This window comes from Myxocyprinus asiaticus, chromosome 6 (assembly GCF_019703515.2).
Source record: "Myxocyprinus asiaticus isolate MX2 ecotype Aquarium Trade chromosome 6, UBuf_Myxa_2, whole genome shotgun sequence".
NCBI classification, from domain to species: domain Eukaryota; kingdom Metazoa; phylum Chordata; class Actinopteri; order Cypriniformes; family Catostomidae; genus Myxocyprinus; species Myxocyprinus asiaticus.
The window spans coordinates 45,546,620-45,618,708 of NC_059349.1; the positions used below are offsets into that span (position 1 = coordinate 45,546,620).

Genomic DNA, 72,089 nt, shown 5'->3' on the forward strand with positions numbered 1-72,089 from the left:
AGCTATACCCTTCTCAAACCGAGCGTTTCAGACAGAGGGCCAAAAACAGGGTGGAAAATGATCATATATTACTAAATTGTGACATCACTGGACCTCAGGGAAGATAATAAAATTATTTTTTTAAAAGCCCTTCATCACCCCTTTAACAGGTTTGACTATTTCAGTCATTTCTGTGAGAAAAAGTTTGGGGTGGGCCTTTTCCGTTCCAAAATGACAGTGCCCCGATGCACACACCTTTGGCCACATAGTGTACCATAGTATTCTTTGAAGTACCTTGGAGTACCATTTAAATTACATGGTATATGAATCTGTAAATCATACCATAACTCACAAAAAAGTACCAAAGAATACTATAGTGCCATTGTATTCATGGATGTATCTTGGAGTACTATAGAAATACCACGGAACACGAATTTCAATATTGTATGGTATTACCATCTGATACCATCCTACCATCTCAAAAACAATAAATGTAATTACCTTTCTTTGTCTCTTTCTTTTATGCTGATTCTATAGCTACTCTTAGAACATGGCAGTGCGTTACTGCAGGTATTGTTGACTTTTGAAGTTGCATGTTATGTTCCTTATTTGTAAAAGTTACATCTTTGTTAACCTAAACTCATGTTTGGCTCCTAATTGCAAAATTGGTTATCTGTTGTATTCAGGTCTTCAAAGTGTATATAAATAGTTAAACTCCCTTAAGAGTAAAAGGCAAAAGACACAGAACAGTGAGATTTCTTTATCTTTTTCAAAGAGGGGTATTGATTAATGGAAATGAATTTCCTTTACTTTTCCGGAGTTTGACCCCTCTTTGCCCTCTAGTGGTATATTTTAAGATGACAGCCACTGTTGGTAAATGCAGCGTCATTAGAAAACAATGAACGTTGCAGCTCAGCTTGACCTTGGCAAAGGCTTATTTTCCAAGTATTCATCCTGCATCTCATTAACTAATATTTAAGATAAAAGACTTAAGTTTGGGACAAGAGAAGGGAGGGCTGTTGTGAATAATTTTGTTACAGAGTTTATGTGTAACAGGATCACTGCAGCTGTTACAGTGGAACACTTGGACGATTCCTTGTTGACACATATCTCTCTCCCCACCCCTAGATCATAAGCCCAAGTCGGTCAGTAGCTTTCCATTCCCTATTGACTGTCTGCATGAAATGTGGGCCATTTTGTAGCTTATTCTGCTTAAAGGGATAGTTCACCCAAAAAATGAAAATTCTCTCATCATTTACTTACCCTCATGCCATCCCAAATGTTTAAGACTTTCTTTTGCAGAACACAAACAAAGATTTTTAGAATAATATCTCAACTCTGTTGGTCCGTACAATGGAAGTGAATGGTGACCAAAACACTGAAGCTCCAAAAAGCACATTAAGGCAGCATAAAAATATTCATAAAAATCCAGTGGTTTAATCCACATCTTCAGATGCTATGCAGTCGGTTTTGGGTTAAAACAGACCAAAATGTAACTCCTTTTTCATTATAAATAGTAGTTCCCTTGGCGATCATGATTTCAAGCTTGATTACACATCCTACCGCGATCTAGCACTCTGCGCACGTGTCAACAAAGTCTTTCTAGCAAGTCAGTCCACTTGGTAGCCAACTTTGGAATGCTCTCGGACAGCTATTTTTCTATGTAAACAAGCGGCATACAAGAGCAACTTCTATCTTCTTGAATGGGAAAAGACCGAAATCTCCAAAACGGTTGGTCAAGATTACAATCAATAACATATTTCAAATAAGCAGTAAAATCTGTCAACACTGGAATCATAAATTGTTTCTTTACCTCAGATTACGCAAATAAATAAATAAATCCCAGTTTGTAAAGCTAATGCGCATGAATGTTTACAAGTTTATTGACAGGCGATGTCTGTATCTTAAAGGTGATTGGCTCTTTTACCTGTAAGGTGGGACTTCCTTTCTACATCCGTTGACCGTTCACATTTTTCCCATTCATTTTAATAGAAGTGGCTTGTCTCTGTTAAATAGTCTCTGTTGTCAAGCACTAGGAAGTCTGTTTGAGCTTGAAATCATGATTGTGTCTAGAGACTGCAATAGCAAGATTTACAGTGAAAAAGTAGTTACATTTTGGTCTGTTATCACATGAAACCTTGTTCAAGGCTAAGAACTATTAGTTGCAGAATTTTCTAAAATGCTATGGAGAAAATAAATGGAAAATACACTTTCGGAATCCAGTCCAAATTTGCAGGAATAAAGAGCAGCTGTTTTTATTGGCCCAAAAGATTCCCATAAATGTAACTGTTAAGCCTAACATCTGCCATTGAAGGAAAATAAATAAAAAATTAAAATACATTTTCATTTAAAGACATATTTCATTAACCAGGTGCTTTCAATTATTAAATAAGGCACTAAGATATATAAAATAAAAATTACATTTCTAGTTGCGTCTGTTATAATGTGCTTTTTGTATATCAGAACATCAGGTTGATTTATACCAGTACTACAGCTGAAACAAGAAAATCAATTCAATACAGGGTATAAGCCTCCTGCTGATCTCACAAAGTAAAAAAAATAAAATAAAAAAAATAAAAATATAAAAATAAAAAAAATTATATATATATATACACACACACACACACACACACACACACACACACACATATATATATATATATATATATATATATATATATATATATATATATATATATATATATATATAGATAGATAGATAGATAGATAGATATATATATATATATACACACACACACACTACCGGTCAAAAGTTTTGAAACACTTACTCATTCTTTATTATAATTTTTTTTCACATTTTAGAATAATAGTAAAGTCATTAAAACTATGGAATAACATAAATGGAACTATGGGAATTATGTTGTGACTAAACAAAATCCAAAATAAATCAAAACTATGTTATATTTTAGCATCTTCAAAGTAGTCACCCTTTGCCTAGAATTTGTAGACATGTACTCTTGACATTTTCTCAACCAACTTCTTGAGGCATCACCCTGGGATGCTTTTTAAACAGTATTGATGGAGTTCCCATCTATGTTGGGCACTTATTGGCTGCTTTTCTTTATTATTTGGTCTAAGTCACCAATTTCAAAAACGTTTTTTTTAATTTTTTATTATTAAATTTTAGTTTTATAATGAAATAAATTAATATGGTGGCACAATTATATTTTTGTCTACAAAACTAATTTCAAACATTTAAGCATACGCCTTCAGATCAAAAGATTTTTAAGATCATGAGAAACATTTCAGTCAAGTGTTTCAAAACCTTTGACCGGTAGTGTGTGTGTGTGTATATATATATATATATATATATATATATATATATACTATAAAATATATTTTTACAAAAAATAACCACATTGACTTATTTAAACAATATAACCATCTGATACATACATGTCATAAACAGGAAGTCAGAGAAACTATCTCTGTTTCATCCATTTACTCTTATTAGTATGGACAGAGTCACGTGAGATTTACTGCATGAGATCAAGTAAAAAATCAAAGCATGCTGGCACTGAAATTATATTTAATCCCAAACTGTGTAATGATGACAGCTTTGAGCTTGGAAAGACTTGACCTTTTCCGTAAAACTATTAAACGCTCCTATTTAATGCAAACATTTATATGTTGAATAGAAGAAAGTGATTGCACCACAGACTTTAACGTCACATCTATAAACCTAACAACAGCATGAACCTTTAAAGGGAGAGTTTACCCCGAAAATTATTATTCTGCAATCATTTACTCTTATGTTGTTCCAAACCCGAATGACTTTCATTCTTCCATGGAACACATGAGGAGATGTTAGGCAGAATGTTAGCCTTAGTCACCATTCACTTTCATTGCATCTATTTCCATACAACGAAAGTGGATGGTGACAGACTGCAGTCATTCTGCCAAACATCTCCTTTTGTGTTCCATAGAAGAAAGTTTTGCAGGTTTGTGAGGGGGAGTAAATAATGACATAATTTTCATTTTTGGGTGAACTATCCCTTTAAATGTCTCTTGTAACAATCTACAGTTAGCATTCACAATCCTACAGTTTTGAAGTTTGTGACACAAGTAAGTGCGTATCAGGACTCTGTTGTTTGCTTATTTCCAAGGTCTGCTGTTCACTGCAGGTTTTGAAGTTTATAACACTGTTCTGAAGTTTCAGGCTATTTCTACAGGCTGTAAAGATCAGCCACAATAGTCTAAATCCAACTATGTCCATTTTTATACCGTTAAATCACCTCCTCGCCCATGTTAAACTTGCTTAAATAGCCCTAGAAGTTCTCTGATAGGCCTGGAACCGAGGTTCATCACATATTATTAGATATTCAGGCCTGGTATAAAGGCACCACTTGACTGATGTTCTGTCTGCAGATGGGGCAGTTGGGTTGTGGCAAGGCCTGATAGCAGCAAAAACAGCAGCACATGTGTCCACAGTGCAGCAACATGCAGCTTCTTGGATTACTTAAGCATATTACACACGCGTTCTCTGTATCATCCACACCGTTTTCCTCCTCCCCTTTTTCTCCTGCACCCGTCAACCCAAACTCCCTCCTCATCTTCCCCTGCTCCCACTGCAGCTTCAGGTGCCGGTAGTATCTGCAGCCCGCCCACAGCATCACAGCCACGCCTGCCAGTGCCTTCATGCTTCAGTCGCAGGGTCTCAAATTCCTCTGTGCTCAGAAAGTATTCAGAGCCATCAGTGGGTGGGCGGAGTTTGGGGAGGCGGTCCGTGTCAAGGATGAGCTCGCCCACCGCAGTCAGTGATGCTCCCACCTTCAGCATCTCTTCTGTCTCCAGTTGACCTTTGGGCTTCTCTCCGCTCAGGTACTGACCGATCAGGTCCGTAAAGCCGTAACTGGCCTGGTGGAACTTCTCGTGCACGATTTCCATCTTGGGGCCGATGGCCTCCAGGGGGCAGAGCATGCGGACAAATGCTTTGTTCACACCCAGCAGGTTAAAGGGCACAGCATTCACACACTGGTGAAGGACACGCTCGCTGTCTGTCCTAAAGGATAAGGAGGATAGTTGTGTGTTTTTGGAGGAGATTTTGAGAAAGACCATGTAGATTGAAGCCCTGTTAATATTGTCAGCGACTTGCAACATCAAAGCGACAGGAGACCATTCATTATCAATGAGAGCTGGTGACTTCTGGCGACGGAAGCGACAGCGACCTTTGCTGACAGGATGTGGGCATGTCAAGAAACATGACAACATTGAGAATTTCTTTTACTTTTTGCAAATGCTGAGCGATATCGCTGATATCTTGATAGATTGTTTGTTTTGTTTATGATACGATGCGTTGAGCACTGCTGCAGTTTATATAAAAACACTCTCCCATGCAGAATGTTTATTTTTGGAGGCAAAACAAATACAAATACAAAACAAAAATAATTATACCTTAATTTTAACGGGAATATATCTTATCTTCGATCAGATTTTCTAAAGCTGTGGTCACTTGTGCAGTCGAACAATAACGTTAGAGCGACAGCTCTAGAAATGCACACTAGCGACACTGAGTACAGAGACCAGTCACATCCAGCAACAAAATTGCTGGCAATGTAAACAGAGCTTGAGGTATATAAAGTGACTCCAAAAAGTATTTGGAATGCCCAATTCCCACTACCTAGTAGGTCCTCGTGGTGGCGCGGTTAGTCACCTCAATCCGGGTGGTGGAGGACAAGTCTCAGTTGCCTCCGCTTCTGAGACAGTCAATCCACGCATCTTATCACATGGCTCGCTGTGCATGACACCGCGGAGACTCACAGCATGTGGAGGCTCATGCTACTCTCCACGATCCACGCACAACTTACCACGGAGCCCACTGAGAGCGAGAACTCCTAATCATGACTACGAGGAGGTTACCCCATGTGACTCTACCCTCCCTAGCAACTGGGCCAATTTGGTAGCTTAGGATACCTGGCTGGAGACACTCAGCACGCCCTGGATTCGAACTCACGACTCAAGGGGTAGTAGTCAGCGTCAATACTCAATGATCTACCCAGGCCCCCAAGTATTTGGACACTTAATCCATACTAAAACATTTATGAATGTCATTGCAATAGATTACAAAATATCAAACCAAGTGGCATTTATTTAGAAAAAAGTCATCACAAGCACGCTTTTTAAGCTCAGTTTTTTAGGCTCTAAATTGTACAATATAAAAGAAATATATTTAAAATAGGACCAGAAAAAAACACATTCTAGTTCACAAACTTCAATGGAACATTTCCATTGTTAATGTGATGGTAACAGTAAATTGGATACAAGAAACTGTTACATTACTTCTGAGATAAAGTCTAGCAGTAATTGCTTGCAGATGCCATTTGTCTCGATATTTTGTTCTAATGCAATGGAATTAATAAGTTTGAAAGTTTCCCCACTGTATAATTATAATAATAAAGTTCTAGGTCTTTACCAGGTGCGTGCCAAACTGTTCCAGACCAGTTTATGTTCCCGAAGGAGTAGTTTCTGGATGACACCAATACTTCCTTCCTGAAACTGACTCCTTAAAGGTTCCATTATAGGCTGCAGTGTACCTAAAGTGAAAGGGAAAGAAAATGACAATGAACTAATGAAGAAGAAGAAAAAAAGGAGTGATAGAGAGAAGCAGAGGAATGCGCAGGAAAGACAAAGTCTAACTTTAATTAGAAAGAATATTTTGGTGAGGAATTAAGATTACCCTCGATGACCACATACTGCAGACACTTCCCAGGTGTGGCATTCAAAAGATCTGCTAGCTTCTTATCCAGTGGTAGTTGTGGAGCTTCACAAGATCAAAAACAAACACCTTTTCTCTTTGATTATGAGTAATTATTAAGCAGATCCTGATGTTTTCCCTCATTCACTTAGTAACTTGTCATTTAGTACACTTGAAATCTAAAGCACTTGTTAGTACACTATTTGCGGACACAATTAGGTAAGTGTCTTGCTCAAGAACATTATGTTGGTAGGGACTAAACCCATGACTTTTGTATTACTAATCTAGAGCCTAGTCTAGCACCAGCAGTTATGAATTATTGATTTGGGTATCAAACAAAATTCTTGTAAGCAATAACTAGAGCACATTTTGACATTAAGGTAGATGAGACTTAAACTAAACAGTGCTGAATCTCTCCTGTAAAGCAGGGAACACAGCAATGTCACTCACATTAAGCTTATCCACGGATTTGCGTTTCTTCCTGTAAATGTAGAGATAGAGACCAGAGAAGGCCACACTCGAACCCAAACACACCACCTCCAGTGTCCGAATGGGGAAATCCTCCTTCTTCCACCTCTTCCTCTTGTCTACTCTTATGAGCACAGAGTGTGATAATTTAATTGGCATTGATTCATTTAGAACACTTTTTTTTAATCCAAAGCAATTTGGGAATAATACAAGCAGAAGCGATATGAGCAGAATATTTGCTACAGGTACATCTCAATATCTTTTTCAAGGGTAGTCTATTCCAGAAAAAAGGTCAGCTGGTCTAGCATAACACTGTAAAAACTGTATAGTGTACAGTATATCTACAGTATATTACACATTCATTTTAAATGGCCCTGCAGTGTGACAAATTCGTTTTTTAAAACATTCCATGTAGTATCTTAATTGATGTGAGGTAATAATAAAAGCTGCATTCATACTTATTGTAATTATAAAATAATCCGAAAATGTTTTAGATAGAGCACAGCATATCACACCACAGGAGATGTCAAATTTCCAAAATTATTTCATGTAAAATACACTGTTATTAAACAGCAGCAGCAGCAGCAGCAGCAATAAAAACAGTTGGTCTGATTAAATATGTGACCCATATGAACTTTAAAGAATTTAAACTAATATTCTGGTCACTATCACACATCTACATGGTCATAAATAAAAATGTAAGTTTCGTTTGAAACAAAAGAACTGAAATTGCTGTGAATCAAGTGCAGAATTTCACCTTTAACACTTCAAAGATCCTCTAGGATTCTTTACCGGAAACTGCGATGTTGTTTGAGTCACGTGGTTTGTGAAAGCGTGAGGTGAGGTACCTTTTTTGGGGTTGCTGTGAATTTTGCCTGATTATTACTCGCGGTCATCAAATGTCATCAACACCCCTTTCGCGATTTAACTTATTTTAAGCTATGCTTTAATATGATTATTTTAAACCTTAGTTTCACTCGCTGGCATTTCCATATTAAAGGAATATTTCGGGTCCAATACAAGTTATGTTCAATCGACAGCATTTGTGGTATAATGTTTATTACCAAAAAAATTATTTCGACTCATCCCTCCTTTTCTTGAAAAAAAAAAAAAACAAAAATCGAGGTTACAGTGAGGCACTTACAATGGAAGTGAATGGGGGCCAGTTTTTGGAGGGTTTAAAGGCAAAAATGTGAAGCTTATAATTTGATAAAAGCACTTACATTAATTCATCTGTTAAAACCCATGTATTATTTAAGCTGTAAAATTGTTTAAATCGTCATGGCAACAAAGTTGTAAAATTGGCTATAACTTTACACAGAAAAGGCTTGTAAGCGATGTTATCACACTAAAATCATGTTAACATGCATATTATTTGTCTTGTGACTATACTTTTGAAACTGAATATTTAACGTTTACGGATTGGGCCCATTCACTTTCATTGTAAGTGCCTCACTGTAACCCAGATTTAATCTTTTTTTTTTTTTTTTTAGAGAAAAGGAGGGATGTGTCTAAATGAATTTTTGTGGTAATCATTCTTATGCCACAAATGCTGTCGACTGAGCTTAACTTGTATTGAAACCTGGAATATTCCTTTAACCACAAATGATTAACAAGTTTAAAGTTTCTCACGATTTAAATTTAAATAGCTGGGAGGATGCTCTCATTTCTCAAACACATCCATATTTCAAAGTACTGTAAGGACCATTAAAATGAATAGGAAAAGGATAAGAATCAAATTATTCATCTTTCTGTAGTAAATGCAAACATTTTATACAAATATTACTTGAGAGAAAACAGGTGAAAAACAGCCATTTAGCACACTTGAAATCTAAAAAAAATAAACACATCAGAGTCCCTAGCAGGGGTTAGTGCAGTGTTTTTCAATTCTGTTCCTGGAGCAACCAGGCACATTTTGCATAATCTGACACATCCAATAAAGGTTTTGAGTGCATTTTAATTATCTGATTAGTTTAATCAGGTGTATTAGAGAGCAATCCTAAATGTGCAGTGAGGAACCCTCAAGAACAAGACAAGAAAAACTAACATAGGAAGTAGACCCAGTATACCTAATTAAACGACTATCATCATATTTTTATCTTTAAAGGAACATTTCAGCCAAAAATTAATATGATGTCATTATTTACTTTTGGTTTGTTTCCTCACAAAGATCTCATACGACTTTGTAAGACTTGAGCAGGCTCAGGCGGAATAGTCATTTTATGGAAAAGATCTGTATAAAATATGATTTTAATAAATCTTTTGTGTTCTATGGAAAAAAAATAACATCATACAGGTAAATAATGATTAAAATATAAAATAACTTTTGCTGCAGCACTAGCAAAAGAAGAGCCATTGTACTATTCGTACTTAGGCCATCTGTGTGGCTGAGTTCGAATATACACTATATTGCCAAAAGTATTCGCTCATCTGCCTTTAGACGCATATGAACTTAAGTGACATCCCATTCTTAATCCATAGGGTTTAATATGATGTCGGCCCACCCTTTGCAGCTATAACAGCTTCAACTCTTCTGGGAAGGCTTTCCACAAGGTTTAGGAGTGTGTTTATGGGAATTTTTGACCATTCTTCCAGAAGCACATTTGTGAGGTCAGACACTGATGTTGGACGAGAAGGCCTGGCTCGCAGTCTTCGCTCTAATTCATCCCAAAGGTGCTCTATCGGGTTGAGGTCAGGACTCTGTGCAGTCCAGTCAAGTTCTTCCACACCAAACTTGCTCATCCATGTCTTTATGGACCTTGCTTTGTGCACTGGTGCGCAGTCATGTTGGAACAGGAAGGGGCCATCCCCAAACTGTTCCCACAAAGTTGGGAGCATGGAATTGTCCAAAATCTCTTGGTATGCTGAAGCATTCAGAGTTCCTTTCACTGGAACTAAGGGGCCAAGCCCAGCTCCTGAAAAACAACCCCACACCATAATCCCCCCTCCACCAAACTTCACAGTTGGCACAATGCAGTCAGACAAGTACCGTTCTCCTGGCAACCGCCAAACCCAGACTCGTCCATCAGATTGCCAGATGGAGAAGCGTGATTCGTCACTCCAGAGAACGTGTCTCCACTGCTCTAGAGTCCAGTGGCGGCGTGCTTTACACCACTGCATCCGACGCTTTGCATTGCACTTGGTGATGTATGGCTTGGATGCAGCTGCTCGGCCATGGAAACCCATTCCATGAAGCTCTCTACGCACTGTTCTTGAGCTAATCTGAAGGTCACATGAACTTTGGAGGTCTGTAGCGATTGACTCTGCAGAAAGTTGGTGACCTCTGCGCACTATGCGCCTCAGCATCCGCTGACCCCGCTCTGTCATTTTACGTGGCCTACCACTTCGTGGCTGAGTTGCTGTGTTTCCCAATCGCTTCCACTTTGTTATAATACCACTGACAGTTGACTGTGGAATATTTAGTAGCGAGGAAATTTCATGACTGGACTTGTTGCACAGGTGGCATCCTATCACAGTACCACGCTAGAATTCACTGAGCTCCTGAGAGCGGCCCATTCTTTCACAAATGTTTGTAGAAGCAGTCTGCATGCCTAGGTGCTTCATTTTATACACCTGTGGCCATGGAAGTGATTGGAACACCTGAATTCAATTATTTGGATGGGTGAGCGAATACTTTTGGCAATATAGTGTATGTCTGTGGCAGAAATAGTAAGAGTAGTATGGTAGTATGCCATTACGAACTCGGCCCATGAGTTCAGGCGGAGGACTTTTATTTTGAAAGTCAATGTTTCCGGTGTCGCTGACTTCACCAAAGCGGCCAACATGGCAGGAGGCAAGAAGAAATCCTCTTCTGCGCCGTCAGCACTTCAAAAAACACTTTCCTCCATATGGCACGACAAACACATGGTTTTATTCAAAGTCGAGTACACGTTCTTGGTTACAGCTGTCCTTTGGTTCTTGGAAATTGGGATCAACATATGGGTGATCCAAAAAGTTGCATGTGAGTGCAAAAGAGACTGACTTTCACATGATATTTGAATGATTATAATCTACACTTTATTATTCATTTATGGATCTGCACAATAAAGAAAAATTATCTTAAACAATCCTTAGCCGGTGTGCTGGTCTTAGCTGGTCTCCCAGACTGTTTGCTGGTTTTAGAGGGTTTAGAGGGCTAGTAGCTAGACACTGACACCCTGATATCAGTTTTCTTATAGGCTAATTTGACAACATGACACTGACTGGCAGTTTGCAAAGAGGTTGAAATCATAATGCCACAGTGACTGCTCTATTACGTGGAGTAGTGTGTAATATTGACTTTGTAATCCTATAGATTGTGTCATAATGTAAGTTATTGTGTGTGTAGACACGGAGATTGACTGGAAAGCGTACATGGATGAGGTGGAAGGAGTTATTAATGGCACTTACGACTACACGCTGCTGAAGGGAGACACTGGGCCTCTGGTGTAAGTATAAACATTCTTATATATATATATATATATATATATATATATATATATATATATATATATGTGTGTGTGTGTGTGTAATACATTGTATGTTAGTTTTGTTAAAGTTTAATTAAGAGAGAACTTTACAAAAAGTCTTTATATAAAGAAAAGAATGTAGTGAAGTAAAACCACCTTTACAAAATTATCAAAAAAAAAAAAAAAAAAAAATACCCTAACTAATGGTTATACCATGGGATTTTGGACCCTACCAAGGGTATTCTTTGAAGTACCTTACATTTCAGTTTAAGTACCATGTTATATGAATGTGAAATCAAGCAGAATCACCATGGTATTACCATCTGATACCATCACTGAACCATGGTAAACCATGTTAAAGTTACAACAGGTCCAGTTTCTAAATTTCCTTCCTGGCAAAGGTCTAAAAAAATCATAACTTGCCCTGTCTCAATATTACCAATATTGTATGTAGGAAATGAAATAAGCAATGTGCTTTTCAGGAATGTTTACTGCAAATTTTTAAAAAATGTAGTGTCTCTGTCATTTTGAACCCTGTTTATATCTCTATTTAGCACTGTCCACTTGTGATCTCCTGAAACGCATCTTAACCCTTTAAGCTCTGAGGGTGTTTTTTATGACTAACTGTTTCAGTGTCATACCCTAAATTAAAGGCTTATAACTCAACAAAACAACAAGGAGGGTCAAGTGTTTGGTATCATTGTAAAGAAAAGTTTTCAAATTTTTTAATGATATAGATTATGATAAATTATGAGACTCTCAGCCTAAGAAACTGCTGAAAAAAAAAAAAAAAAACTTGAGCCAAATGTACTTTTTTTCTTATTTTTCTGATTTGACATTATATATTTCTAGGTGTAAATAAGGTGGCTCCGAAAAACTGGTTTGGTTTTGTTCCCAATCATGTTAACTGTAACAGAGTAAGATTTTGTGTCAATTCAACAAAGCAATCAAAAGTTATAGCATTACAAAAATAATTTATCCTAGTGTACAAAAATGTCTCCATGTGTTCAAAAGCTTCTCCAAACAAATAAAACATAATAATTGTACATACAAACTAATTACACATTCAAATACAACAATGACTAAAGGTTTGTATGGTTTTACATGACATTGTTTTATTAATGAGATTTCACAGAATGAGTGCCATGTCCTGGTGGCCAAATGTAACAATCACCAATCACATGTCTCTCTGCCCAAATATGGATGACTTTTTGCACCGATCTGAACCCAATACGACTGGTCTAGTGTTCCTTGATGCTACATTATTTCCAATTACGTCATCTGATCCAGGAAAGCTAACGTTTTCAGGCAGACTGCAAGATGCCAGATGCTGTGTACACATTGTGCTTACAATTTTCTAATGATCTATGCATCCGATGTGTGTGGACTTGTTTGAAAGCCTTCTCTAATCACCTCCTCTAAGTAATGGTATGTGATGTTTTATGTTTATGTTAAATGCATAAACACCTGTTCACATGAAACATAAATGTCAGAATCAGAATGAGCTTTATTGCCAAGTATGCTTACACATACAAGGAATTTGTCTTGGTGACAGGAGCTTCCAGTGTACAACAATACAAAAACAGCAGCAAGACATAGATAATTATACACATACGTACAGACACACATACATACATACACATGGGTAGTACAAATCTAATACAATATGTTATGTACAGTGTAAATACAAATGTTATGTACAATGCAAATGTTTTTTTGTTTTTTTTCTTCTTCCCAGAGGAATGAAATGGCAGAAGAGGTTGGATGTGTTGGATAAATATAGGAAAGACTAAACTGCGTATTGCACATAGTTATTGCTCAATGGGGCAATTTAACTGTTCATGAGATGGATAGCCTGAGGGAAAAAACTGTTCCTGTGCCTGACGGTTCTGGTGCTCAGAGCTCTGAAGCGTCGGCCAGAAGGGAACAGTTCAAAAAGGTAATGGGCTGGGTGAGTGGGGTCCAGAGCCTTTTTCCTCACTCTGGAAGTGTATAGTTCTTGAAGGGGGGGCAGGGGGCAACCAATAATCCTCTCAGCAGTCCGAAATGTCCTTTGTAGTCTTCTGATATCTGATTTCATAGCTGAACCAAACCAGACAGTTATTGAAGTGCAGAGGACAGACTCAGTGACTGCTGAGTAGAACTGTATCAGCAGCACCTGTGGCAGGTTGAATTTCCTCAACTGGCAAAGGAAGTACAACCTCTGCTGGGTCTTTTTCACAGTGGAGTCAATGTGTGTCTCCCACTTCAGGTCCTGTGAGATGGTAGTGTCCAGGAACCTGAATGACACAACTGCTGCCACAGTGCTGTTTAGAATGGTGAGGGGGGTCAGTGTTGGTGTGTTCCTCCTAAAGTCCACAATCATCTCCACCATTTTGAGCATGTTCAGCTCAAGGTTGTTATGACTGCACCAGTGAGCCAGCTGTTCAACCTCCCTTCTGTATGCAGACTCATCGTTATCACGGATGAGGCCGATGACAGTGGTGTCATCTGCAAACTTCAGGAGCTTGACAGAGGGGTCCTTGGTGATGCAGTCATTGGTGTAGAGGGAGAAGAGTAGCGGGGAGAGCACACATCCCTGGGGGGCACCAGTGCTGATTGTACAGGTGCTGGAAGTGAATTTCCCCTGTCTCACAAGCTGCTGCCTGTCCGTCAGAAAGCTGGTAATCCACTGACAGATAGACATGGGAACAGAGAGCTGGAATAATTTATTCTGGAGTATAGCTGGGATGATGGTGTTGAAAGCCGAACTGAAGTCCACAAAAAGGATTCCTACATATGTCCCTGGTCTGTCCAGATGTTGCAGGATATGATGCAATCCCATGTTGACTGCATCATCCACAGACCTGTTGGTTCGATAAGCAAATTGAAGGGGATCTAGAAAAAGTCCAGTGAAGTTCTTCAGGTGGGCCAACACCAGTCTCTCAAATGATTTCATGACCACAGACATCAGGGCGACAGGTCTGTAGTCATTAAGTCCTGTGATTTTTGGTTTCTTTGGGATGGGGATGATAGTGGAACGTTTGAAGCAGCATGGGACTTCACACTGCTCCAGTGATCTATTGAAGATCTGTGTGAAGATGGGGGCCAGCTGGTTAGCACAGGATCTAAGACATGCAGGTGAAACGCCATCTGGGCCCTGTCAAAGACATACTTAGCTATTACTCGATATATTTTTGTCTGTGAGTAAAACAAATAGGCTGATTGTATTCTACTCTTTGAGAGCTTTCCAAAAACATATGACACATGGCTATTTGATTAGTTAGATGCTTTACTGATCACAATAATATGCACAGTACATAAATTATTAAAACGGAAGTCTTGCAAACATTTACATTGTAAAGTAGAGCTTCTAAGCTTTCAAACAATACCTATTTTGTGTTGGTCAAGACTGCAGTTTTTAATACTTGAGACAATTATTTTTTTCTCGTGGACCCATCTGAGCTTAAAGGGTTAATACCAGCGGTAAACTGGGTCTCTGTATGCTATTTATAATCGTTTTAATTTATGAGAAATAATTTACAGGCTGAGTGATCTGTGCCATGCTCCAGTAATTGTTGATGACCTCTAATGTATGGCCTTACCAATTCATTCTAAATAGAGCCCGACTGATATAGGATTTTTGAGACCGATGCCGATTTTAGAGAGGGAAAATTCACAGATTACCGATATGGTGGCCGATATATTTAATTTTTGAGCTGGAATGAAAACAGACCTTTTCTATGTGGATTTTTCACCGATTTTGCACCGATATGACTATGCAAAGGTACTTGGAAGGCTGATTTCTTAAATATTTTTTATCAAAGAATATTTGACATTATTATGATACATTGTCAACAAATTCTAGAAATGAACACTGAGAAAATAAATAATAAATAAAAATACAATAAATAGCTAAATAAACATCAGTACTGTTTAGTATCAGTCAATTGCTGACCATTTAAATAAAGAATAAATAAAAATAAAATAAATAGCTAAATAAACATCAGTACTGTTTAGTATCAGTCAATTGCTGACCATTTAAATAAAGAATAAATAAAAATAAAATAAATAGCTAAATAAACATCAGTACTATTTAGGATCAGTCAAATGCTGACTATATTAATACTGCCGAGTCAAGATAAACAGATAAGCATCGGTGTTACACCGTATTCTGCTATACATGTTCAGGGGAAACTTTCAACGGTGGAAAACCAGACTTTTAAATATTACATTTTATAAATAACACGACGTTTACTCATTAGCTTCCACTCAGCTGACAATATACTAGTTTCCATCCAATTTTCGCGCTATTTTGTTATCGACAAAGTGAAAATGCGTAAACATTTTTTTGCGAAATTTGCCGTCTTCTGCCTGTTTCCATTCAAATGACCTTTTATCGATAAAAATGGTGTGCGTGACAACGTCATGCCTAAACACTTTGTCGCATACGTTTTGGTTTATCGCAAAAGAAATCTGCCCTTAAGCCGTTTCCATACAGAAATGTGTGTTTATTGCTAATTCGCCTCCCAGATGTCCCTAATTTTTTTCCTCCCAAGTTTTGGGAAAATGGGGAGAGTATTGAGACAATTCATTGAAATTAACCAGCTAAATGTCATTTTAATTTCACAAATAAATGCAATTAGAAGACGAGGAATTGCAATCAAAAGGGAGCAGTGTCCCTTCTGATAGGACTGTAATATTGGTCCTGATGTTGCGCCTATCGCAGGTTGTCACCGGTTCCGACCCGAAAGCGAATCATCATGGCCCTGTTCAAGCTGGCAACCTGCACCAAGTAGTGGGGAAATTTTCGGTCTTAGTATAAGGACCTTCCATTGATGTGTATATGCTGTGTGCAGAGCTATTAAAAAAAACTGATGCGGTGTAATATCAGGGTTTACATATGATACATTCCTTATATTCAATAGGCTATTTTAAACAATCATCTAATCTAAAGCATTACCATCACAACTCCATTATGTCCCACAACTTTTAACGACCAACTGAACTTGATTATCATCTAAAAAAATCTTTAGCATCGTAATGCAATTTATATTTTTTGAAGAAGCTCCGCAAATGCGATCCGAGGTAAAGAGAGTTAGATTTAAAATATTTAAAAGTTTTAAAATGTTCAAAAGCTAATTTTCTGAAAGTGAACTCAGCATTGGACAAATAGTTCTGATAGTTTATAGTCTTGAAGAGTAGAAAATGTCATTCATCCGACTTTATTAGTCTGCAGAACAGGGTAAGGCTAATTTAAGTTTGTGTAAAGAAAAGGCATATATAGGTCTAAAAAAAAAATGTTTTTTCGTTTGGTAATTTATTTAATTTAATACAGGGAATTTTTCCAGCATTTTTTCAAAAGCTAAACAATAATTTAATATAATTGTTCTATATGTTAGTGTTCCAAAAAAGCCCACTGAAGCTTTTCTTCTAGTATTGTGTATTTATTTTTTAATATAAAACATCTTTGTGCACAGAAATGATGTTTTTTGTATTATGGGCTAATTCTGTGACTGCCATCTATTATTTTGAATGGTGTGTAAAAGCAACTTTAATAAATAAACGGATGTCTTCCACGATTAAATAAATTGCAAAGAGTGGCCATTAATTTGTTCTCCGTGCATGATACGAGATATTTGTGTTGGCACTCCTGGAAGTGTCATGTTTGCAGTGATCGGATCTTTATGCCGTTCAGATCAATCCATAATCACGTACAATAAACTGGCTTTTATGGATGTATACCTTGTCGTCATGATTAACACAGGCTAACGATTGGTGTAAACTCTGTCATGTGACACTACATTTTTGCGTTAATGCTGATTTTCTCAACAAAAAGTGTTTCCAAACCAGTTTTTCGCAACATTTGAAGTATCGACATAGAGTTTATGCGCTAGAGTTAAACGGAAAAATATTATGTCGTTAATTTGCGTTTCCATCAGCATTATTTTGATGCGCTAAAACTTTTTCTTGGATAGAAACGTAGTTACTGAAAGTAGCTATATGATTCGCTAGTTAGCTATAAGCTCATTGTCATGGAGAGTAAGACGGATGTTGTTTATTTTACTTTCCAGCATTGTGTCTCACCAAATACGTAAAAACATAGCATGAAATCAACACTCATCAGACACAATCCACCACTGCACCGTTATCTACTGAGCTGCAAAAAGATGCTCTGATGTTTACCTTTCAGTCTGTTACATTACTGACAGCACTGACAAACTATAGCTGGCTAATAGCAAACAGACATGAGTGACATGTTTGTCAGGGACAAGGTTAATGTTATATTAGTTATATTGAAAAGGGAAAATGGGTCATTGTTTATTAAGTTTCCAGTACGTATTTCACAAACTAGTTAACTTACCGACACACAGCTCAACTCCACCCTGTCTGCAGAGTCACCGTCAGTTCAGCTCTGTAAACAGTGGAGTCGGAGCGCACTCTGCTGGACAAACTACGCTATGACACCAATTCTAAAGCATTGTTTTCTGCATTATATGCTCTGAAAAAAAGTTTTCATATTGGCGCATATTGGTAAATTATACGCCGATACAGATATATCGGTGAAAGGCTAATATCGGCCGATATATCGGTCGGGCACTAATTCTAAATGAAGATTGGAATTTAAAAAATGTTCAGAATGGCATTTGGAAAGATGATTTTTTTTTTTAAGTTGCTTTGGAGAAAAGAGTCTGCTAACTGAATAAATGTTGAAACTTAACCACAATTCATTTGCTGTATTCTATGTGTGTATGTTTCAGGTATCCAGCTGGCTTTGTGTACATATTCACTGCAATGTATTATATCACTGACCATGGACGGAATATTCGTCTGGGCCAGTACCTGTTTGCTGTCTTCTACCTCGTCACTCTGCTGCTTGTATTCCGCATTTACCATCGCACCAAAAAGGTGGGACACCTGCGTTTTGATCGTGTTTCTGCTATCTGTATATTGTGCTTTTCTGTGTTTAATTTATTTTGCTCTTTGTAGGTTCCACCGTATGTGTTTTTCTTCGTCTGCTGTGCTTCGTATAGGATTCACTCCATTTTTGTATTGCGTCTTTTTAATGATCCAGTGGCCATGATGCTGCTTTTTGGAGCCATCAGTCTCTTCCTGGATGGTTGCTGGACTTGGGGATGTGCCCTCTACAGGCAAGTATAAAGAATGTGAACTTGACGTGACACAGGTTTTTAGTTTGTATTTTCTTTCTGTGAGAACAGCCAAATTACTATGCACCAAAGTGGGCCATGCACACAGAACACGGTTTGGCATCCAGCTGCCCTGCTTTTAAATTGTTTATCTATGTGCACTAGATTGATGTCTTACAAGTAGTTTTGTGTGTGCAATTAAAATAAATCTTCCTCTATGCTATGGACAGTTTAGCTGTGTCTGTGAAGATGAATGTTCTGCTCTTCGCTCCTGGTCTCCTCTTCCTCCTCCTGTGTGAGTTTGGTCTGTGGAAAACTCTGCCCAGACTCATTCTCTGTGCTGCCATACAGGTTTGAGACAAGGACACAAACAAACTAACACTTGCACATGCACATATTTATTTATTCATGCGACTGTTGTCTGTTTTATACTGGTTTATACCAGCTTTTCCAGTACCACCCAACATCTCTCTCTCTCTCTTTTTTCCCGCAGCTGTTGCTAGGAACGCCATTCCTCCTGGAGAATCCTGTAGGTTATGTTAGCCGGGCCTTTGACCTGGGCAGGCAGTTTTTGTTTAAGTGGACTGTGAACTGGCGTTTTCTCCCTGAGGAGGTGTTTTTGAGTCGATACTTTCACCTGGTGCTGCTCATGGCTCACATCACCACGTTGATTCTGTTTGTGCTGAAGCGATGGAAGAGGTAAAAAAAAAAAAATATTACATATACTATATATGTATACTAAACTTTGGTTAAAAAAGAGTTTGTGATTGTATTTTTACATGATATTTTACACAACTGTGTGTTTAAAAGTAGTGCTGTCAGTCAGTTAAAAAAAAAATATATATATATATATATATAGAATTTTTTATTACATATGCTGATTAATTAATCACATTTAATTGCGTATGTAAATAATTGCTGAGAAAGCCTCTCAAAACACAATAATTCAGTATATAATGATAAATAGTTATATGTAAGTAATTATAAATATAATACATGTATATCAAAAATAATAATTCAGATATTTAAAATGTATTACATTATTGTGGCAGATGAGCAAAGCATTGATAAGTCAATACAAAAAGTGGCTTAAGAAGGTAATATTTATTTCCATATTATTGTACATAAGTCTATCATTAGCCTACAGTACACAGCAATCCATTTTGCAAATGAAGTAGTCAATCTGTTCAAGATTGGTTCATTATAAGGGCTTTTCTAAGGATGCGTCAATATACACATGCATTAGGCGGACGCTTCTGGAGCATCTCACTTTGGTTGCGTCATGTCAGGGTTGCTGTGTCAAGTTAAACGTAGTTTAAAACTTGTAGGAAAAACGTCTCGAGACTAGTGTTGTACCGATATATCGGTGAGGCCGATATCTGGTATTTTTAAATGATCGGCATTGGCTGTTACATTTTCCAGTTTGGCAAATTAGTTTATTAAGTTGCGACCGCGCCGAGAATCGCCTGCTTGTGTGTGAAGGAGCCATCTGAGACATGTAAATGACCAATCACAGTTCATTTTGTTGTTACGTGCCATTGTGTTATCACAATAATAGACCAGTGTGCAACACAGTCTCATTTAAACGGTCCCACAGAGCCACGACAGAGGTGTTAAAATGTGCTCGGATGTTTCATTTTCTCTCTCTCTTTAAACAGATTTAATTCAGAAACCTCATGAAACTTGCGCAAATCCATTTCCTTCCTGTAAAGCGCTCCAATATATTTCTCTTAAGTGTATTTGTGGGGGCGAGGGCATGGCCGAGTGTTCGTCTGGGGAGAGAGGAAGTGGTAAGGGTTTTCACCTGAGATGAATTGCAGCTGATTGTTCACAGTGAAAGGCGAGGAGATAAAAGGCTGCCCAAAACCCCAGAGAGGGAGAGAGAGAACCCAGCTGACTGTGTGTAGTGTTGAGCTGAAAAGCTTAACGTAGTGTGAAGCAGTGTGTTATTGTGTGCGGCTGAAAAGTGCAGCAATAAATGTAAAGGTAAAGGGATGGGCAAGGAGGCGGCGGGAACCGGCAGAACAGTCAACGTAACTTTAATGACAGAAGTTCAACTTAAAACAACATAAAACAAAAACGCACACACATACAGCGGCCGCGTGTGTCTCTCTCTCTCTCGAAGGGGCAGCTCCGGCTCCCCTTTATCTCGCTCTCCCGCTGATCAGCTGACTCAGCGCCGGCCGTGCACCTTCACTGCCTGGCCACGCCCTCCTCCTTGTCACAGTGTTTTATAATAGCCTGGATAAAAACTGTCTCTCTGACTCACTAATGTTGCACGACGGTCAGGCCCTGACACTACATGCAGTCGATCCGGGCCGAGTAAGCTGGAAGCGGTCAGGAGCTGAATCCGCGAAAGAGCAATTTCAAAGTAAAAGTGCTTCACGTGCGTTATAAGTAAATATAATATTCACTGTGCACTGTATGTACTGTATTTGAAGACTAAACAGAAACCAGGAGAAACTGCTATCTACCATCTAAAACACACAAAATCTTATTTTTAACAATTTTCTATTATTATTTTTACATGGTTAAAGTTTTGTGGGAAAGTTTTAGTGAATATAATGCTAAATAAAAGTTAATTCATTTTAGACAATTTACTCATATACTATTATTTTTTAAATTGTGTGATATATGGGCATTATATTGGCCTATCAGCCACCCTGCTCTCACAAAAAACCATATCGGTCCACCTCTACTCGAGACATCTGCATTCAAATTGTGCCCTGTCCAGCTGTGTTTGAATGCAAGAACTAGTTCTCATCTTGTGCTGTCGCTAGTGTCAAGCAAGCCTGAGTTTGGTTAGTTCTTGCACAGCTGTGCGTTGCCTATACAGATGGAGTTTTGCTTACTGCCCCCTGCTGAAAACAGGTGGTACTTCAAGCTTGAATTGCTCCGATGGTAGGAATATTCCATACAGTTTGGCGACATGATTAATTGCATAAATTACTGACTGACTAAATTACGCACTGAATTAACGTGTTAAATCGAAAGCTCTATTAAAAACTCTCTTGAGTTTCTAGATCTGTTGAAAATTATCCCAATAATAGGGCCTTTTGTGTATGAGCGTATTTAGTCTAAACCAAATTTGCTACCGATCTAGAAACAGAATTTGAATACCACTGGTTTTGATTGTGTCATGGAAAGAAACTGTTGTTTATTACAGGCCTGGGACCAGTATTTGGTCTATTCTAAAGGATCCTTCTGAGAGAAAAGAGACTGTACAGAAGCTCAATGCTGATCATATCCTTTAATGGCTGTTAACAAAGCAAAATAGTTTAATATCTTCAAATAAACCTGATAGACCTGATATCTAGCAAGCGAGTAGCCATGTAGCAGCATGCTTTTATCCAAAGTGACTTACAGTATACTTATAACAGAGACAGTGCCTTTAGAATAACTTGGGGTGGAGTGCTCAAGGGCACAATGATAATAACTAATGGCTTGATCCTTGTGGGGCTCAAAGCAGCAACTTTCTGGTTACCAGCCCTGAGCTTTAGTCAATGCACCACCACACATATGTTATATCAGGAAAACGCTGTTCCTTAATCCAGATCATACAGACAGTTCTGGTTCTGTTCACTTCTAACTTCATTGGGATGTGCTTCAGTAGGTCTCTGCATTATCAGTTTTATGTGTGGTACTTTCATACGCTCCCTTATCTGCTGTGGAGTGGAGGAGTCAAGAAGCTTGCTCACCTGCTCAGGTAAAACACAAACACACACATTTTTCTGGCTGATGTTGGCATTAGGGATTATCCTCAAGTTTGTCTTTCTCTGCTCTTGTAACAGTGAGTAAATGATTGACTAGTTTGTGGATTGTTGTAGTTATATGTGATATATTTGAGCAATAATAGTGTATTGTTGTTGTTTTAAGTGTAGATATTTAATGTGTATTATAAAATGAATAGTTTTGACTCTAAAATCTGATTGGATGAGCTACATTCAAAGCAGTTGTAAAATTGCTAATGTACGCACACCTGAGACCACACATTTAGTTTAATATTAATGCACTTGCAAATGGTAAAAGGCTAAATATACCAGACATTAGGCTAAAGAACTATTTTACTTTTTGATGGTATTATTAGTACAGCATGTACTATTCATTAAACACTGGTGTCTTTTATCATATTGCTGTTGCTGCAGTTTTATAAAAGCAGTAAGCCGTAATTTAAGAGAAGCTATGAGTTGATTTTACCACGGTTAGAGGAATATTCCAGGTTCAATACAAGTTAAGCTCAATCAACAGCGTTTGTGGGATAATGTTGATTACCACAAAAATATTTTTTTCTTTAAAAATAAAAAGTACAAATCTGTGTTACAGTGAGGCTCTTAAAATGTAAGTGAAAGGGCCAGTCTGTAAACATTAAAATACCTTTTCTGTGTTAAGTTATATCAAATTGTAAAACTCTGGTGCAACGACAACATAATGGCTTAATCACTAATATGACCGGAAAAATATGACGATTAAACAGAAGTGTTTTTATAAAATTATAAGCATTACATTTTTTCAAAAAATTGTCCCCATTCACTTCCATTGTAAATGCCACACTGTAACCGTGATTTTTGCTTTTTTTTTTTTTTTTTTAAGAAGGGATGAGTCTAAATTAATTCTTGTGGTAATCAGGTGGTAATTATGCCACAAATGCTGTCAAGTAAATATAATAATTTGTATTAAACCTGGAATATTCCTTTAAGAGAGTTTTAGGCACTCTGCTTCACACAATTCCTAAAAAGACCCTAGACCATAGTAAAATCACTGTAATGCACGACCTTAAGTGACTTATTGATTTATTCATGTTTAATATCTGTAAAGTTTAGGCAGCCTGCTGTCTGGGCCACACTTTCTGCTCTTTGTTTGTTTTTCATTAGTCTATCTTGTGCTGTTTTTAGGGTGTTGATTCTGGGTCTGATAGAGCTGTCCTGGAACACGTTTCCCTCCACCACCTACAGCTCTCTCTCACTGCACGTTTGCCATCTCATCATCCTGCTTTGCTTGTGGCTAAACCCCACCCCTGCTCTTCCAGCTCACAGGTCAGAGAACAAGGCTAAACGCCACTGAACAGTGGCCTGATCAGAGTGCTCGCTGTGTGGGATGATCCTTGGCCTCCACCTCCTGTCTCTGGTCCTGGAGCCCCAAACAGGGGTCATCCTAGGCAAGATTATGATGCTCAAACGGTATTGGTTTGGTTTGTTTACGGATTAATTATACAGTTAATATACTGTATTTGGGGGGGGGGAGAGAGTTTACAATGTTTCTCAGGATTCTTAAGGACTAATGCTCAGTCCTTAATATCTGAGCAGAAAATGTGAACGTTTTTTTTTTGGATCTTTATCGAAAGGACATATTTTTATTTATTGTTATAGCATATCCACGCAGTTGACCTCTGAGACCTAAAGGCTCACAGATCTGCTGATGTCGGCCCATGGGTGCATTATTGTCAGGACTGTTTATTGGTACAAAAGCCTAAGATTATGTAAAAATGCCTGAGTTTCAACTTATGTATTGATTACGATGTCATTAATTTTGATGTCGTTATTCAGGGATTTTGTTTCCATTAAATGTTGATTTTCCAACCATGCACAGCGACTATAAGCTTAAAAGGATGAGTCAACCAAACATAAACTCTCTCATCATGTTATGCATTGAATGTTTGCATGTTCTTCCAAACCTGTATGATTTTCTGTCTCCCATGGAAAAGACATAAGTAGATGTTAGGCAGAACGCTAGCCTCAGTCACTATTCACTTTCATTGCATCTTTTTTTGGAATACCCAATTTCCAATGCACTCAAAGTCCTCGTGGTAGCGTAGTGACTCGCCTCAATCCGGGTGGCGGAGGACGAATCTCAGTTGCCTCCACGTCTGAGACTGTCAATCCGCGCATCTTATCACGTGGCTTGAGCGTGTTACCGCGGAGACATAGCGCGTGTGGAGGCTTCACGCTATTCTCCGTGGCATCCACGCACAACTCACCACGCGCCCCACCGAGAGCGAGAACCGCATTATAGCGACCACGAGGAGGTTGCCCCATGTGACTCTACCCTCCCTAGCAACCGGGCCAATTTGGTTGCTTGGGAGACTCCAGGGGTGGTAATCAGCGTCTTTACTCGCTGAGCTACCCTGGCCCCTCTTCATTGCATCTTTTTTACCATACAATGAAAATGAACATTGACTGAGGCTAACATTCTGCCTAACATGTAATTTTGGGTTCCACAGAAGAAAGTCATATGGTTTTGGAACGACATGAGGGTGAGTAAATTATGACAGAATTTAAATTTTATGTGAACTATTCCTTTAACAAGCTCATAATAGTTTCATGTATAGGGCACAAAGGAATAGCATAGATCTGCTTTTCCATTTCGACAGCCATGAACTTCTTACGTTCTCTTAGTTTTTTTCTGAGTTTGTTTACTGCCTTTGTTCTTTTACTTGTATTATGTTCAGTATGTTTGTCATTTTTCTGTACTGTCCTACAAAGGCAAAATGCAGTAATTACAACAACACCTCAGATTCAGAGAAAATGTAATAATTCACATTTAAATGGACAATCATATTGTATACGAGACATAAGTTTCAACTCAATTTTGACAATTTAATAACTGCATTTTGCATTTGTATGGCAGTAAAGTGGAGAATGGAACAGTGCTGCAATGCTTAATTTTTGGGGGTCAGTTTTTATTTTTCTGAGATGAAGTGTGAATGACTGATCTGATTAACTTTTTTTTTTTTGCATGGTCAGTTTGCTTAATTTCGATGTATAATAACTATACAGCTGTTACAACTGTTGTCCATGATCTTATTCCAGTTTGAGGGTATTAACAAAGCCTAACAACTGGAAAGTTGTGGAAAATGTATCTTAAAACCTTGAAGAAAGCATCATCTGGAATCATTCAAGCATTTTATTGTATAGGTTTTTAAGTGATTGAAAATAAAATGTAATAATTTCATAAAATTCATACTGTAGATCACCACCTCGAGAGTTTTGAGTCTTTGGGATTCCAGCATCCACCATATTTAAGGCAATCCCTGCATTAAATTCATCCAAACAAACCCACACAAACATTATTGCCTCCATTTGGCAAATTTAGTAGCAGATTGTTTTTCTTCTATCTGAAAAGGACAAACAGTATTCCTAACTCAGAAATAACTTGGAAAAGCAAGCAATCAGTGCCACACACAAATCATTGGCAAAAAAACGAACCAAACAATCTTAAGTAATGTACAATTTATCAATGTTTTCGATGACCATTCCCATTGTCAACAGCTCCCAAATGGCATAATACTGACATAATCAGTCATTGTGCTATGAGAAAGTGTTTTAAAGACCTGCAGTGAATAAGGGTAGAGAACTAATGTCTACTACTGCATATTTAGATAGAAGCGATATGATAGGTGTGGGTGAGAAACAGATCAATTTTTAAGGAATTTATTAATATAATGTTTTCTCCCTGCCCAGTAGGTGACTATATACACAAAGAATACGAATCGGCAAAAACAAAAGAACTCCTTAAGAGAGAAGAGCACTTAGGAGGGATGTTTGAAAGTGGAGATTTATAGTAAAAAAAAAAATAAAAAAAAAATTAAAAAAATAAAAAAGAGTAGTTTTAAAGGGCATATATTATCACTTCTTAAGATATGGATTTAACCATCTTATGGATTACTTTTATGCTGCCTTTATGTGCTTTTTGAGCTTCAAGGTTCTGATCACCATTTGGTTGCATTGTATGGACCTACAGAGGTGAGAGATTCTTCTAAAAATCTTAATTTGTGTTCAGCAGAAGAAAGAAAGTCAAACATAGCTGGAATGGCATGAAGGTGAGTAAATGATAAGAGAAGTTTCATTTTGGGTGAACTGTTCTAAGAAAAATTAATTCTGTTCTGCTTTCAAATTCTGCTTGAAGATTAAAACCCAAAAATGTATCTTTGAGCCCAAATAAGCACATTAAAGCTGCTGCAAGTTATTATTGGTTGGACCACGCATAAAATGTCCCTACTATCTGACAGATATCACTGGAATAGTCCTAAGAAATCTCTAGTCAAAGGCCACATCCACACTAAGCTTTTTTTTTTTTTTTTTTTTTTTAACTCAGTTTTCAATTTCCTAATGCCATTGTCATACAAACTATGCTATTATGGAAAAAAATGCTGTTCTAGTGTTGAGGAGTGGTATAAACATAGCAAAATCGATGCGTTTTCAAACTAAAATGTTTAAATGGCGACGTAGCATAAGTCTTGAGATCTAAGTCAGTGGTGGTCTAATGGGGCATTCACACATAAGGCAACAAAATGAACAGAAGTCATTAATTGGCAATACAACAAAGTTAAGTAGAGCTCAACTATGTGCAAATGAGCAGAAATGCAATGCGGTGACTACCAATGGGAGTGTAGACAGTAATCTCATTAGACTTTGGAGACTGCAGCTGATTTGGAACGCCTACAAGCGACCAACAGCATGTGTGAACGCCCCTTAAGTCTGGCGGAAGTTAACAAGATAGCTAAACTCGCTTACAGCAGCTTTAAGTACGAATTTGACTTCCTCACATGTTATTGGGGTTGTAGCAGAGCACGTTCAATTTGATATTTTCATCCCAGTGGCGTAACAACAGAAAAAGCTGCCTGGCTGCCGCCCTCAGCCCAGACAGGTCGACGCCCTCAGGCAGTGATTGACACCTCAACCAAAAATCTGCCTTGGCTGCCACCAGTTCCCACTCCACAAAAAAACCAGCACAGCGATGCTCCAGCCACGCCAAAGCTACCGCAGTGGCCCAACTTGAGCTCTCAACATCCATCTGCGCCAGTTCCTCTCCCCAAAGTTCTGTCGGATCCAGTGAAGGACCTTCAAACGTGTCAGTCTCAGAGCCCCGCCCACTGTCAGCCTGTGGGACTCCACCTAACAGTTTTGGAGACCCCTCCTCCGAGCTGTGGGGGTCAGACCAGAGCTGTTCTTCATGGTGGCGCACGCAGGCATGAAGCACTCTGCCTGTAGTTTGGTCCTGCAGCCTGGCTGAAACTGAACCAGATGCAGGTGGGGAGGTACAGCGGAATGGGGGGCTCAGACTGCTGCGGTGGCTCAGATATGGAGATGCCCTTTTCAGACGCTCCAAAGGAATCTGGATACACTCAGAGTATGACACTGACAGTAAAAACGCACCTGAGGCCAACTGAAGACGCACCTATGGGAACACACGATGAGAAGCAAGTGAGATGGTTTTGCATGCTATTTTTGCATTTTGCAGTGTGTATATTGTGCACACACAGTATAACTTGCTACATTTGCCTAAATGTGTAGTATATGAGCAGAGCGCATTGCATAAAATACATACTTTTCAGTATGACAAATGAACCAGAAGCAAAATCAACATCGGTCTCCTCTTTGTTTGATTGGACTGCAACAAAATTGCAAAATAACTATATCCGAGATAACAGGACCGCACTTGCTTAAGTAATGGGATAAATCACACAAAAATAAAAATTCTCTCATTTACTTACCCTCATGCCATCCCAGATGTGTATGACTTTGTTTCTTCTGCTGAACACAGATGAAGATTTTTAGAAGAATATTTCAGCTTTGTTGGTCCTTAAATTGCAAGTGAATGGTGATCAGAAATCAAATAAAGGCAGCATAAAAGTAATCCATCTGACTTCAGTGGTTTAATATACACCGATCAGCCACAACATTAAAACCACCTACCTAATATTGTGTAGGTCCCCCTCGTGTCGCCAAAACAGCGCCAAAACTGCACCATAGCATTCTGAGATGATATTCTTCTCACCACAGTTGTACAGAGCGGTTATCTGAGTTACTGTAGACTTTGTCAGTTTGAACCAGTCTGGCCATTCTCTGTTAACCTCTCTCATCAACAAGGCATTTCTGTCCACAGAACTGCCACTCACTGGATGTTTTTTGTTTTTGGCACCATTCGGAGTAAACTCTAGAGACTGTTGTGTGTGAAAATTCCAGGAGATCAGCAGTTACAGAAATACTCAAACCAGCTCATCTGGCACCAACAATCATGCCACAGTCCAAATCATTGAGATCGCATTATTTTCCCCATTCTGATGGTTGATGTGAACATTAACAGAAGCTCCTGACCCGTATCTGCTTGATTTTATGCACTGCTGCCACATGATTGGCTGATTAGATAATTGCATGGATGATTGTTGGTGCCAGACGGGCTGGTTTGATTATTTCTGTATCTGCTGATCTCCTGGGATTTTCACACACAACAGTGTCCAGAGTTTACTCAGAATGGTGCCAAAAACAAAAAAAACATCCAGTGAGCAGCAGTTCTGTGGACCGAAATGCCTTGTTGATGAGAGAGGTCAACAGAGAATGGCCAGACTGGTTCGAACTGACAAAGTCTACGATAATTCAGATAACCGCCCTGTACAATTGTGGTGAGAAGAATAGCATCTCAGAATGCTTTTCTGAGATGCGGGTTGGCGCTGTTTTGGCAGCACGAGGGGGACCTACACAATATTAGGCAGGTGGTTTTATTGTTGTGGCTGATCAGTGTATGTTTTCTGAAGTGATGCAATCACTTTGGGTGTGAAACAGATCATTATTTAAATATATATATATATATATTACTATAAATCTCCACCTTCACTTTCACTTTAATGTAAAAGTGAAAGTGGAGATTTATAGTAAAAAAGGACTTAAATATTGATCTGTTTCTTAAACACACTTATAACGCTTCTGAAGACATGGATTTAACCACTGGAGTCTTCTGGATTACTTTTTTTGTAGCCTTTATGTAATTTTTGGAGCTTCAAATGTCTGGTCACCATTCACTTGCATTGTACAAAACAATGTATGGACCTACAGAGCTGAAATATTCTTCTAAAAATCTTTGTTTTCAGCAGAAGAAAGTCATACACATCTAGCATGAGGTTGAGTAAATGATGAGAATTTTTTATTTTGGGTGAAATATCCCTTTAAACATGCAACTTAGTAAGGTCATGTGACAACAATGTTGCGTACTACTCTCTGAAACATTTATTGTTGCATACTGCATACTATTTCACATAGTACATTGTAAATTAGTATGCAGTAAACAGTACACTAGTATTCCATTCTGACAGCCAAAGTGAGATGGTGTGATGACTACATCAGTATGCAAGGGGACCAACCAGTGGCAGGTAGTCAGGTGTGTCTGTCTCTGTGTGTCTATCAGTCTCTGCAGAGAGACAGTGAGGTTTGAGAGGAGCCTGTTTTCCTGAGGTATTACTGCCCTTTAGTCTGCCCAGATTGAACCTGGAGAACACACATGGCAAATTAGATCAATGGTCATGTACTAGCCTCACACAATATGATTTGGCCAAGAAGGACATGTTCCTGTATCAGTATCAGTTTCTTTTGTTGGACTTGGGGCAATGTTCTTATTCAAAAGTCAAAGGCCAAACCCCATTGATCCCAACTTAATTTTTTGAAATCAGTTTTTTTGTCTTGTTTTCAATCTAAACATCCTTAAAAACGACATTTCCTTTAAAGGAATAATTCATCTAAAAATTTTAATTCTGTGATTATTTACTCATCTTAATGTCGGCACAAAACCTTATGACTTACTGTATTATGAATAATGAATTTCAATAAGACAGTCTGTCTTTTCAATATAATGGAGGATGATAGAGACTCATTTTAATACTTTAAAAAAATGCAAGTTCTGACATGAACAGGCATGCCACTGTGAACGTGCTCATGAACGTGCTACGGACGTCAAAGTTTTTACTGAAAAATAATAATTCACTTCGTAAGCCTTTTAATTAACTTCGTATAAAACTTTGTATATTAAGTCTGATTTCATAAAAATTACCTCACTTTGGCGTAATGTTTGCAAAATTACATTACGTGGTACCGTACACGTAAAGCTTTGCGGCAGTTCCGAGGTGAAATGTCCACTGAGTGGTGCTAAAAGCGATTGAAATGTTCTCCCAAACAGATGAGTTTTATAAGGTTAATGCTGTGAGTTTTAAATAAAAAAGGAGGTAGGTTTTTATCCTAAACCTAACCGATAGTGTTCTAAAAAGCAAATGTTAGATGAAAAACGCAATTGCTGAAGCAACTACATCATTTTGTTGTTGTGCTTCTTTGACACTTTTTGGCTCACGTGTCAACCCACGTGCTCATCAAAACTTTGTATTGCAAGTGCAACACTATTAGTTGATGCCATTCGAACAAGCTTGTAAATGTAGTTGGTTTTGTAATACAAAAGTTGAAATGTATCGCCTTATATTCATGTGATGTAGTAAGTTTGTTTTGATGTCATAAGTTAGCATTGTGTGAGGAACAGGCCGAAAAGTATGCATCTATGAACTGATAGTATGCCCTTTTACTCTTGATTTGTGTGAATGGGGATGTTTTTACGGCATCTAGTGTTACGTAATTTAGCATAAATGAAGGTATAGTAATGTGTTTCTATAAAACCATGTTAGGTATATTTATTAAAACATCTAATTATGTCTTCCACATAAGAAAGTCATAGGGGTTTGGAGTGATATTAGGGTGAGTAAATAATGATATAATTTTCATTTTTGGGTGAACTATTCTTTAAAAGCAAAATTTCAATAGAAATGAAATCTTATTTTTTAAATATATATATTTAGATATTTTTTTTTTTTATTGTTTTAAGCATTAATCTAACTAAACTTAGTGGTTTATGATTTAAAAAAAGAAAGAAAAAAAGTAAATCTATTTTTACTGGAAAACAAGACCAAATACTGATCAAGAAAATTATTTCTATGTTGTGTTATTCATGTTGTTCAAGCTCCCAAATCAAAAATCTGATTGGTTGATAGGAATGATGTTCCAGGAAAAACAAGGGTGTTAATCCAGGATCATGTCCTACTTGGATAAGTGAAAAAAATTTAGTCTAGGGCACAGTACATTTAAAAACCACTTTGAAGTCACACAGTTTATTATTTATAAGATTTTATTCATTAAAGATATATAAAGTGTGATAATCGGTTCTGACCTGAACCCGAAGAGGCTCTCCACAGAACGCTGAGAGCGGGAGGACACAGCTGATGGACTAATACTCCCTCCTGTACCTGAAAGTCACACCTTCATTATTACTCACCACTGCTAGAGAGATGCTATATGCCCAAATCTGATACTCTCTCTCTCTCGTATACTCACTGCTGTCCCAGGATGTTATGCTGCAGGGGGAGGCAGGTGTGTCGTCTCTGTCTGGTTCCAGGAAAACAGAATAGAATAACAGCTGCTTATAAGAGCCAAATTTTGCTTAACTGTTACACAAGAATGTTCAGTTTTTATGGACCTCACTGTGTCATTAGTTGAGGTCCTACACAAGTATGGCTACACAAGACTAGCTGAGCTGTGATGACTGATACATACAGTTGTGGCCAAAAAAATATTGTCACCCTTGGTAAATATGAGCAAAGAAGGCTGTGAAAAATATGTCTATATTGTTTATCCTTTTGATTTTTCATTCAAAATATTCATATATCCTCTAATGAATATCAAACAATTGCAAACACAACACAAGTTTTCTCAAAAAACATATATTTTTGTCAAATATATGTGTGTGGCACAATTATTGGCACCCTTTTATTTAATACTTTGTGCAAAACTCCCTTTGCCAAGATAACAGTTCTGAATCTTCTCCTATAATGCATAATGAGGTTGGAGAACACCTAGCAATGGATCTGAGACCATTCCTCCATACAGAATCTCTCCAGATCCTTCAAATTCAGAGGTTCATGTTGGTAGACTCTCCTCTTCAGTTCACCCCACAGGTTTCCTATGGGGTTCAGGTCAGGAGACTGGAATGGCCATGGCAGAACCTTGATTTTGTGGTCAGTGAACCGTTTTTGTGTTGATAATGATGTTCGTTTTGGATCATTGTCCTGCTGGAAGATCCAACCAGGGCCCATTGCAAGCTTTCAGGCAGAGGCAATCAGGTTTTGATTTTTTATCTGTTGGTATTTGATAGAGTCCATGATGCCATGTGTCCGAACAAGATGACCTCTGGCATAAAAACAGCCCCACAACATTAAAGATCCACCACCATATTTATCCGTGGCCATGAGGTACTTTTCCATATGGCTACCTCTCTGTGTGCACCAAACCCATCACTGGTGTTTGCTGCCAAAAAGCTCTATTTTTGTTTTATCTGACCATAGAACCCGGTCGCATTTGAAGTTCCAGTAGTGTCTGGCAAACTGAAGACGCTTGAATTTGTTGTTGGATGAGAGCAGATGCTTTTTTCTTGAAACCCTCCCAAACAACTTGTTGTGATGTACTGATTGTAGTTTTGGAGACTTTCTGACCCCAAGACCCAACTAATTTCTGCAATTCTCCAGCTGTGATCTTTGGAGAATTCTTGGCCAGTCGAACCATCCTCCTCATCGTGCGTGTAGACAATATAGTCACACGTCCTCTTTCAGGCCGATGCTTAACATCTCCAGTTGATTGGGACTTGTTAATTATTGCCCTGATGGTGGAAATGGGTATTTTCAATGCATGGCTATTTTCTTATAGCCATTTTCCATTTTGTGAAGCTCAACAACCTTTTGCCGCACATCATAACTTTATTCTTTGGTCTTACCCATTGTGATAGATGACTAAGGGAATTTGGCTTGTGTGTTACCTCATATTTATACCTCTGAGAAACTGGAAGTCATGGCTGAACAATTTCATGTTCCTAGTCACCCAGGTGTACTAAAACAATTTAAATGTGAATGGGAATATATATTTCAGATATATTTTACTCATAATAATATCTAAGGGTGCCAATAATTGTGGCAAACGTGTTTTGGAGAAAAATCTTTATTTCATTATGAAATAAATCCCCCCTCCTTTCAATTAGTTTGTTTCAATTAAAGGTTAGATTTTTGTGAATATTTTAAATGAAAGATTAAATGTATAAACAATAAAGTCATATTTACCAGGGGTGCCAATATTTTTGGCCACAACTGTATTACATTTACAGTTGTTTTAATGTATTCATTGTATTAGTGGATGTGCATTTGCCTTACCTGTAGAAGTGTGTGTGTTACCCGTCAAGGTGTGTGTGTCCTCTGTCTCTTCACTGCCTCTGCTGGAAGGCCGGCGTCCAAATCCCACTGAGCACAACCTCTGTTTCATACTGGAAGAGTGAGAACCATGTCTGGTCCCAAACCGCACACCTACACATACACGTACATGATCATTTTTATTCTTTTATATAGGGATTGCTGTTAGATTGGCAATTCTTTTTCTCCCTTTTTTACTATAAATTCTCCTCCCTGCCAAGAAGCTGGCAATTTTCACAATGAATGTGAATTGTGAAAGTGGAGATTTATAGTAAAAAAGGATTTAAATATTGATCTGTTTCTCACCCACACCCACTTCTGAACATATGGATTTAACCACTGGATCCATTTAACGTATGGATTACTTTTATGCTGCCTTTATGTGCTTTTTGGACCTTCAAAGTTTTGGCCACCATTACTTGCACTGTATAGACCAACAGAGCTGAGATATTCTTTTATAAATCTTTGTTTGTGTTCAGCAGAAGAAAGAAAGTCACATCTGGGATGGCATAAGAATGAGTAAATGATGAGAGAATTTTCATTTTTATCCCTTTAATGAAAATGTTTGTGGTGTATCTTGCATGTGTGTGTATACCTGTATGTCGTGTGTCTTTGCTGTCAGGTTGATTTCTCGCATTGGTGTCTGTGGTGGTGAAGCTTGTGTACATACAAACAATTCCACAGCTTTTGCTGGTCTGGATCGCTTTCGTTCTGTAACGCTTGGTTGGTCCTACACACATTTGCACAGGCATTCACACCCAGACAACAACAGAAGAAGAAACATGTAGATGGAACAGCTATTCTTAATGTACTTTTACTATTTTTTACTTTTACTATTATTATTCCTCTCTGACCTCTCTCAAGTTCAATATCCATTTCCTTCTCCGCCATGTTTTCAAAATCTCTGATGACAGAGCAAGCGGTCAGCTGATGTATAATCTCATCCCAGGCCCCTGTGCTGGCTGGTAGGATTGTTGGGCTCTCAGGGGCCCACAAAAGGGAGAGATCCACACAGACCTCCCAGGACACAGATTTTCCGTTCAGCACACCATGGATGACTGAGCGACAATGGGCCCCTGGAGCCTGGGACTCCTCTGGAGGAGCAGCTGAAAACAGGCATTCTGGATCAGTAAAGGTGTCCCAATCTAGTGGGGAGGCAGGGAACAGGAGGCCTGGATAAAGCATAGAAGTTAAAATAGAAAAGATTTGTGAGTATAACATCAAAGTTTGTGCAAAAATGCTGTTTGAAGCAACATAATCATAGCCAATTAGAACATATTCAATGTAAAATACAGTTATAATGAGTAGGATTTTTAACCAATGAGATTTCAGTGGCTTCCCAGTGCAGCTTAACAGAAATTAACTCCAAGCAACTGACAAAATATCTTACAAAGAGTTGATTTAACATGCATCTTTGGGTATTAGGCCTGTCTCGCGTCATTATTAAATAAACGTTTGAACGCTGTGATAGATCAAATAAGAGAATTAATTATATAACATAACCGTGATTATTGTGCACTTCAATTTCAAATCACATTTTACTGTTCAAATAAGGGAATTTTAAGCAGATATAGAAATGCCATGAACTTGCGTTTTTTGTGTCTCATTTTCCCGTGTTATTGCATCATGTGGACACGAACTCCACGTGTCTCGTTTACTCGCACCACGGACTGCACTCATAAAAGGATGAACCGCTTCTGAATTGCTCTGAAGCATGGTTTGCACCAAACTCCTGTGAAAATATAAGTAATGATTTTGATCGTGAACACAAAACGCTCTGGTTTCACTTTAATTTAATGTTCGAGTAATGGCAACTGTTCTCGGTTGTTGCGGATTCATACACGCAGTGTTAATGACATGCAGTGACACAGAGGAGGAGACGCCCACGTACTCCGTTTCTGTGAAGATGATAGAATGAAGAAACACTATTTTCAAAGGTCTTCCTTCATGCGAAATAAGGGCTTGTGGGTTTAATCAGAGAGTCTTTATATATAATATAATATATAATAGTCGATTAAAATATACAATCGCGATTAATTGCATTATATTTCAAAGTTCATCGCGATTAATCACAGATTCTGAAAGTGCTGAAAACTGACTATATACTTCTTTTCCTGTTAAAATGCATTTATTTCCTTCTTAGGAAAACAAAAAACAAAATATATAACAATAATGTTTATTAACATTTTCCAAATACAGCCTTCAATAGTATAAAGATAGAAATGCACTAAAATAGCACGAATTCAAGTAACACTAAATGTTTCCCAAAGAAATAGTCCCTAAAGGTTCAGTTTTCATTGCAATGGGCATTCAAGCTCAAAGCAGAGCTGAAAATGTCAGTATCTAATGTGAAAATTCAAAAATGTGTTAATCGTATATATTAAATAAATATGTTATATTATATCATATATTATATTGTATTGTTTTGTTTTATATTATATTACATTATATTATATTTAGAGATGTCAAAATTAATTAGTTAACACATGCAATAAATTTAACGCGTTAAACATTTAAATGTATTGCATGCGTTAACTCAGATTTTGACATCTCTAAATATAATATAATGTAATATTATATAAAACAATACAATACAATATAATATAATATATTTATATTATATATTATATAAATATTATTTTTCATGTCATTATACCCCTGTGCAATATTTTACAAGTTTTTATAGCCTTAAAGGAAATCATATATCACTATTTTATTATATGATTCCATTTTAAATATGAATAAATGACTTTTTATGGTGTATGAAGCACACATACATCTAAAGTAGTATGACAATTTGTATGACAATTTAATTGTCATAATCATGAAAGCCCTGCAATATACAATTAATTGCCAAAATTGCAATTATTTGTTTGTCAATGGATTGTCAGCCAAATTTCATAATCGTGACAGACCTATTGTGTATTTATGTTAAAGGATTAATTCACTTAAAAATGAAAATTCTATCATAATTTACTCGCCCTCATGTACGTAACCCATATAACTGTCTTTCTTTTGTGGAACACAAAAGGAAATATTTTAATGAATATTATGGGGCATCTTTTCAATACAATAAGCCACTTTCTAGCTTCAAAAAGGAGGCAAAAGTATCATAATCCGACTCATGCGTCAAATTAGCGCTAAAAACAATGCAAGTTCTTCTAGGATAGTCATTCAAATATCTCAGTTTGTGTTCCACAGCAGAAAGAAAGTCATACGGGTTTGGAATGACATGAGGGTGAGTAAATGATGACAGAATTTTCATATTTGTGCAAACTATTCCTTTAATGCATATGAGAATTTGTATGTGTGTGTTTGTTTCCTCACTGGAGTCTTTTACACTTGGGTGGGACAGAACTCCTCGTGAAGTGCTGTGAGTGTCTGTGTCGCTCTCCTCCAGCTGCCCCCCCACAGCCTGCTCGAATGAGACCTTCTCTAGCGCCCTTCTCAGGCGGTGCATGTCCAGGTCGCCCTGCGGAGATGAGAAACTTCGGCCAGCCAGGGCAGAGCGAGCCAGCGCCCTTTGTCTGCGACGAAACTCATCGTGATCTAAAAGCTTGCCAGCCTACAGACACACAGAACCAGTCAAAAGTTTGGACACACCTGACTGTATTTATGTTTCTTGTGATTTTAAAGACAGTCTTCTTAAATACAAATGCTGTCTGCTGCTGTTACCTTCTCTGACGAATCCATTTCCCCTGAAGAGGTGGTGTTCTGTGCCCAAGGAGATTCCCAACGCGAGAGGCCTCTTCCCTGTGCAGGCTCAATTCTCTCTAATCCATGTGGCAGAGAACCCATGCCCAGCACAGAGCATTCAGCTTGGGAAGAAACAGAGGAGAAGGCCCTCTCACCACTCAGAGAACAGCGTGTCAACACATACTGGTCCTGAATGTATGAATCCTGTTGAATACGCCAGCGCACGTCACAGCTGCTGTAGTCAGTGTCGCCACCTACAGATCATACACATATATGCAAACACAACCATATCAATACAGCTGGTCAGATATAACTTTAATCTGTAGGCCAAACCGGAAGGCTAATTCGGCATGCATTCCCTTGTGAATTTCCAACGGGCTTTCAAAATAGCGGTTTTCGTAAAATAAGGACTGTAGTAAACATTACTAGAGGAGACTTGCACATTTTGTTCTACAACATAAATAAGACACAGTCATACCTGAAGTGTTCATTTTAAAAGGGATGACTTTTATAATGTATTATATATTATTGAACAAAATTATTGAAGAAAGTCTCTTTAATGACCAACAGTCAATCCCTAACATTCTGCCTAACATTTCCTTTAGTGTTTCACATAAGAAAGTAAGTCATACGGGTTTGGAACAACATGAGGGTGAGTAATCTTGAATAAGTCCCATAGTCATACCAGGGCTGACAGCATTATTTGTAGCATGTGCGCAGGAGAACTCCGACGATATTTCTCCCGAGATTTCTTTCAGCGCTTCCTCAAAGTCTCCATCCACCCCACTTTCTTTCTCTGCCTCTCTTTCTCTTTCCTCCTGGGGAACTAGAGGCTGAAGGAGCTCGGAAGTGGAGGGAGAATGCTCGAAAACTGACCCGGCCGATCCACGTGGCTGGCCTCTGTATGCATGAGACGTCACCTACAGATGAACAAGTACATTCACAAACAAGACAGACGTTGTACTCTCATTGTATATTCAGTATTTATGCTACCAATCAAATGTTTAGACACTCACTCATTCTTTATTATGACAATTTTCTAGATTTTAGAATAGTATAGTACAGTCATAACACCAATGGAAATATAGGAATTATGTAGTGACCAAAGATTTAAGCAAATAATTATATTTTTATAAAAAACTTTTAACAAATAAAATCTGATATTTTAGCTTCTTCAATATAGACACCCTTTGCCTAGATTACAGTTTTACACACTCTGGTTATTCTCTCAACTAACTTCATTATGTGCCATGTGGGATGTTTTTTAAACAGTATTGAAGGAGTTTCCATGTATGCTGGACACTTGTTTGTTGCTTTTCCAGTCCGACTCACCCATTTAAAAAAAATAAAATGATAATTATTTAAAATTTTGGTTTTTGTAAAGAAATAAAATGTTTGTTTACAAAACTAACTTCAAGATTTAATGAGCATATGCCTTCAGATGTAGGCTTTTAAGATAATGAGAAACATTTCAGTCAAGTGCGTCCAAACTTTTGACTGGTCGTGTATACTAACAAAACTTATCATTATTGAACAGAAGAAAGAACACAGAAACAAAGTTTTAAAAATACACACTCTCACCTCACTTTTCCGGGCACTGAATCCAGACATGTCATAGAGTGTACAGTAGCCAATCAGGCAGCTGCCAGGGTAGAGCGGAGGAATTTCATTGGGCGAGAGATGAGCCTCTACATTATCCGGCACATACCAGTCGATCCGTACATCCGTCAGCACAGGTTCAAGAGCTTTCTTCAGACACTTAATCAGCTATAGAGAAGAATCTAAACATTGATAACTAGACTACAACAACACATAAGTACAGTGGTGGCCAAAAATATTGGCACCCTTGGTAAATATGAGCAAAGAAGGCTGTGAAAAATATGTCTTTATTGTTTATCCTTTTGATCTTTCATTCAAAATATTCACAAAAAAGATGTCCTCTAATGGATATCAAACAATTGCAAACACAACACAAGTTGTATCAAAAAACAAATATTTTTGTCAAATATATGTGTGGTACAATTATTGGCACCATTAGAAATTCTAATGAGTAAAATATATCTCAAGTATGTTCCCATTCATATTTTACATTTTTTAGTACACCTGGGTGACTAGGAACATGAAATTGTTCAGCCATGACTTCCTGTTTCAGAGGGGTATAAATATGAAGTAATACACAAGCCAAATTCCCTTAATCATCTATCACAATGGGTAAGACCAAAGAATAAAGTTATGATGTGCAGCAGAAGGTTGCTGAGCTTCACAAAATGGAAAATGGCTATAAGAAAATAGCTAAAGTATTGAAAATACCCATTTCCACCATCAGGGCAATAATTAACTTAAGTTCCAGTCAACTGGAGATGTTAAGAATCGACCTGGAAGAGGACGCGTGTCTATATCGTCTACACGCAGGGTGAGGAGGATGGTTCGAGTGGCCAAAAATTCTCCAAGGATCACAGCTGGATAATTGCAAAAATTAGTTGGGTCTTGGGATCAGAAAGTCTCCGAAACTACAATCAGATGTCACTTACATCACAAGTTGTTTGGGAGGGTTTCATGAAAGAAAAAGCCTCTGCTCTCATCCAACAACAAATTCAAACGTCTTCAGTTTGCCAGACACTACTGGAACTTCAAATGCGACCGGGTTCTATGGTCAGATAAAACAAAAATAGAGCTTTTTGGCAGCAAACACCAGAGATGGGTTTGGTGCACACAGAGAGGTAGCCATATGGAAAAGTACCTCATGGCCACGGATAAATATGGTGGTGGATCTTTAACGTTGTGGGGCTGTTTTTATGCCAAAGGTCCTGGACATTTTGTTTGGATACATGGCATCACGGACTCTATCAAATACCAACAGATGAAAAATCAAAACCTGACTACCTCTGCCAGAAAGCTTAAAATGGGCCCTGGTTGGATCTTCCAGCAAGACAATGATCCAAAACAAACATCAAAATCAACACAAAAATGGTTCACTGACCACAAAATCAAGGTTCTGCCATGGCCATTCCAGTCTCCTGACCTGAATCCCATAGAAAACCTGTGGGGTGAACTGAAGAGGAGAGTCCACCAGCGTTGACCTCTGAATTTGAAGGATCTGGAGAGATTCTGTATGGAGGAATGGTCTCAGATCCCTTGCCATGTGTTCCCCAACCTCATTATGCATTATAGGAGAAGACTCAGAGCTGTTATCTTGGCAAAGGGAGGTTGCACAAAGTATTGAATAAAAGGGTGCCAATAATTGTGCCACACACATATATTTGACAAAAATATTTGTTTTTTGATACAACTTGTGTTGTGTTTGCAGTTGTTTGATATCTATTAGAGGATAGATTTTTATGAATATTTTGAATGAAAAATCAAAAGGATAAACAATAAAGACATATTTTTCACAGCCTTCTTTGCTCATATTTACCAAGGGTGCCAATATTTTTGGCTACAGCTGAATGTGTGTAGTATTTTAGATGAATGTGCTTTTAAAGATATGAGCAGAAATGTTTGTGTATATCATATTTCATAATAAATATAATGTATTGTGCTAACAGAACCTAAACAATCATCATTCTGCTTTTTTAACTTCTGAAACAGCACATTTTAAATTGGCAAGTGCCAATCTGCCAGATTCTATTTGCTTGCTCTGTCCCTGCCTTCTCTAGAGGGCACTGTGTGCTCTCGCACCTTTGGCTGAAGCCTCTCTTCCTCACTGAGAAACTCTGTACTGCCTCCAGTAACCTTGGCAACGCCCTGCAGTAGCCTCCGACAGGCATGTGGACCAAGGCCCAGGCCGAAACACCTGGTAAATACAGATAATAGGCCATAATATGCACTTAAAATGTTTTTTTTTTTAATACATAGTCACACAAATGAACAATGTCTTTATTTTATTTGAATGATACATATGCACAGTAAAAAAAAAATACTGTATATTTCTTTGCAATTGAATATATATATATATATATATATATATATATATATATATATATATATATATATATTAGTTAATTGTTTGTTAGAACATAGGGGAAGGATTTCTCCTGACTAAAGACATGAATATTAGTCTTTGATGGATTGCCAAAATGCTCAGAGGAATTGAGAGAGATGTTTAGTATTCCCCTGAGCATAATCTGGACCATTTCACTAATTAAATGTCTGAAGGGAAACAGAAGCCAGGCGACACACTTGACAGGCTGTTTGGAATTCAGGTCTGCTCCGTCTGGGTTGAAGGCTTTTAGATGTCTTGACTAAGTATCAATAATGAATCTGTGTTGCAGTGGTGTGTTCATATTACATATTAATGCCTTATATAAAATGTATTGGAGTCTGTTTGGCATAAGTGTTTAGCTGGTGGTAGAAGCATTTAGCTAGTTTTAAAAGTGTTTACTGATGTGAAAGCTGTTAGCTCATGTTAAACGTGCTAACTGATGTGAAAAGTGTTTAGCTGAATTTAAAGGTGCTTTTTAATGTGAAATGTGTTTTGCTGCTTTTAAAGCTGGGTTTGAATGTGTTTGCTGATATAAATGGTGTATAGCTTGATTGCCTGTATGAAAGGTGTTTAGTTGTTTGTTAAAGGTTTTTGCCTGGAGTTACAGGATTTGCTTCATTACTGGAAACTATGTGACAGTGATAGTATCAACCTTGCATTTCCTTAAAATATTGGTATCACTGTACAGTATGCATAGGATCTGGCTTTTACATATAATAATCCTCCTTTGGCAGCAATAAGCTCAACCAAGCATTTCCGGTAGCTGCGGATTAGACCTGCACAATGTTCAGAAGGAGTTTTGGACCATTCTTTCTTACAGAACTGCTTCAGCTCAGCCATATTCTTAGGATGTCTGGCGTGAACAGCTCTTGAGGTCATTCCACAGCATCTCTATTTGGTTAAGGTCTGGGCCTGACTGGGCCACTCCAAAAGGTGGATTTTCTTTTTTTGAAGCCATTCTGTTGTGGATTTACTTTGATGTTTAGGGTAATTGTCCTGCTGCATCATCCAACTTCTACTGAGCTGCAGCTGGTGACATTATCCTGTAGGATATCTTGATAAACTTGGGAATTTATTTTTTCATTGATGATGGCAAGCGGTCCAGGCCCCGGAGCAGCAAAGCAGCCCAAAATCATGATGCTCCCTCCACCGTACGGTGCCCTTTTTATGCCATACATAGTGCTGTGTGTTCTTTCCTAACAATTCAACCTTAGTTTCATCAGTCCACAAAACGTTTACATTTATGCATTTGGTAGATGCTTTTATCCAAAGCGACTTACAGTGCCCTTATTACAGGGACAATCCCCCTGGAGCAACCTGGAGTTAAGTGCCATGCTCAAGGACACAATGGTGGTGGCTGTGGGGATTGAACCAACTACCTTCTGCTTACCAGTTCAGTGCTTTAGTCCACTACACCAACACCACTCCTACATTTTTCCTACAACACCACTCAAACATTTTCCCAGTAGCGTTGTAGAGTGTCAGGGTTGTCTTTGGCAAATTTCAGGCATGCAGCAATGTTTTTGTTGGAAAGCAGCGGCTTCCTTTGTGGTGCTCTGCCATGAAAACCATGACTGTTTAATGTTTTCCATATAGTATACTCATGAACAGAGATGTTAACCAGTTCCAATGATTTCTTCAAGTCTTTAGCTGTCACTCAAGGGTTCTTTTTTACGTCATTGAGCATTCTGCGGTGTGCCCTTTGAGTCATCTTGGCTGGATGGGCACTTCTAGGGAGAGTAGCCACAGTACTAAATCTTCTCCATTTATAGACAGTTTGTCTAACTGTGGACAGATGAATATCTAAGCTCTTAGAGATAACTTTGTTACCCTTCCAGCTTTATGCAAAGCAACAATTTTTGATCGTAGGTCTTCTGAGATCTCTTTTTTGTGAAGCATGGTCCATGTCAGCAGATGCTTCTTGTGAATAGCAAACTCAAAATGTTTGAATGTTTTTTATAAGTCAGAGTAGCTTTAACCCAATCTTGTTTTATTAATTGGATGCCAGGTTTGCCAACTCCTGACTCCAATTAGCTTTTGTTGATGGGGTTCATATACTTTTTCCAACTTACACTGTGAATGTTTGAATTCTGTATTCAATATGTATTATTATTTATTCAATTACCTGACATAACAGGTGTTCCTCCTGACCAGTTCTAACACACGGCCTACATTGTTAAGCATTCCATTCATTAGGATGAAAAGTTGTCGTGGGCAGTTACGTTGAACAGGCTGTCGATAGACCCAGGAGAGTGCACCCCACAGGTTAGCACCACCTTGATCTGTACGCATCTTCTGGATATACTCCAATGCCTGAGTCACTGTGCTCTGAGAAAAAAGAGAGGGAGGGAATGACAATCCCTTTTGCCTTGAGCCCTAATATAATAATAGAAAAATCCAAATTGTAAAGGGTTTAAAGAAATATTCTAGATTAGATACAACTTTATCACATTTGATAGCATCTGTGGCATGTTGTTGATTACCAAAGAAAATGATTTCGTAATGTCGTAATGTAAAAACAAATGAAAGCGAGAATTAATTTCTGTGGTAAAAGAAATTAATTCTTTTTCAACCAGGAATAGTCCTTGTAAACCAGCTTTATATGAAAAACTCCACCACTACAAACAGAGATTTCTCCAGTGAAAATCAATGTAAACGAGAGCTGTGGTGCATGATGGAGCAAAACAAGTTTGTTTTGTGATCATTGCATGCTGTAAAACGCACTGCCGTGCCATATGGCTCTACCTGTTTAAAAACACTGTTTTAAAACACTGGACCGGCTTGAACCTGATATTGCAGCGTCATGGCAACCAGTAGTAGCAACCTGGACAGAGATTGTTATCTAAGTACGCCAGGTCACCCACAGGTAAACATCAACCAACTCACGAACACATGTACAGAACACTGTGTAGACCATTCAAAGTCTCCAGTTTTTTTGTATCAAATTTCTCTTAAAATAAAGACAACCATTTGAAAAAGGAATAGTTTACACAAACATACAAATTATGTTATCATTTACTCTTACCCTCTTGTTGTTCCAACTCTGTATGACTTTTCCTTCTTTCGTGGAATGCAAAAGGTGATGTTAGACACACACACACACGCACACACGTCTTGAGTGCCCTTTTGTGCATCGTCTTCCTATGTATAAACTTTGAGGAATATTTCAAGATCTACATTGTATCATATTATGTTGTGTTTGGGCTCATTTGAATCGGAATAGTCTAAAATAAATTATGATATGTCATTATCTATGTTATTTGTATGTTCAGGAAGTAATAAGGAAAAATGGGACAAAAAGACACTCCTGTTTAATATATTTATGTGTGTTAGTGGGAATTTCATACACTAACTCACTGCAGTTTGGCCTCTGAGTGAAATACATTTTCTTATTAGATTTTACTAATTCAGACCTTTCCAACTATAGCACATGGCTATCTCATCTTTTTTTTAATGTTTTTACCAACTCTGAATACAATTGTTGTGAAAAATTTGCAAATTATGAGAACAAAACATTTCTAATTTACCAGCAAATTAAAAAGCCCGGTATAAGCTCGCCCAGTATAAGCTCAGTTTAATGAATCCTATAAAAAAAAAAAAAAAATGTATACATATATATATATATATATATACAGTTGTGCTCAAAGGTTTGTATACCCTTGGAGAATTGGTAATATATGTACCATTTTTAAAGAAAACATGAGTGAGCAGGCAAAACACATTTATTTTATTCCTTATGGGATTCATATTCAACTGTAGGTTATAACAGAATGGCACAATCATAAAACAAAACATGGCAACAAAGAAAAAAATTAAATGACCCCTGTTCAAAAGTCTGCATACCCTTAGTTCTTAATACTGTGTATTGCCCCCTTTAGCATCAATGACTGCGTGCAGTCTTTTGTAATAGTTGTCTATAAGGCCCCAAATTCTTGCAGGTGGTATAGCTGCCCATTCGTCTTGGCAAAATGCCTCCAGGTCATGCAAAGTCTTTGGTCGTCTTGCATGAACTGCACGTTTGAGATCTCCCCAGAGTGGCTCGATGATATTAAGGCCAGGAGACTGTGATGGCCACCCCAGAACCTTCACCTTTTTCTGCTGTAACCACTGGAGGTTCAACTTGGCCTTATGCTTAGGGTCATTGTCGTGCTGTCTAAGATCATCCCATGCGCAGCTTTCGTGCAGAAGAATGCAAATTGTCTGCCAGTATTTTCTGATAACATGCTGCATTCATCTTGCCATCAATTTTCACAAGATTTCCCGTGCCTTTAGAGCTCACACACCCCCAAATCATCAGTGAGCCACCACCATGCTTCACAGTGGGGATGGTATTCTTTTTACTATAGGCCTTGTTGACCCCTCTCCAAACATAGCGCTTATGGTTGTGACCATAAAGCTCTATTTTGGTCTCATCACTCCAAATTACAGTGTGCCAGAAGCTGTGAGGCATGTCAAGTTGTTGTCGGGCATATTGTAACCGGGCTTTTTTGTGGCATTGCCGCAGTAAAGGCTTCTTTCTGGCACCTCGACCATGCAGCTCATTTTTGTTCAAGTATCGTCGTATTGTGCTCCTTGAAACAACCACACCGTCTTTTTCCAGAGCAGCCTGTATTTCTCCTGAGTTTACCTGTAGGTTTTTCTTTGTATCCTGAACAATTCTTCTGGCAGTTGTGGCTGAAATCTTTCTTGGTCTACCTGACCTTGGCTTGGTATCAAGAGATCCCTGAATTTTCCACTTCTTAATAAGTGATTGAACAGTACTGATTGGCATTTTCAAGGCTTTGGATATCTTTTTATATTCTTTTCCATCTTTATAAAGTTCCATTACCTTGTTACGCAGGTCTTTTGACAGTTCTTTTCTGCTCTCCATGGCTCAGTATCTAGCCTACTCAGTGCATCCATGTGAGAGCTAACAAACTCATTGACTATTTATACACAGACACTAATTGCAATTTAAAAAGCCACAGGTGTGGGAAATTAACCTTTAATTGCCATTTAAACCTGTGTGTGTCACCTTGTGTGTCTGTAACAAGGCCAAACATTCAGGGGTATGTAAACTTTTGATCAGGGCCATTTGGGTGATTTTTGTTATCATTATGATTTAAAAAGGAGCCAAACAACTATGTGATAATAATTGGCTTCATATGATCACTATCCTTAAATAAAAGACAGTTTTTTTTTGCATGATCAGTCATATTTTCAAAATCAATGCCAAAATTTCACAATTTCTGCCAGGGTATGCAAACTTTTGAGCACAACTGTATATATATTTAAAATATGTTCAAAAAAGAAGTACATAACCTGTAATAATAATAAAAGTTGACAAAAAGATCTAATGCAATGTAATATATGCAATATGAGAGATTTATTGATATCTTAGTGGGTTGTCAGTTTTGACCAGGAAAACAAAAGGTGTTAGCACAAACGAACACAACACAAGGGTTTATATGTCGGTTGTAGAGGTGGAAGTCCTGCCCTATAGTTACACTGAGCTAAAGAACCACAATTTCTAATATCATTATTGTCCGATTTTATTGCTTATTTGGAAAGTTATTGGAATGTGACCATGAAGAATTTTCTGTCTTCTCCATTCAAATAGATACATGTAGGAGCTGTAGTTGTATGGTGGGAAATGGCTGCCTGCATGGACTAACTTGCCTTCAAGGGACTAGAGAAACTAGAGAAAAGAAACTCACATCTGTGCAGGGTTTGCTGGAAGTGAACAGAGGCCGGACTGTAGAGCAGATGACAGTGATGTTCAGCATGGTGCGTGTTGGCAGACTCTTAATGGCCACCAGCATCCCCTCCTGTCAAAAAGATTCAGACTTAAAGTAATATTCCTGGTTATTTACAACTCAACTGTATGTGCCGAATATTTGACATGCTACTAACTTGCTACCACAGACAATAATTTTGACTAGAAATATAGAGTTCTTTGTTTTTTTAAAGATATTTCAGAAAATTTCTATGATTAAAATATAATTATCTATCTATAACAAAATAAAATGTTATAAAGTTGTCTAAACTTTTCTAGGAAGAGGAACCTTAATGTTCCTTTAAACCAAAGCTACTAACTTCTGGCGGCAATGGCAATTTCAAAGAAAAACTCTTTAAAGATACTGAGAATAGTTTCTACAAACTAATCAACATGACCAAAGATGAAAATATAAAAGTAATGTATATATGAACAAATCATTGCATCTGTTGCTGGTAAATTATGGACTGATTTGGTGAAACAGTCAAGCCATGCAAAACTGTGCATATGCAATCTATACTGTCTGGCCTTAGAAGAACAGCTACTTATACAGGAGTTCATTAGAACCTTGATTTTGTTGATGTTGTGCTGTGTCATGGTGTTGCTGTTGTCAATGAGGAAGATGAGCTCTCTGCTGGCCTGCTGCAGTTCTGTTGGTTCTGATTGGAGGTCTGGGCAGAAATTAAGCATCAGGACGGGGTTCAACAGTAGATCCTTATGGTAACGCTTTCGCATGAACTCCAGCTGGGGGAAAACACACACACACACATGTTGGTGCGGCTATCCTATGAGGACTATCATTGACATAATGATTTTTATACTGTACGAACTATAGATTCTATTAAGGGACCCTAACCCTACCCCTAAACCTAACCCTCACAAAAAACTTTCTGCATTTTTACATTTTCAAAAAAACATTGTTTAGTATGTTTTTAAACACTAGAAATGTCCTCATAAACCACATTTATAGCATAATACCCTTGTAATTACCAGTTTGTAACTTTAAAAAAATATCCTCGTACACCCCCCCCACCACCACCACACACACACACACACAAATGCAAGTTTAAAAATGGAGTAGTCATGGACAAAAACAGCTAAAAATTGTAAATTAGAATTTTAGACTAACTGAAAATGTGGAAAGACAAAAAAAGACTTAAAGATAAAGTCAGCAATGGAACTGGCTAATACTAATAATGTTACCCTTTTCTCAGGCTCCTCCTCCTTACGGGCACAGCGAATGAAATCACGACGAGCACGGATCTGCTGCTCATATTCGCTAAAGGTGAGCCGACCCCTCTCCAAGATGACCAGTGGGCTATGAGGCTCTGTTGGCAACAACAACAGCATTTGCGGTTGATTAAAGTGACAGAATGATGATTACGTTTTACTTTGCTCACCTTGGTAGTCCAGGAAAAACAGGTAGAATGCAAAATGGTATTAAATGTGACTATTTAGTTACAACAAATTACTCTCTGTACCCTGAACCACATTGTCCTTCTCTGATTGAGGAAGTCTTCAGTGGCTTAATAAGCTATACTTTGAGAAAGGATAACCATCATGGCTAACAGAGACCAGCATTAATGTATTAAAGCAGAGACAGTATAAGGAGAAGAAAATGGACCACTCATGGAAAAATGAATGGGAGAAATCGCAATATTCAATATGGTGGTTGTAGGAAAGGAAGTGCTGCCTTCCAGATAAAAGAGCCAATCACCTTATAAGTAAAGGCATTGCTTTTTTTTCTTTGATCTTAGAACTTGTGGCAGAGTTCAACCACTTATATTGATTGTGTTTTGTTGTCTTTGTGGCTGAGCTCTGACACTTTTGCTTAGTTTCTTGTCTAGTCTATGTGAGAGTGCATGGCTCGTCCTTTTGGCGCTGTCATGCATTCTCTTGTCTTGCTGGTTAATGGCATGAGTGCATTGCTCTTATGTCATTCTTGCGGCATGCACTTGTGTTAGTTGTTTTGTGTTTGTCTCCCGCGACCTCGGGCGTGATTCGTGTTGCGTTCGCTTTGTGTTGCGCGTCCAGATCACGATCTGTTGTCATGTTGTTCTGTTTCGGTCTTGGTGCCTGTTTATTTGTGGCCAAACCTTAGCACAAATGTCACATCTTGTCTGTCGTTTGGCATGAGCGCATGTTGCCTTTGTCTCTGGCGATATGCGCTCATGTCATTCGGTTGTTGTTTCTGTGAGAGCCAGGGGGTCAGGAATTGGCTTGTTAGCAGGTCCCTGTTAGCACCTGCTGGTAGATGCTGGAACTACACCACCCGATGGCAAAAAGCATGTTTCTCCATAGACAGCCATTCAAAAGTAGCCATGTTTTATGATGAAATAAAACAAATTCCAAGAACCATTTCAATTTAAATGATTTCATTACATTATAGCACATCGTCATCCAGTGACGGATTGTTTTTGGAGGGCTTAAAAGGCGGCCTATTCTCATTGACGAGTGATCAGTCATTTGACACCCGATCCCGGAACTGAGCGCCCATGAGCAAAGATGGCAGCCTTCATTTCGCTACTTTCTGGGAACGCTGCACTAGCTGAGCACAGTCATAGAGCTAAATGGGGATGCTAACGGATAGTATTTTATAGCTCCATGGTGAGAGCGCATGGGTTTGTTTAGTTTCTGTACTGCCATGTGTCTCTCGGTCTTGCGTCACACCCCACCTCCTTGTCTGCTCATTATTAGTTTATTGGTTTCACCTGTCCCTCGTTTACCTGTTTGCCTACCCGAAAGATACTGGCCACCCCACTTTATTTAATTAATAAATAATTGAGACACACATATAATGTACACACTCACTTAGCCCTTTACCATGAACACTATGTTCCTATTAAAGTGCCCTACGTGGTCTTCTGCTGTCCATCCAGCAAAACTCTTGTGAGATTCCCCCTAATCCCCACCATGACCCCTACCCTTTGGAGGTTGCAAATGTAACCAACCATCTGACATTACCACCGTGAGGGGACTTTGATTAAAGCTAGTGGTTTTGTTAGAGCCAAGGCTTGGTGGTTAGCATGCTTGCATGCTCTGACATGTTGTTTTGTGGAGCTTGTGTCGGCGACTCAAATTTGAGTCTGGCTCATGTCATATCCCAATCCCATCTCTTTCCCATAATTTCAATAGTAGCCAAAAAATAAAATCAAAAGTTAGTGATTTAACAGCTGAAATCCTGCTCTCACCACTAAGATGTAGGATTATCTCCAGATTTCGGTCACATGGATGCTCCTCTGCCAGTGTGATGTAGGTTGCAGAGGCAGACTTGGCACTGGGGTCAGCATCAGCCCGTAGAGCATGTGTGGGGCTTTCCAGACCTAACAATGGAGAGACATCATTGAGGTTACTGCTGGGGTTACAGAGTTTGTGCACATGACATTTCAGCACTGATTTGATTAGTTGCTAAGAAAAACAATTATGGTGGTGGAAATCTTTGACATCTGAGCTTCAGGGGAAAGATACAATGAAACAGATTCTGAACTGAAGATTGATGCTGATTATCTGGATGTTGTATGGATGACTTTTGTAAATTAATTCAATTTCAGTTCGACATTTGATGTGAATCTAGATATGCATTAAAACTGTTTAACCCTTAAATGCATGGTTGCTTTGCCATTATATTTCAACAATATTACGTATTCTGGTCTTTAGAAACCAGGCACATATATTTATCACAAATGGATCCACTAAATGCCCAGATAGTGTCAAATTTTCAAGACAATTAAAAAATAATATAATATATTCTGATATAGTTTTATTATTCATATGTATAATATGTATATGTACACCTTTGTCACACAGAAAGTCATTGTGATATAGTAGTCAATTGTATGAATACAGTATTCATTTGTCTTGTAATAAAGAAATATATACCCAGTGATAGTAAACTTATATAGATATTAAATGCTCATAAAATATGATTTATGGAAGCACAAATAAAAAAAAAAACAGACACTATTACATATCTTGGGCCTTTAATGGTCCTATACACTTTTTTTTTCACCCAATTTGGAATGCCCATTTCCCAGTGCGCTTTTTTGGTCCTCGTGGTCGCGTAGTGATTCGCCTCAATCCGGGTGGCGGAGGATGAATCCCAGTTGTCTCCACGTCTGAGACCATCAACCCACGCATCTTATCACATGACTTGTTGAGCATGTTGCCACGGAGACATAGCACGTGTGGAGGCTTCACGCCATCCACTGCGGCATCTGCGCTCAACTCACCATGCGCCCCACTGAGAATGAACCACATTATAGGGACCACGAGGAAGTTACCCCATGTGACTCTACCCTCCCTCGCAACCGGGCCAGTTTGGTTGCTTAGGAGACCTGCCTGGAGTCACTCAGCACGCCCTGGGATTCGAACTAGCGAGCTAGCGAACTCCAGGGGTGGTAGCCAGCGTCTTTTACCACTGAGATACCCAGGCCCCTGGCCCTATACACTTTTTGTGTAAAACTTTTTTTTTTTTTACACTATTTCCAAGAGAAAGGAAGAGGTTTGGGCATAACTCCCAAAAATGTGTGAGGTACAGGGGGTGGAATGAGGTCCTGGATCACTAAAGACCCGAGGTATGCATTAAATACAAAGTGTAGTCTACAAGATCAGTACTAATTAATTAAAAATATTTATTTATATGTGGATTAATGGCAATGATGGTAATACCATGGAACTTTTAAATATATTGTGTGGTACTGAATGATAGCTATATTCTTATACCATCATATTTACAAGGTACTCAAAGGAATAACATGATATTACCATGGTACATATCCAAATAAATTGTATTAACATGGTGCATGTCCCAAAAACCTTAATATTGTCATGATACCAAAAAGCCAAGGCAATACCAAACCACACCTTTCTGTATCAACATATCTGTAGTGCCCTGCAAAATTTCCATTAATGTCCAGACAGTTGAAGCAGAGCAGCCAATTTCCTTGGGAACAGAACAGCGTCACTACTGCATTGCGATTTAGGGCTCTCTATCGCCCTTTCTCAATCTCTTTTCTCCATTCTAGAGGCCTGGACACTGAGCCAAACACTCTCCCCTCTCAGACATGCTTTGGCTCTTTCTGGCAGGCTCAGTGATATCTATCATAATCACTGATGGCCATGCCAAGTTTTACTCTAACTGGATTATTTCAGAGCAGAGACTGGACCAGCATGACTGTACAATTGCTCTTTAAAGCCAAACAGGAGAAAAAAACTCTTGACTTCTTGTATATTTGACTTTGAAAGACAGAGACAGGTAAATATTGGAGACCACCTCACATGTTGCCCTCCAGAAATTGACCCTTCGCTAAGCTCCGCCCCCCCTCGGTTATGGTTGCTCGCTCTGACATGCTCTGCAGAACTTCCCATAGGAATGAATAGGAGATTGTCATGAACGGCGTGGTTTTTGGCAAAATACTCTCATAAACGGAATGGATAATATTCTTAAGTAGGCTGAAATGAAGAGTGACGACGCGCTTCCTGCCTCCTCCTCCATGTGACGCGTGACCTTACCAACGAGCTTATGTCATCCCTCTCATGAGCGCATGTCACAGAGATGTAAGGAAGCGAAAATATGTAGTTAAAAAGTATATAAGTATTGTTTTGTGTCTAAAAATAATCAATCGTTTGGGTTCAGTAGAAATGTATTTTTCGACTTGAGTCGTGTTGATTATTTTGATGCACCATAAATATGCATTTTGGACCGTCAAAAAATGGAGTACATTCACTTGCATTGTTTAAAGGAGGAGGCCTGAAATGAAATCCTAAAAATCTTAAATTCTGTTTTGATGAAAAAAGAAACTCAAATACATCTTGGTTGGCCTGAGGGTGAGTAAATTATCAGCAAATTTTCATTTTTGGGTGAAGTATTCCTTTAAGGCGGGGCTTAGCTAAGGGTCAATTAAGTTCTATTTCCTAAACCTAAATGCTTTCTAATTACAACAAAACTGACTACAAAAAACAAAAACAAAAATGTACTTACCTTTTGTTGTTCCAAACCCGTATGACTTTCTCTTTTCTGTGTAACATATAAGAAGAGACAGAATGTTAGGGATTGACCGCCTCAGTCATCATTCACTGTCACAGTATGGAAAAAAAATATGCAATGAAAGTGAATGGTGGCTGAGGCAAACATTTTACCTAACATCTCCTTTTGGGTTCCATGGAAGAAAGTCATATGGGTTTGGTACAACATGAGATTTTTGGCTGAACCGTACCTTTAAATTACAATCATGTAACATTTGGTTGGACAGAAGGAGAAAATGTTACCGGCAAGCAGACAGGCTCCTCGGACTAGAAGTTGGAAGCTAAGCTGGTAAGGCAACAGGTTCGTTGCAGAACTGGTGAGCAGAGCATGAGCACACTGCTGCTCAACTCCCAGAATCCTCTCCTCCTTCCCGGACACACTGCCAAAGCACGTAGTAGGGCTGAAGGAGAGAAGTGAGATGATGTTCTTGGAAGGTCAAACTCATAATTCTCAAAATTTATTTATTCACATTTTGTAAATTTAAATGTCAATGAAAGAGTGTTGGTATTTTAATAGATCTGTTTGCTAAGACAAGCCTCACTGAATTTATTGATCATACATACACTCTTAGAAAAAAAATGCTCTGTGGGGTTCTATATAGAACCCTATGGTATGTTTATGTAGAAATTACATTATTGAAAGTTTTGTTTATAAATAGTTTTGAACACTACATTACATCACTTTGGCATTTGCCTTTCATACTGCAGAAAAAATACACTTTTACCATGTATACTTCTACAGCTTTGGGTTTGATTAGAAAAGGATAAATAGCAGATGATCAGATCCAATCCCCTTTCTCTTTTAGATGACAAGTTTATCTTAGTATTAATATACAGTCTGTGGTATAGTCTATTCTTGACTCATAATTCAACAAAAGATGTAAAATTGTGTTTATCATAAACAGCAAAAAACTTGAGCGTGTAGGGCTGTTTTTTCCCCTCCTTTCTAAATAGCATTTAAGCCACGCGCTGGCAGATGCACAACTCGCGCGAGTGATCAAAACGTGTATCCTGTTTCAAAATGTACCGGTCACAGAAAGTCGGTTGAGCTGAAAGCCTGAGAGGCCGATATTACCCTGATGAGTAAGATAAATAAATAAATAAACAATATATTGACTTAGTGTTCAGACTGGATGTTACCGGCCATATATAGGCACCAGAATTTCATAGAAACATCGGAAATATCGTGATGGTGACTTTTGAAATGTTATTTGTGCTCTTATTTGGTGCCTTAAATATGTTTTAGCAATGTGACAATTATTCTTAAAGGAATAGTGCACCCAAAAATAAAAAGTCTCTCATCATTTACTCACCCTCATGTCATCCCAGATGTGTATGACTTTCTTTCTTCTGCTAAACACAAAGAAAGATTTTAAGAAGAATATCTCAGCTCTGTAGGTCTATATAATGCAGGTCAACAGTGTCCAAAACTTTAAAACTCATAAAGCATATAAAGGCAGCATAAAAGTAATCCATAAAACTCCAATGCTTTAATCAGTTTCTTCAGAAGCGATATGATAGGTAAAGGTGAGATACAGAGCAATATTTAAGTCCTTTTTTACTATAAATTTCCACTTTCAAACAGCCCTCCTAAGCACTATTCTCCCAGGAGTTTTTCTTTTGTTTTTGGCGATTCGCATTCTTCATGCATATCGCCACCTACTGGGTAGGGAGGAGAATTTATAGTAAAAAAGGACTTAAAAATCTATTTCTGTCCCACACCTATCATATTTCATCACATCATATCAACTTCTGAAGACAATGATTTAACCACTGGAGTCATATGGATTACTTGCTGCCTTTATGTGCTTTTTTGAGCTTCAAAGTTTTGGACCCTGTTGACTTGCACTGTATGAACCTACAGAGCTCAGATATTCTTCTATTTGTGTTCAGCAGAAAAAAGGAATATCATACACATCTAGGAGTGAGTAAATGATGAGAGAATTCTCATTTTTGGGTGAACGATTCTTTCAATAATAGTTATACAAATAATAACAAAAAAGATAACTTTACCTATTCTCCTCTGATTTCCCCCCAATTTCACATCTGCTTCGTTGAACCTGAGCTCTGACTATAGGTGTGAGCACTGTGGGGTAGACCAGGCGGATTGCACCATTTTCAAGTGTAGGGAGTTCATGGGTGGTACTGATGACAACGGACACTATTTCTAGAGGTCCAATCTGACCTGTGCTCACAATGAAGGTGCTCCTCTCCAGGTCTTCATCCAGCAACAGATGACCTAAAACAGGAAATGGAAAATAGCCAAGGAACAACAATCTGTAATGAAACATACTCTCAAAAAAATGTCAAATTGATGTTGGAAAATTAGGTTTCGGGGTACAATCCAGCATCTTGCTCTTTGTTGCGAGACAAAAAAGTATTGATTTTGCACAATTCTTTCACAAAGAGAGCAGGCCTGCCATGAAACAAGAATGTGAGATACAGTGGGGTTTAAAAGTCTGAGTCCACTTTGGAAATCTGGGATTCAAAATCTAATTCAAAACCCTGGAAATAAACAAAGTTTATGGATTTCGACAATTTTAAAACAAAGAATCATTTGACTTAAAATGAATTTGAAATATTTAGGATACTGCACTTTATAGGCCACTAAGCAAATTTGTGACATTGACCATGTTAACTTCTTTGTACAAAAGGTCAGATTTCCTTGGAACATTCTCAAATCAGGCTTGTTGACCTGTTGAGCCCATACCAGCTCGAGTGCATGCTGTCATTAAAGCAAAAGAGGCACATACCAAATACTAAGAAATACTGTAAGTATGCATTTCTCAAAATGTAAATATTTCAGTTACAATTTTCACTCAAATTGTTATGCTGATAATATAATTTGTAATTTTACATTATAACAATGTGCAAAATAGAAGCATTTTCACAAGTGGACACAGACTTTTAAACATGACTGCGTCTGTATATTAATGTGAGGACCATCTACAACAGGTGCAGAGTCAACACAGCTCTCTGTAATAATGAAAGCTGCTCGTACATTTTAAAGTGGACAAGCACAAAGCACTATAAGCAGAGAACACAAGATTTACGAGAACAGGAATTAGAGTGAACAATCTTTTCTGCCCATATTTGGATGACTTCCACATCTGGTTGCGAGATAAAAAATGTATAATACGACTGGTTTAACATTACATGATGCTGGACAATGTACTACATCATTTCCGATGAAGTAACCTGATCCAGGAATGCTAATGTATTTTTAGCCAGATAGCACATTATCTACTGTGTGCACATTGTGCTTTGTGGATTATCTAATGATCTATACATCCAGTTATGTTGTATGTGGGCTCATTTTAACAGGAATCCCCTCCTCTAAGTAATAATATGTAATATTTTATGTTCTGTTCAATTTTCATGAAGTTATATGTGAAAACGCTTCTTGTAAGCAACACTTGTTTACATGTAACATGTATGTCAAAGACAGGTACTTAGATATTACTTGCTATATTTTTGTCTGTGAGTAACAAACAAATAGGCTGGTTGTATTCTACTCTTTGAGAGCTTTCCAACGACATATGACACATGGCTTTTTGATCAGTTTCATGTTTTTACCGATTACAATAATATGTACTGTGCCAAATTATTTATTTATTATCAAAACGGAACACTTCTGATTGGTCTGCAAATTTCAGTCTCAGTTGAGACGTTGTTGAGATTGTGTGTGCCAGTGGGAGTGTCTGCACATGCAAGTCTGTGTCTCTGTGTGTGAGAACTCTCACCATTGGAGCACTGTATCTCAAGACCTGTTCCTCCACAGCAGCTCCACTCCTTGCTGTGGCCACACTGTGTGTGTGGCGCTGATCCTGGGCAGCAGTCCAAACAGCAGTTTTCCAACTTCCCACGGCTCTGGAGTTCCACACTGACAAGCCTGCCGGACACCACTGCCTCAAAACCCACCAATACCTCTTTCTCGCCCAGAGGGTACACAAATACACCTAAGCAGGTGAGGAGAAAAGGAAGACAGATTGTTTGTTAATGTGTTTTGCCGTTTCATGGCTGTAGGCTGGTCCACCAGCCAGACCAGCACAAAACCAGCATAAACCAGCATGGAAATCATGCTGGTTAAAGCTGGACTTTTCAGCAGGGGTGTGTGCAACTCTTACCCTCCACTGGTTCAGGGTCAGTATTCACATATGTTAGATGAGCAGTGATACCCAGAGAGCAGCCATTGGCACAGGAAGTGATGCTCGATGTCTTCAGCAACAGTGGTGCCCATGTGGTGCGATTTTTCAATCCTGGCATTTTCCTCAAGGGAATCAGTGGAAGTTAGATAGAAGCTCCCCTAGGAACATTAAGAATATTTATAATTACCAAACTTAATTTCAGAATCAGAATGACAGCCTCAGTCACCATTTACTTTCATTGAATGGAAAGAAGATGCAATGAAAGTGAATGGTGACTGAGACTAACATTCTGCCTAACATCTCCTTTTATGTTCCACAGAAAAAAATAAAAATTGTATGGGTTTGGAACGACGTGAGGGTGAGTAAATTATGCTAATTTGCTATGGTATTTTTAGATGAACTATCCCTTTAAATGGGAGATAATGGGCTACTACAAAATTGACAAATTATAAACTTTCTAAGCCAAGATATCAGAGTAAATGGCAGCAGATTTCCCATCAGATTATTTGCTTCAGCAGCCATGAAACATTTTAAGAGCTAACATAACCTTTCGTTCACACTCCTGGCAGTTCCCATCCTACGTGCTGCCCGGCAACATGCGGTATCATCCTGTCACAGTGGGGATGTACGTGTCAAACATTAACAGACTGGTCAACAGTACACCAGCACATGCATACAAACCCCAGCAGCAAACTAATGCTCAAGTAAACAGCCTCCAATCTCTATAGAGGTACAGCTGCTAATGTTTCTGTGGAGGACGGTAGATTAGGGGAGAGAGGATCAAATTCACTTCATATTCCTGTACCTTAACTACAAGCAAGGTACTATGAGCAGCACCAAGATTACAAGTTCGATTCCCGGGAATGCATAAACTAACAAAATGAATATCTTTTTTTTTTCTTTTCTTCAAGTTGCCTTGAATTAAAGCATCTGCCAAATGAATAAATTAAATTATTATTTTCTTTCAGAATTAGACCATAATTTCAAAGTTAATGACACCTAGTTAGAGTAAACCCAGACAGTTGTCCAATTCTGTTTAATTACTGCTACAATTTTCTGCCCAATGATCAAACAAATAGGGGGAAAATAAAATGGGAAATGTGGAATACACTATGTAACCCTAGTCAATAAGGATCTCAGAAGACTCCTTGAGCTGAGTGCACAAACACCTGCCACCTGACACAGTGTCCACTTACCGAGATTTACTGTGCCATAATTAAATGTCAAGCACACACAATCACCACATTGCTGAGTATTTTTGAGTGAATTGCTTTAATTAGGATTGGAAGATACTCTTTTGACTTGCTGATTTGAATTGAATATATTCAAGATATCCATAACTTAATTATTTTTATTCTGGTCAGAGATTTTTTTTTTTTTTTTGGAACACATTTTAATAAAATTGAATTCAGATTTATTTTTACAGAGAGAAAAAAAAGAAAAACATATTTGTGTAGTGCTTTCAATTATGGTAATGCTTTACAGTGTAATTATAAGACTGCAAGAGGCATAGATGAGTACAGTCATAGGTAACAGGAAGAGCAAAGGAGGGTGGATATAGTGATTTGATTTCGACAACAGGGAAGTGTAGTGAACATATACTGTACTGTTGATGGCCCAACTGCCCCTAAATATGAGCCTAAATGGCACAAATGGAGTCTGAGTTGCTTAATGAGCATTTGACAGACGTTTGAATCTAGACCAGCTCAACTTAGTATTGATTTAAGTAGATTTAAGATTGCGAGAAAGAAAATATTACCAGTATGCTTCCAGGTGGTCTTTGGATGCACATAAATGATCGTGTGAACCACAATGGAAAACAGGCACTAAACGGAGCAAAAAGTATTTTTATTCTTCAAGGGCTTCAAAATATTTTAATAGCCTACTAAATATTTCAAATTGGTGGTAACCATACATAATTTCAGTTCAGTGGTATTTTTTGTTGTCAAAACCCAAGTTTCCATAATTTGTACACATTCACTTATTGTTTAAGCATGTACATTTCATAACATCAGGGACCGCATGATTCATAATATTTAATCCAAATAATAGGATACAACGGGGCTAAAGGACTCCCTGGCTAAAAGGCACTTTTGATTTTATTTTCTCTCAAAACACTAAATGGCTACAAAAATACCACAGAACTTTCCTAAACACCTGTTTGTCACTATACACTGCAAAATACTTCTGATCCATGAGATCATTAAGTTGGATTTTGAGGTCATTTGATCTAATATTTAATCATTTTTTAAATGTTGCAAATGTATGTATAGCTAATGTGAATCCCTGAAATTGTCAAATTTATTTGAACACAAAATACTTATTTAGCATTTTCTGTTTTATTCAAGGTGATTAAAATTGTCCAATAAGTGAAAGGATGGTATTTGGGGTAAAAAAAAAAAAAAAAGGGCCAAAGGCCCCTTTAAAACACATGGTTTTTCTTAAGTGGGGCCAATAGATTTGTTATGAAAAATGTTTAAAGTCGGCTCACATTGACTCACAATGGAGATTCATTTGTTTATAGATGTTATGAAATGCCAAATGTGATTGAAATGAACAGAAAATGATTTCTGAAGATTCTGAAAATTAACCCTTTTCTGAAGTGGGTGTTTTGAAATATTATCTTAATTTGTTACTCACAAAAAGCATCTTGCTGTCTCAAAAGTATTTGCCAAAGTTGACAAATTTTGCCCTATAGCTATTGTAATTTACACGATATCATTTTAACCCCCTGTCGCCACCTTTTTTTTTTTTTTTTTTTTAATGATTTTTATCAATACAACCTTCCGCTATTATGTCTTTTCACACAAATTATGTTGCTCCATAAATATTCGATAAAAATAAATGTACTTTTTCAATCTTGAGATACTTTGTGACCAGAAAAAAAAGCACGTTTTCCTTTATAACACTTCGGGTTGTCACTTACTTGATGTGCTGCTCCCTGATTTTTGCCCGGTCTGCTGTGATTCGGAAGGTGACGTGTTACAGGTCTCTCTCCTTGCTTCTCTCCAACTCTCCATCACTCTCTGGGCGGAGGGAAGCGCACGCGAGTAAATTTTTACGCACGCGCAAGCGCTCATATTACCGGGGTCTCTGTGATTTACATCTAGCCAGTCATTGTATTCATATAGGCTAGTTGCACAAATGTTTGTGCATAAATTATATGACACTTCTTAATTACCAAAAAAAAAAAAAAAAAATAAATAAATAAAGAAGAAGAATATAGAGAGAGATTGTACATTGAAGTACTTCGGAGGCTATGTTCAGCACCACGGACAGCTCTCGCGTTATTTGCACAGCTTCATTGTTGCGTGGCTGGCAGTTTCCATGACCTGAACTGGGTGTGCAGATAAGGGAGACACCCAAAATATGCTGTTCTGGGGTATTCCAGGATTGAAAACCATGGTGTACAGTAAAATCCTAGACTACTTAATTGTCACATTCTTTCGTAAAGTCAGATGTAAGGGATAGAAAGCACAGTCATATGAATAAGTGTAGAGAGTACTGTACAAGTTTGCTTTTATTACTTTTTTTTATTTTTTTATTTTATTATTATTTTCTATATTAGGAGATTTGGCTTTGACAAACAGTTCCACTAGAGGGAGACAACTCATCAGAAAAAATAACTAAACTGTTAATAGTCACATTACACTGTAAAATGTAAGTCTGTGTCAATGTCTGGCTTACTTATTTTAGCTTTCTGACTGAATAAATGCTTACAAAACACTAGAAGGAGCATTGGCAAGCATTGGCAACCATTTTCTTTTATGCAGAGGGTAGAATTGTAACAACTGTCCACTGCTGACCACCTTGCATATTTGCCTGATTTTCTTAGTGAACTTGCATCATAAGAAAGATTGCAAGAAAGAAAGAACATTATTCAGTGTAAAATATGATTGTAAATGTGTATTTTTGTTTGTCTGCATGTGTGTGGATGTCACAAGATGCCTCGTATCAGGGTTAGGAAAACAAAGAAAGGAGTTCTAGCTGTTACAACTGATCCATATTAGAAATATTTGAAGAAGAAAAAAAATCACAGAGTATAAAATGTGTCAGTATTTTTCATTTAGGCCTAATGTCTTATTGTGAGTGTTATAACTGTCCTATGATTGTGTTGCAGCAGTATCCGGCTTGAGGACAGTTGAAACAAATGGACTCCTTGTCTTTACACAATAATTGTGGAAAATAGGAACTAAGTTATGTAGGTTTTTTTTTATATTTATTTTGCTGGTTGACAGATAAAGGCATCTCATTTAGAAAAAAAAAAAAAAAAAAAAAAAACTTTTTTTTTTTTTTCTGGTCAGTATTTGTGCAGTAGAGCAAAAAGCAAAAAAAAAAAAAAAAAATAGTGTTACATCTGTAGTCTGTCTACCATATTCGAGGCAGATAACGTTTATTTATCATCTATTTTACATCTGTATATTTATTTGTACAGTCACAATGCAAACAGTACAAAATAGTACTCAATTAATCTTTCAATTTAGACTTTAGCGCCCTCTAGAGCCGAACCTCAAACTACTAAAACAGTCTGTGCTCAGAAGGTGCGCTGCGCTCCATAAGGTTATTTTACTACTTGATTTAAATTTACAAGTAGCCCTGTAAGTTGTCATAACAGTAAAGAACTTTGTCAACGAGCTTGTTGAATGTTCAAAGTTGTAAGCTCTAAACAGAGGAATTTGTGTTTGTGACTGTAGGGGGTCGTGGTTTTGTAGCGGGCAGAGGTTTGTATCTGTTAAGCATGTGAGGGGCTTCATGAAGGTGAGCCAGAGAATGTGTAATCTCTAATGATGAAGGTGTTGAATTTGTCAGCCCCTTGTCCACTATATAAGTGCCTGTTTTGACCCTGAGATGTTTTTGGTCCCATTGCCTTGTCTTTACAGGACTTCAAACTAACTAACACATTTAGAAGCACTCTCTCTTCTGAACAAACCATTTCAGGAATGTCTGTACAGCTTTGAACAGAGGGCTGTAGGGCCAATGGCCTCTGGTAACTGCCGTCACTGGCACTTACAAACTGCTGGGTGATGTTACATGACTGTTCAGAATTTTGTTGTCTCTGAAGCAAAGGCTTTCTGTGTCCTCTTGATGATTTGGGCCTCATAGCCTGAGCCTGAATCATTGGATCAGTCTGAAGGGGCATTTTGATCAAGTTCTCTTGATGATGTTCCTGTTTATTCATTGACGAGTGGCGAGTGGTTGACTGCGTCATTATTGTTCAGTACTCTGTACCAGCCTGAGATACTTTTCTGATCAGAGTCTTGAGGTAATGCCCGTTGTCTTCCTTTTGCCGATTTCGGACGCACCTGAGGTGCTCTCTCCGTCCATTCCTCTTGACCACAAGTGGCACTGTAGTTTTGCACACTCTCTAAATAACTGCTCCCCATTAGCCTGCTTTTTTTTCTTTTTTTTTTTTTACATGGGAAACAAGATGGTAGCTGGAAGATCATAACTCACATGCATAACACACATACTTTCAGATTTCCCAAACCTCTTGCCCTTGAGGACAATTTCTAGCACACATGCCCAGTTGAATTTTCTATAAAGTTGTATTTGTCACCACTAGGTCCATTTACCCAGTCTCCCATTATAGGTCATATATGGGAGACCGGGGCTAGTTATCAAATTTTTTTTCCACCTACTTATTCATGCGATTATCTAATCAGCCAATCATGTGTCAGCCGTGCGCTGCATAAAATCATCCAGATACAGGTCAGGACCTTTAGTTAATGTTCACATCAACCATTAAAATGGGGAAAAAAATTTGATCTCAGTGACTTTGACCGTGGCATGATTGTTGGTGCCAGACGGGCTGGTTTGAGTATTTCTGTAACTGCTGATCTACTGTGATTTTCACACACAACAGTCTCTAGAGTTAAGCTCAGTTGACAGCATTTGTGGCATAATATTGATTACCACAACAATTACATTCGACTCGTCCCTCCTTATCTTTAAAAAGAGCAAAAATCGAGGTTACAGTGAGTGACTTACTATGGAAGTGAATGGGGTGAGCACGCTCTCCTAGAATGTCTTCTGCAGCGCAGGGAAGTGTATTAATTGTTGTGAATTGGTTCATTTTGATGTTTCACTGAAGCAAGAAAAATGATTCATGGACTTCTCAGTGCCATATGAGAGTGAGGACCTAAGAGAGAGCACTCAAAACACTAATCAGCTCTTGCTTTTATCCGCTTGTACTGTGCGTGCTCAGCTCGCACTCGCATATCAAGCAAGGGAGTGCAATAATTTTGATCAAATTAAAATCGTATTTGTAACACAAGTAACAACAGAACACAAACTATTATTACTGTTGAAAATGTAACATATCCTGATTATTGTTATGTGTCACACCCAAAACTGCTTGTGTTTTGCAGTGACACTGAATGGATGTCAAAAAATAAAATGCAAAATCCAAGGGCATTGAAAGTAACAAGTTCTTACCCAGTATAATATTTGTTACATTACATCACTGTTCTATTACCAGCATTCTTGGTGAGAGAAATATCCTTTATTAACACAAAATGTGATTAAAACTCACATAATATTAAGCATAGAATGTAAAGATGATGCAATAGTGGCATCTAGCCGTTTTATATATACATATAATTTTTCATAATGACACCTTGTTTCTTTTTGCATCTGGCCCCAGCAGAAAAAGTTTGGACACCCCTGGCCTGGACATACACATGGATAGTGTTGGAGAACTGGTCAGCCCTCCAGAGTGGTAAGTTTATGTGCGTGATCATGAATAGCTATACATTTGATATAAATTAATTGAATATGACAACCCACATTTACACCTTAGCGATGCCTATTCAGTGTTCAGCAACGCTGCCCACCCAGTCACAGTGTGTTAATAGAAGTAGGTTACTTTTATTCTTAATCACCAGCATAACTAATGATAACATAAATGTTTGGTAAAGGCCACCAAATCTGGTGCTGTTCCTTGTACAGAAAAACCGACAGCATATCTGTAAGCACAGCAAAGCTCTGAGGGTAGAGACAGAGGGCAGAAAATGATCATGGAATGAAATGTTTTGTTTATGATGTGAAAAAAACACTCGACTAACATTATAAGTGGACCTCAGGGAAGATGTAGTGATAAAAATGTATGTTATGACCCCTTTAATCCTTTAATGCAGACAGATGTCCTGCTCACTGAGGTTCTGTTCTGAAAGGGTTTGGTAAGTGAGCTAATGGGGTCGTGCATGAGAAAACACTCTCTGGGAAAAATTTGCTCAAACTGAAATGTTGGGAGCTGATTTTTTTTTTTCAGCCCACTGACCCACTTTTCAATTGTTCTCAGCACCAGACAATGGAGACTAATGGTTTTATAACTAGTACACAATACCTGTGTGTTAGTCAACAGTACGGTTGTGCAGGTTTTTATTATAATGGGCTTGTTTGGGTTTATTTTTGTTTTTGTGTGCCATGTCTTCATGTAACCTCCCTGTATTGCCCCCTAGATTTTTGAAAAAGCCAACCCCCTTTTTACACACACAAACTCAAGTTGCCCTCTCATTGGCTCTGATTGTGCGTCAGACCCCAAAGCAGTGATGACATGAGTGGTTTCACTGTGAAACTCACCCTTACAACAGAATGAGTGTGGGAAGCAGTCTGTAAAAGAGCCCAAACTCACACCCCCAACTAAAGCTTAATTGCATAAGCACCAGTGTTGGGTAACATTACTTTAAAAAGTAACTCGTTAGAATATTGCGTTACTCCTTAAAAAAGTAACTTAATTAAAAAGTAATTTTTTTATGGAAAGTAAAGCATTATTTTACTTTTGCATTACTTTTTTCTCACAGACACTTTCTCTTCTGTTATGCTATGCATTCCATACAAATAAGCCATGCATTGCATATAAGAGACATTACAGGTCATGCTAGCTACTGTACAACACTCATGTCAAAACAACATAGTAAACAAACAGATATTTAGAAAGTAGGTCTTTACGTCATATTTATAATAAAGAATCAATAACATGAATATGTATTATTTGTTTTTCCATCAACATGGCAGCTAGTATAAATAATGAAGAATAACCACTGTCTAACCTAAAGCAACAAAGTCCAACACTTGAACCTGCATCATATACACTATATTGCCAAAAGTATTCGCTCATCTGCCTTTAGACGCATATGAACTTAAGTGACATCCCATTCTTAATCCATCGGGTTTAATATGACGTCGGCCCAACCTTTGCAGCTATAACAGCTTCAACTCTTCTGGGAAGGCTTTCCACAAGGTTTAGGAGTGTTTATGGGAATTTTTGACCATTCTTCCAGAAGCGCATTTGTAAGCTCAGACACTGATGTTGGACGAGAAGGCCTGGCTCGCAGTCTTCGCTCTAATTCATCCCAAACGTGCTCTATCGGGTTGATGTCAGGACTCTGTGCAGGCCAGTCAAGTTCTTCCACACCAAACTCGCTCATCCATGTCTTTACGGACCTTGCTTTGTGCACTGGTGCGCAGTCATGTTGGAACAGGAAGGGGCCATCCCCAAACTGTTCCCACAAAGTTGGGAGCATGGAATTGTCCAAAATCTCTTGGTATGCTGAAGCATTCAGAGTTCCTTTCACTGGAACTAAGGGGCCAAGCCCAGCTCCTGAAAAACAACCCCACACCATAATCCCCCCTCCACCAAACTTCACAGTTGGCACAATGCAGTCAGACAAGTACCGTTCTCCTGGCAACCGCCACACACACACTCGTCCATCAGATTGCCAGATGGAGAAGAGTGATTCGTCACTCCAGAGAACACGTCTCCACTGCTCTAGAGTCCAGTGGCGGCGTGCTTTACACCACTGCATCCAACGCTTTGCATTGCACTTGGTGATGTATGGCTTGGATGCAGCTGCTCAGCCATGGAAACCCATTCCATGAAGCTCTCTACGCACTGTTCTTGAGCTAATCTGAAGGCCACATGAACTTTGGAGGTCTGTACCGATTGACTCTGCAGAAAGTTGGCGCACTATGCGCCTCAGCATCCGCTGACCCCGCTCTGTCATTTTACGTGGCCTACCACTTCGTGGCTGAGTTGCTGTCATTCCCAATCGCTTCCACTTTGTTATAATACCACTGACAGTTGACTGTGGAATATTTAGTAGCGAGGAAATTTCATGACTGGACTTGTTGCACAGGTGGCATCCTATCACAGTACCACGCTGGAATTCACTGAGCTCCTGAGAGTGGCCCATTCTTTCACAAATGTTTGTAGAAGCAGTCTGCATGCCTAGGTGCTTCATTTTATACACCTGGGGCCATGGAAGTGATTGGAACACCTGAATTCAATTATTTGGATGGGTGAGCGAATACTTTTGGCAATATAGTGTATGTCATCATATGTGGTGCCCATCGACAATGTCAGAGTCAACTTAAGATGTTTTTCAAAAGTCAGGATAAAATTCTGTGGGAATTACCAGTCTAACTTGTTCAAGGAATAAGTCTGATGAATAAATGAATATTTTTCACGTAAGTCATCTCAGTACACGCTTGTTTTGAGTTGATCCACGGTGCGTACAGACTAGAGGTCTGCGACCCGAGAACCCGACGGCTTTCAGGCCGGGTTCGAGTAAGTTTTTCAAGTAGGACTTCGGGTTCGGGTTTGTAATTAATGAAGAAATAAACAGGCTTACCGAACTTATTACGCACTCTCACTCACAGACACACGCGAACGGATGAGTTAGGGGCTGTTCACACTAAATGTATTTTTGCACGCGTCTGTTTTGTTTTCCCATTGTTTAAACATGCTGGACAAATGTCTTTGACATTTGCTCCTTGTCTTGCTTTTTCTTCAGTGTCTCGCATAGGACCGGCATATTTTAAACACCATGTCAATTTAAAAAGAATTTCAAATTTTCAAAAACACATGTTAAGACACCTGCGCTCTGTTTCATTCTTTGCATTGCGTCTAGACTGTTTTTAGTGCAGTTGTCACAAAGATTCAACAATCTGAGCAAGTTCAGGCTGCACAGAGGGGACAGTGGTATTGTTTCATTTTATTCCAGATTGTTCTGCACCAAGTGAAGTTTCAGCAAATATATGGTAAGGCAATGCTTTTTTCCCTTCTGCTCTAGTGTACTAAGGGGCTGCTGTGCCTTAAAACCGTGTATGTTTACTGTTTCAGTACTGTTACGAATGTTGCCTATATGCTTACATAAAATACAGCCTATTGCTATAAATCTGACGGTATCGTTCGGGCCGGGTAGGGCCACACGGTCTCGGGTATGGGTCGGATTTAATTTTAAGGCCCATGCAGACCTCTAGTACAGACGCCACAACTTCAAAGGTGCATTTTGATACAACTTGAATGGAATAATTTTTAATGCTACCAAAATGTCTAAAAATGGTTTGATTCATAAATCAAACTACTTGTTTATTATAAAACTTTTTGAAACTAAGACATTTTCTCTGCGTACACAATCGATGTAGAATGTTGCTCGGAGCCACTGATCCAGAGTCAGCTTTTCTCATCACATTCTTCCAGTTACAGGGGGCTCTCACACGGAGCAGTTCGGCTGCATAAGTCAGTGAACTGAGCGAGTATTTTACCTGCAAGGCAGGACTTCCTTTCTACATCCATTGACTGCTGGGCGCTAGAGCTTCTTGGTTGGGCGTTCCAAATTCTCCCATTCATTTAAATAGAAGTGACTCGTCTTTCTCTGCTAAATAATCTCTGGCCTCACACTCTATAGAACAACAATGCCAATCATGCACTATGTATCCTCCCTGAATTTTCACAATTTTACTCCTGATTTCTCACAATATAGGGACAGTAGAGGTGTACAAAAGCAACGCGTTATTTTATTTAAAAAAATAATTTTGACATATATTTTCTGTGGTGATCAACAGCATGTAAAAGATGCTGTCTATAGAGCTTAACATTCCTTAAAAAGAAATAGTGGTACACCAAGGTCATCCATAAGACAACATACTGCTGGGTTAATTGCAGAAGACAATATTGTCCTTATCACTATTGGGGGTCAGATTACTTTTTTTGAGTAACGAGTAAAGTAACACAATATTACTTTATTTAAAAAGTAACTCAGATATTATGGTCTAAAATAAAAAGTATTGTGTTAAATGAGCTTCATGTTTCTGCTTTTAATCCCTTATTGCGGAAACCTTTCCACTGAATTCAGCTCTTGCTTTTAGGGCTGTGATCAGCATCTTGTTGATGGTGGAGAGCGGCAGAGCACCACAAAGTGGACAAGAGAAGCAGGAGGGAGCAGAGGGCAGATTAATCAGTGAACATCAAAGGGGGTCGCAGGGTGGAGGAAGGGAACAGGGCAAAAGATGAATGGCGGCCGGCGGCCATCCCTCAGTGCTTCAGTTGGCAGTAGAATGGCAGAGCCATTGTGCAGTGCCCGCTTAGAGCGCCTGGAACATGCTGTCGGCTCCTGTTTTTATTCTGTGTGCCAAAAGAGGAGGAGAACGCAAGATAGAGAGACTCTTGCTCTTTCAGTCCATCTTTCTGTTTGATATTTTCATGTGCCTTTCTGTCCTTTAATCTGTTTACTTCAATGTCACCTTTTGAAAATATTTCAGAAGGTTAGGAAAACAATATAAGGGGAAAGTTCACCCAAAAACAAAAAATCTTTCATTATTTACTCATACTTATGTTATTCCAAACCTGTATGACTTTCATTCTAAAGGAGAACACTAAAGGAGATGTTCACTATTCACTGTATAGTAAAAAGATGCAGTGAAAATTAATGTTGACTGATTCTTACATTCTGATGAACATCTCCTTTAGTGTTTTATGGAAGAAAGTACAACATGAGGGTGTGAAAATGATGACAGAATTTTCATTTTTGAGTAAACTTTCCCTTTAACAATTGATCACTCTGTCATGACTTGCAGCTGTCTACCTGTTTCCTAATTTCTTCTTTTGATCTGAGCAACACCCACACTGTCTTTCTAATGTGCCGATTTATTTCAAAGGAGGTCTTTCTCTTTGACATTTTGGCCAGCCTTTCTCTCTCTTGCTTTTTTGTCCTCTCTCTCACACACACAAAGACGTATAGTGTGTAGGACTTGTGTGAAGCACTTTGAAAGTGGCCTGTTGCTCCGCGTGCCCTCTCTGTGTTCGGTTGCTCACTTGGCTAAAAGATGACTCCAATTTGGGTCTGCTATTCTGACTGCACACTCAGCACATGTACATTTCACAGTGTTCCTACCCTGTTCTTTACATGGACTCACTAATCTTCCCACACTTCATTACAAAGCCTGTCATGAGTCCACATCAAAGAGATGCTACCAACCTGATAACTTATGACAGCTTAAAATGATCATTCATTAGCCCTGATAAATTGAAGAGGATCTCTGGCTGTGCAGTCGGCCCCTTATATTAGCTTTTTCTTGATGTTTGCATAACGTTGTCATGTCGTACCTTATTGAAGGAACACAACTGATAGCAATGATGAATTCCATTAGTAAGGAAATAAAATAAGATCATGCAATGTTTTAAATGAATATTCAGCATTTTGAATTTCACAACAGATTTGAGGGAAACACATTCAAAGGAGTCATCAAGCATTGTCATGCACCATTATTTCATGAATCAGGCCATTTCATGATCTTTTAAGATGGCTCATCTGCACATCTCTGTACTTGGCATATGCTATAGTACAGTAAATCTGTCAAGTACTGATCAGAACATTGCTGTAGTCTGCTTGCTGAATAATTGGACTGTTTACATTTAGCTAATAATTAGTTGAGATTTATCTATTAATATTACGATACAATGTGTTGTAACAGTGTTATTGTAACACACATTATACAATTGCACATGCAAATTTGGGCTAGCACCACAATAACCACGAGCAGCCTAATTTAATGAAAATGATGTGACTCTTATTGGGGCAGTTCCGAGGTGAAATGTCCACTGTGTGGCGCTAAAAGTGGTGCTGTCAGTTGATTAAATATTTTAATCGTGATTAATCACATAATTTGTTGTAGTTATTTGCAGATTTTAAAAATGGTGAAATATGTATTGTACATATATGTACACCATATATGTTTATTTTCCTATCAAAATGGATTTATTTCCATCTTAGAAAAAAAAGGGTTTATTAACATATTCCAGACAAAGCCTTCCATAGTATAAAGATAGAAATGCACTAAAATATTGCCAATTCAAGTAACATTAAACTTTTCCCAAAGTCTACATGGGAGTTTGACCATTTAAAAGAACTAGTCTCCCCATAAGTTGCATATTCATGGGCATTAAATCTCTTAAACTCTCATCCTCCACAATCTGCCGGAAGACTGTGGCTATTCGCTTTCCTACAGCAATCGTGAAGCTGCATTCATGATTTGCGTCAAAGCATCAATGCCAGCGTCACTTTGAACTACACGGGAAAAGCGCTTGCAGACAAAAACGTCTCCGTTTTGGTGATATTTAAGACTTGACGTGCTTCTGTGGTAATTAAAAGGCAGATGCTATTTGCACCCTGGTGCAAATAGTGTCAGATACTATTTTCACCCATATTTAAATACTAACATACAGTATGGGCATCACTGCAGTGTGTTTATTGTGTTTATTTAGAGTCCCAAAAACACGCTACATCAAATCAAACCAAATCACTTTTACTGTCACACAGCCATATACAGAAGTGCAATAGTGTGTGAATTTCTTGGGTGCAGTTCCGAGCAACATTTACATTTATGCATTTGGCAGATGTTTTTATCCAAAGTGACTTACAGTGCACTTATTACAGGGACAATTCCCCTGGAGCAACCTGCGGTTAAGTGCCTTGCTCAAGGACACAATGGTGGTGGCTGTAGGGATCGAACCAGTAACCTTCTGATTACACGTTATGAGCTTTAGCCCACTACACCATCACCACTCCAACATAGCAATCGTGACAGTGATGAGACATATATTAATTTACAATAAACTTCAGATTTACACAACACAATTTAAAATCTAATATACACATAATTACACACAACACAATATACAAATAATAACATACAATGAACAGTATACAATACACACAATATAGAATACACATTATACAATAAATAATAGTATAGTATATATAAAATGTACAGTAGGTTGTATTGTACTGTATTGACATTCAGGCTGTTGGTTGATAGTCAGTTGCCAGTGTGTTGTTAAGAGATATATAATTATGACAGTCCAGTGTGAGATAATAAGATTAATAAAGCGCAGTGCTGATGTATATTGATCGTGAGAGATCAAGAGTTCAAAAGTCTGATTGCTCGGGGGAAGAAGCTGTCATGAAGCTGGCTGGTGCGGGTCCTGATGCTGCGATACTGCCTGCCTGATGGTAGCAGTGAGAGCAGCCCATGGCTCGGGTGGCTGGAATCTCTGATGATCCTCCAAGCGTTTTTCACACACTGCCTGGTATATATGTCCTGGAGGGAGGGAAGCTCACCTCTGATGATGTGTCTGGCAGTTCGCACCACCCTTTGCAGGGCTTTGTGGTTGAGGGCGGTGCTGTTGCCATACCAGGCAGTGATGCAGCCATTCAGGATGCTCTCTACAGTGCTGGTATAGAACCGTGTGAGGATGTGGCAGTTCATTCGCTATTAATCCATGGCATCTGGTTCGGGTAGATCCATATTGTTTTGGTCGGAACAACATCCTCTACGCACTTTCTGATGAAACACGTGATGCTATCAGCGTAAAGCTCGATGTCGTCATCAGAGGCGGACCGGAACATCTCCCAGTCCGCGTGATCAA

General features: G+C 38.3%; 2 protein-coding genes and 1 pseudogene across 2 annotated transcripts; 1 reads left to right on the forward strand and 2 right to left on the reverse strand.

The window, feature by feature from the left end:
• Positions 1 to 4,322: 4,322 nt before the first annotated feature.
• LOC127442748 (mitochondrial ubiquitin ligase activator of nfkb 1-A-like) lies at positions 4,323 to 7,321 on the reverse strand (annotated as a pseudogene).
• A 3,606-nt stretch (positions 7,322 to 10,927) lies between these two features.
• Positions 10,928 to 25,706, forward strand: LOC127441914 (dol-P-Man:Man(5)GlcNAc(2)-PP-Dol alpha-1,3-mannosyltransferase-like). Its single transcript, XM_051699479.1, has 9 exons — positions 10,928 to 11,123; positions 11,490 to 11,589; positions 18,351 to 18,498; positions 18,580 to 18,740; positions 18,968 to 19,088; positions 19,231 to 19,436; positions 21,904 to 21,979; positions 22,298 to 22,443; positions 23,630 to 25,706. The coding sequence occupies exons 1-9, from the start codon at positions 10,946 to 10,948 to the stop codon at positions 23,796 to 23,798; spliced, it is 1,305 nt and encodes a 434-aa protein (XP_051555439.1). The 5' UTR covers positions 10,928 to 10,945; the 3' UTR covers positions 23,799 to 25,706.
• LOC127441911 (von Willebrand factor A domain-containing protein 5B2-like) lies at positions 24,085 to 60,380 on the reverse strand. Its single transcript, XM_051699475.1, has 22 exons — positions 60,306 to 60,380; positions 57,359 to 57,537; positions 56,975 to 57,190; positions 55,245 to 55,470; positions 53,475 to 53,632; positions 50,399 to 50,530; positions 48,411 to 48,535; positions 47,775 to 47,951; positions 47,149 to 47,259; positions 43,578 to 43,780; positions 41,149 to 41,263; positions 39,052 to 39,237; positions 38,156 to 38,390; positions 37,450 to 37,724; positions 37,102 to 37,339; positions 34,629 to 34,946; positions 34,370 to 34,504; positions 33,760 to 33,888; positions 31,877 to 31,927; positions 31,713 to 31,788; positions 29,872 to 29,995; positions 24,085 to 27,911 (listed from the first exon to the last, which is right to left on the reverse strand). Exons 2-22 carry the CDS (start codon positions 57,495 to 57,497, stop codon positions 27,276 to 27,278), a joined length of 4,005 nt encoding a protein of 1,334 aa, XP_051555435.1. The 5' UTR covers positions 57,498 to 57,537; positions 60,306 to 60,380; the 3' UTR covers positions 24,085 to 27,275.
• Between the last annotated feature and the right edge of the window lie 11,709 nt (positions 60,381 to 72,089).

What these genes read in the sequence shown, in the direction of transcription:
- LOC127441914 (XM_051699479.1), top strand. Translation starts at nt 10,946, where the DNA reads ATGGCAGGAGGCAAGAAGAAATCCTCTTCTGCGCCGTCAGCACTTCAA. An exon ending in GGAGACACTGGGCCTCTGGT is followed by an intron (nt 11,590 to 18,350) that starts GTAAGTATAAAC and finishes TGTATGTTTCAG; the next exon opens with GTATCCAGCTGGCTTTGTGT. An exon ending in AAGCTTGCTCACCTGCTCAG is followed by an intron (nt 22,444 to 23,629) that starts GTAAAACACAAA and finishes TGCTGTTTTTAG; the next exon opens with GGTGTTGATTCTGGGTCTGA.
- LOC127441911 (XM_051699475.1), bottom strand. Translation starts at nt 57,497, where the DNA reads ATGCCAGGATTGAAAAATCGCACCACATGGGCACCACTGTTGCTGAAG. An exon ending in AAATAATGCTGTCAGCCCTG is followed by an intron (nt 37,725 to 38,155) that starts GTATGACTATGG and finishes TATGATCTGTAG; the next exon opens with GTGGCGACACTGACTACAGC. An exon ending in CAAAGACACACGACATACAG is followed by an intron (nt 33,889 to 34,369) that starts GTATACACACAC and finishes GTGTATGTGTAG; the next exon opens with GTGTGCGGTTTGGGACCAGA.